Below are 71,637 nucleotides of genomic sequence, written 5' to 3'. Positions count from 1 at the left end.
GGCCCACTGCTAGTTTTGGGGTCCAACAACCCTTACCGATCTTGTACTAGTTTTAGGGATCTAGCAACCCTAACCGATCTTATACTAGTTTTAGGGATCTAGCAACCCTTATTGATCTTGTACTAGTTTTGGGGATCTAGCAACCCTGACTGATCTTGTACTAGTTTTGAGGATCTAGCAACCTTTTTGGATCTTGCAATAGTTTTGGGGATATAGCAACCCTTACCGATCTTGTACTGGTTTTAGGGATCTAGTAACCCGTACCGATCTTGTACTAGTTTTAGGGATCTAACAACCCTTACTGATCTTGTACTAGTTTTGGGGATCTAGCAACCCTTACTGTTCTTGTACTAGTTTTAGGGATCTAGTAACCCTTACTAATCTTGTACTAGTTTTAGGGATCAAGCAACCCTTACCGATCTTGTACTAGTTTTAGGGATCTAGCAACCCTTACCGATCTTGTACTAGTTTTGGGGATCTAGCAACCCTTACCAGTCTTGTACTAGTTTTAGGGATCTAGCAACCCTTACCGATCTTGCACTTGATGTCTTCTTGTAGGTGTTGTGGGATGAAAGACTGCCTCTAAGTGGATGGGCAGAAGATGTTTGATGTGCCGCTGTGTTGGTGGGCAGAGATAGATGGATGTCAGGGATTCTAGTGTTGCCCCTGCCATGTGAGTATTCTGATGCCTCTCCAAGCGCTAATCTTGTGGTAGGAATATTTTTTATTTTCTTAGCTTCGGCTTTTTCATGTTTGAAGCTTGCCTTTTTTGCTTTTTTTTTTAAATGCTTCGGCTTTTTCAACATTTGAAGCTTGCCTTTTTCTCATGTTGTTTTTATTGTCATCATTGGTGGAGGGGTCTATTCCCATGATGTTATTTGTTGAATCTTTATTGATGAGTATTATTTGGAAGCCACTCCTGGCTTTGGTGAGGAAACCATTCCTGGTGGTCTTGGAATTCTCTTGGATTATCCTTCATTTGGTGAAGAAGTAAGGCGTGATGGCTTCTTCATGCTTATAGGCTTGATTATTCTTCCTCGTCCAGTTCTATCCCATCTTGTTATTGATGTGTCTTTCTTTTCTTGGTGGCTATATGAAACCACTTGTATGGAATGCCCTTGTTGGGGCTAGGTTTTTTTTTTACATGATCTTGGCTCTTAAGGCACTGTCTAGCTGTTGATCTTTTTTATGAGTGCTCCGGCCTCTTGATTCCTCCAACAAGTGATGGATAGACACACCCAAAGAATGTAAGAATGCAAAAGAAAATGCAAAGAAGAAATGGATTGGATTTTTTTTTAAATGAACTTATACCCTTTTGTACACGCTTGTGTCATATGCATGTTATGCAATGATGCTTCTATGCTAATGCTTAAAATGCAAATTTATTTTTACTTTCAATAAATTAATCTATGCGCATTGATCAATGACATGGACTGTTAGCCTTTAGCCCTGTCGAATTCAGTTTTGCTTCTTGAACCTGGGGTTTGTGTAATTCAGCCCTCTCGCTTGTACCGGATGTGATATGTTAGCCCTTTAGGCTGATGAACAACCACATTCAAAGTGAGGAAATTATTTTCCATGTTGGCTTATTATTTCCTTCAAAGTTAAGTGATGACTTGGGATTGCATATTGATTAAATGATCTTCTCGAGCCGCCTTTCGGTTTTCAGCTCGTGATGCTGCTTTGTCCTAACTTTTGCCTAGGTTACTTGAGATGTGTTCCCTAGCGGACATTTTCATTTGATCCTCACTTATGCCTAGGCTACACTTTTTGTTTATGGGTCTCCTAGCGGACCTTGCTCTAATCTTTGCGCTACCCTCTCAATGGGTTTCTTGCAGGGCTTTTGTTTTTGCAGCATTTGTGATCATCTTTCATTCCTTCACTAAAGGGGGTTGCCCCTTGCACTGATTTCATTTGGACTTTTATCCACAAGTCATGCCAAATTTGATTGATATTTATGTGTTTTTTATTACGTATTAAGCCATTATTTCTAATGACGTCTTTATTTCAAATGTACTTGTTCATTTAAGGTTTGTTGACGAGGCCCATAGTAGATAAAAAAGGAGAAGAGAAATGAAGTAGAAAAGTGTATGGCATTAAAATAGAATTTTCAATTTACGCGTACCCATTTAATGTAGCTTGAGGACCCGGGCATGCCCCAAGTTCGTGATTTGTACACAAAGAAAAAGAAGGAGGTTGCCCCTTAGAGAGACCTAGGTCATCTAACTGTAGAGCTAGTCCTCCGCTTGCTTGGATGTGGCGCTTCAGAAGATCTCGTGTAGAGGGAGGGAGCTTCAGAAGATCTCGTGTAGAGAGAGGTCCTTTGGCTTCTTCTCTCGTAAAGGTATTTTCAACTCATATCCTAAGCCTTTCCTAAGAAGTAGGAATGGGTAGAAGCGATGATAGAGCTTTCCATGGAGTCTTGCTTCTCAAGAGGAACATTCAAGCTGTCTCTCAATTTTCAGCTTGAACAAACATTGCTTCTTATTTTTTTCTTTTTGCCTAGAACGCCCTTTGCGGGTTTTCGTTCTAGCAGCTTCTTAATAAGTAATGTTTCTCTCTTGTTGAAATCACTTTTCGAGAAAGCTCTATTCAGTTTTCCTTAGCGTTTGAAGGATTCGTCCTCCTCAGGTTCTCTTTATAAGCTTGCAACTCGTTAAGTGTGTTGATCCATCCATTCCCATTCCTTTTGGATTTCACGGTTGCACGACACGGCTTTATCCTCTTACGGTAAGAGTTGGTGTCTTAATGATTGTGGAGTTCTTTACCCTCAACTCTTTATGCATGGCTTGCTTCCATTACTTCCGATTAAGGCACATAGGTTAATTTTCCTTTTTATTCTCACTTATTCTTTTACAAGGAGGGATATGTTCTTAAATGAATGTAATGCAGAATGTAGAGAAAGTTGAGAAATAATAAATATCAGTCTCATTGATTTGTTTATTTGTGAATGCTCAAATAGATTTCAACAGTATTAAGTGAGAATCTATATTAGATTTTAAGAAGACTTACTCAACAAACATATCAAAGCAAGGGCCCAACCATAATATTTTAAAAAAATTTGATTTGGGCTTTTCTTTATAGCACAGATGCTGTTGTATATTTGAGCATTCACTTTTCTTAACTTTCTACACATACGGCAACCTAATCCTCCTTAGCTAATAAAATAAAATGAATGAAATTAATGAGCTAATCTAGAATGCATGTCATTTTTTTTTTGCCTAATCTTTATCATGTTTCTGTTATCTAAAGGGGAATGATGCATGGTAAAGATGAGATTTCTTTTATTGATTTTTTTTTACAAAAAGGAAACTACCTATATGATGTTAATGAAATGTTGACCTAAGAATGTACAAAGGGGTATAAAATTATTATTATCTTTATTGTTTGCTTATTATAAAATTCCAATCCATCTTATTAGAACAAAATAATACAAACAAATGCACACACATATGCTCAATCAACGTACACCCACGAACGATCATGATCAAATCCTTGGTCCGTGGTCCCGATCAAGAAAAGTGCGTTGTATAGGACGGTTCTAATCTCACTGGTCTTTAAGGCCCCAAGGTGCCCCCATTATAGTGACCCAGTATCTCTGTCGCCGTCACCTGGAAAACTCTAAGGTCTGTCACAATATTTCGGGCTAGAGTAACCAGTTATCACCTTGAGTGTGATTTCTGACAAGGCTCGCAGGCTCAAAAGCTAAACTTGGGCTGGTCGTACGTCAACCACTCTCTATGTTTAATACCCTCATGCCCCCGGGTGTAGGGGGAACTGTTGTGTGCAAAGGTTTGTGTACAATTTTTATTCAAAACAAGGGCTGAATTTAAACAGGCAAACATAATTGAAAGCCAAACAAATAAAACAAACAAAATAAAGGAGAAAAATATTTAAATTATAATTTTTATTTTATTAACTTCATCATTTATATGAGCCTGGCCCTTTTAAAATGTCCCAAGTGGAGTCGCCATCTGTCGCAACCCAAAAATTTCCGATCTTGGGACCTATGGTTTAGACATCCTTTTTAAAATCTCATCAATTAAGGAATGCCCGGACGCCAGACTAATCCTTAATCAATGGTTTTGAAAATAGGTTCTTAGGAGTCGCCACCAATGTTTTACTCAAAACATTGGAAAAAGAAAAGGTTTTTTAAATTCTAATAATGGCCTTGATAACCAGAATTGGGTTCGGGGGTCGGTTACGTGTAAGGAAGGTATTAAGCACCCCTACAACGCCCTTAATTGGTACCCTATGATAAAGTTATCATTATAAGCAATAATAATATAAATATTAAATCCTATTTTATTGATGACTATTTACATGCTTAAAATTTAAATTATACAACTAATCCTAAAATATCTATATGATTGCGTTTGTTATAAATAAAAGATGGAGATAAAGATGAGAAATAAAATATAGAAGAAGATTAATTGAAATACCTCTTGAACGAGCTTCTATTGGATCTTCAAATATGGAAAAGGTGCTTTACGACAACCTTTCACACTACAATATGCCTCACAAATCTCAAGAAATACAATAGGAGGGAGAGAGAGAGAGAGAAATTTCGAGCTTTAAAGAGTCTTGGACGAAATTTTTGGGGTCCTGAAAACTGTGCCCAAGTTGTCTATTTATAGGCATCAAAAAAGGGTCCAGAACGGCCCGTTCCAAAATCGGAACGGCCCGTTCTGGATCTGGCTGTTATGTGTTAATTTCATAACTGGAACGGCCTGTTCTGAAATTGGAATGGCCCGTTCCAGAGATAAGATTAACACACAATTTGGTAAACTGGAACGGGCGTTCCAAACAAGAAATTTTAGGCCATTTTAATATCTCGGAACGGCCCTTTTCGGTTAAGGTTTTTTAACCCTTTTTTAGGATCTTGGAACGGTGTGTTCCAATTTAGGAACGGCCCATTCTAGCTTAGGAACGGCCCGTTCCATCCTATTAATTTTAGGCCTTTTGCCTGGTTTGGAACGGCCCGTTCTGGTTTTGGAACAGCCCGCTCCAAACTAGGTTTTTAGGCCTTTTTTTGTGGCTTGGAACAGCCCGTTCCGATTTTGGAACAGCCCGTTCCGGGCCACTAAAACCAATGTATTTGAGCTTTAGGCCTTCTGATGTCTTGTCCTATTGTTTGCATGCTTGGGAGCTCCAATTCTTTTCATAATTTCCTTGTTTATATGCCCCCGAACGAAATTGGGTGTCTACCGATGGCTAGTCTTTATTCGATTCTGTGTCGTGGTAGCCTGTCGTGTTTGGGCATGGGCAATCCCATAGATGTTTGCGTTTAGTGGGGCATTGCCGAATCACTAGACAGAGTGATGTTAATCTCTAGCTTCACTAAACACTCAAAAGGGAAAATCTCTATGAAGTATTGAGTCAAACACTACAAGAAAATGACGATTTTGCGACGGTTATATGACCTACATTGCGACGGTTATAACTGCCGCAAAGACAACATTGCGACGGTTTGGGAACCGTCGCAGAGTCGTCCGTCACCAGGCAATTTTGCGACGGTTATCAGAACCGTTGCACAAACCGTCGCAAAATTGGAATTGCGACCGTTTCATCAACTGTCGCACCAAATGCCTCTATATTAACATTGCGACCCTTTCATCAACTGTCGCACCAACTGCCTCTAAATTAATATTACAATCCTTTTTTTAACAGTCAAAAATTATAATTTTTTTTTTATTTTAATAAATTTATTAATGTAACAATCCTCATATTTGGCCTTTCAAGGATTTTATTTCACGATATTTCACTGTTTAGCATGTTTTATCCTTACGAAACTTCCCAGAAGGTCACCCATCCTTGTACTACTCCAGGTCAAGCACGCTTAACTGTGAAGTTCTGATGAGTAAGCTACCGAAATGTATATGTATGTTGTCACTATAACTTGTACAGATTAATTCATTTAAGTCATCCTCAAATATACAATCTCATATCTGTATTATAATAATAATATATAATAATTTTATATTACAAATAATAATAATAATAATAATAATATATTTAGTTATTCTTTATTTATATGTACTTACTTTTATAATTAACATCTACTTATTTCGATTTAAAATTATAATTTAAATTATTTAAATTTTTTAATTTATAATGATAATATAATTTATAAAATTATAAATATTTATTTATTACATACTTATAAATTATTTTAATATTTTAAATAAATTATTAATTAATTTAATATATTTATTTACCTTAAATCAAACATATAAAATTCAAAAAAAAATGTATTTATCCTTGTTTTATTTTCTAATTATCAACTATTAATAAAATACTAACTTAAAATCTTATCTAATTATATATAATATTCTCATATCAAATTTAAAACCAAGTATTAGTTATACAAAAATATTAAGATCATATAGTAAATTGTCAATAAGATTTTAGTTAAATAATTTAAAATAATTAATGTTTTAATTATATTGTTAATTAGAAAATAATTTATTCCAAAACTAATTAATTTTTTTATATTAATTATTAGTAAAATTTAATAATTTTTAAATTAACAATTAATTGGATCAATGAAATTCAACACACACGATGAGTTATTGAGCGGAATAACTTTACCAAGAGTTATTTTGTAAGTTATCTTAAATCAAACATATAAAATTCAAAAAATATATTTATCCTTGTTTTATTTTTTAATTATCAACCATTAATAAAATACTAACTTAAAATCTTAACTAATTATATCATAATATTTTCATATCAAATTTAAAACCAGTTCTTACATTTTCGACAAATATAAATTTTTCTAAAATATTTCATCAATAATATAGTTTTTCCTACAAAAATTTTCTCATCAAAAATATAAATTTTCTGACAGATTTAATTTTGTTTTTATAAGAAATCATCTTCGATTAATTTAACATTTTGTATATATGATTTAACAGTAAAAGATTTTCAATTTAACGGTTAAATTTAAAAAATTCACATTTAATATAAAGTTATTGAGTTGTGTAACACTTAGTAAAATTTACACTTATGTAATTATAAACCCCCTCATATATATATATATATATATATATATATATATATATATATATATTAAATGTGACTTTTACTAAGTATTACACCGCTCAATAACTTTATATTAAATGTGAATTTGGTAAATCCAACTGTTAGATTGAAAGTTCATATCTCTCAAAGATTATATATACAAAACTTTATATTAATCCAAGATGGTTTGATACTTCATTTTTATAAAACAAAATTGATGTCATATATTCATTTTAAAATACACTAAAATATAAACAATTTGATTACCTTCCAGTTGTTGTTCAATTTTAACAAAATTTGATATACACTTATAAAGTGATATGAACTTTCAATTTAACGGTTGGATTTACAAAATACATATTTAATATAAAGTTATTGAACAACATAATACTTAATAAAAGTTACATTGGTATAATTATAACCCCCTATATTATATATATATATATATATATAGATATAGGGACGGATGTACATTTGGAATAGTGGGCACTTGCCCCACTACTATTTGACATATACATAATTTTTTATCTAAAAAAATAATATATTTTAAAAAATAAAAATTATATTCTAATAAAATAAAAATATAGATTCAGAAAAAATGTTTATTTATTTTATATCTATCAAATTTTTGAAAGAAATTAATTCTCATGTAATAAATTTTTTTTCTTAATAATGAATTAATTTTTTAAAAAAGTTTAATTATAATATATATATATGTATATATATATATATGTCTTAATATTCACATATATAATGTAATATATTAAAATAAAAAGTTTTTTGATAAAATAAAATTTTTACTATGCATGTTTATCTTTTGTGTTTTTTCTTTATTGTATACGTTGATTGAAAAAATCAAAATAGTAAAATTATATATATTGATTAAAAAAATCAAACTAAGAAAAATCAGAAGATTTATGTTCCATTTAGAATTGTTATTATAAAATATATTTTAAAATAAATTATCATCTAAAAATATATATTAGATATTAAAAACATATTTATATCATAAATAAATTAAACTGGATTTTTATAAATTTTAACATATTTATTTTTATATTTTTAAAGAAAGTATATATAAAATTGTTAATAAAATATAAGTTCGTTAAGATAATATACATAATACTTAAAAAAAAATTTAAATTCTAATAAAAAAAATGCTGAAAATTTTGCGACGGTTTATGACTAACTGCCGCAATGTTAAATTTGCGACGGTTATGATTAACTGTCGCAATGTTAAACTTGCGACGGTTTATGATAAACCGTCGCAATGTTAAACAAATTTTGCGACAGTTTATGATAAACCGTCGCAATGTTAAACAAATTTTGCGACGGTTTACGGTAAACCGTCGCAATGTTGAACAATTTTGCGACGGTTTTGAAAAACCGTCGTATGAAGGGTCGCAATATCAAAGCGACGACGGTTTCTAGATAACCGTCGCAATTTGTCCGTCGCAATTTATCATTTTTCTTGTAGTGAAAATGATTTTGAAAAGTATATTTTGACAAAATCTGCATCTTATAAGCATATTGCTTTATTTGGACTTTTATTGGTGAAATATCTAATTAAGTTGTGTGTATATTAATAATTCTATGAACTTATTTGGTTGTATGATTTGTTTGTGTTAGATGTGGATGAAATTAAATGTCTAACCCCATAAATATTTTTAAACCTAGATATTGGAGATCTCATGATGTAGAAAAATGGGAAGTGCATTTAGAAGTTTAGATGCAAAAATCCAGAGCATAGGATAGGGGTTTATTTTATTAAGTTGTGATATTCGCTAGAAAACTTTTGACTAAGGGTTTGCAAAGTTTCTCTAGAAAACTTGTGAATGAAAGTTTACCAAGTTTCACCAAAAAAATTTTGAAGGAGGATTTGTCAAATGCGTTAAGAGTTTTCAAGTTTCATCCGCAAAACTTGTGAGAAGGGGTTTCCAAGTTTCATCCGTAAAACTTGTGAAAGCAAGTTTTCAAGTTTCATCACTAAAACTTGTGAAGACATATTTTAAAGTTTCATCTGTAAAACTTTAAAGTGAAGATTTTCATAAATATATATAATATATTTTGAGATAGTGAATATACTCGTGGATGTAAGTATGAGTGGGGGGAGAGGGAACCACATTAAATAAGCTTTGTGTGATCTTTCTTTAATTTTTTATGACAATTTTATGTGTTTTTTCATTGTTGTGCGTAAGGAAAAGAAGAGAAATTCTTTTGTTCCCAATAATTTTTTAATGTGACTAAGTTATGGATTGAAAATTAGTTCATAGTCAATCTAAAGAATCAAAACCTATAGAGATATTTCAGGGTATCACTCAAGAGCTTAATGTTTTAATTATGGTGATTATAAAAAAATAATAATAAATCTTTATAATGACTTATGAAAGAGAGAAATTGAAAAAGATATGCATGACTCATTAAGGATATCATCAAAAATCAAGAGAGCAATAAAAAATGGTAATGATTTATTAAGCATACTTTTGGAATGAAATCACACGTAAATCTAGGGACATGGAAAAAGAAAGATTGTTGGAATGACCAGCCAAGAATTCATTGGAGAATGCAAGCTATTCTATTTGGCAAGGTAGGAGATCACTTTATCTTTGCTATTTTGGACAATAGTTTTATTGGGTAGGGATCCTAAATGGCAAGCACAAGCAAAGCAATCAGTTTTTTAAGCATGTGGAAACCAAAATTCAAACTTCGATGGGTTAGGACAGCCTAATATTGTATGTAATCATGCTTTCAATTAACGATTATATTAATGATTGGTAACAACAATAAATGAGACATAGTAAGCTTGAAACATTCATGTTCCTTTTAGATTTTTTTTTTATTAACAACTCATTAAGGATAAAAATAGATCTGGACAGATTAGACTTTGAATATATAGGTTGAACCTATTTTATAAAATTAAAGTCTAAGTCTGCCTATTTTTTATTATAGATTTTTTTTAAGTCTGACCTGACCTTTTTAAAGCTTAGTTTGATTTATTAGCCTATTTAAAAGTCTAATTATATTAATAATGTTAATTAGACCAATAAACTTAATTTTTAAAAAGCCAAAAAAATATTTTTAAAATATACTTTACTCAATATTATTAAAATTTAAATTTTAAAAGAAATATAGAGGAAAAAGTTAATCATTTTCTGTTGAATGGACAATTCATGTGTAGCCATGTATATTGATGTATACCCACGCAAAGATCGTAAACTTATAAACCTATAATAAACAAAATAATTGTATAAAAAAATATTTTAAATATTGATAATTTGTTTTTGCTTTATAAATTTATTTCTTATTTATATTTTTAATAATATATGTATATTAGTTTTTTATTATATTATATAAATAAATTTATTTTTAAATATAGTTTACTCAATATTAATAAAAAAATTAAATTTTAAATGAAATATAGGAGAAAAAGTAAATCATTTTATGTTAGAAGGACAATTCATGCTTAATCATATATGTTGATGTTGATATACACTCACGTACAAATCATAAATTTATAAACCTATAATAAAAAAAGATAATTATATAAAAATTATTTTAAATATTAATAATTTTTTTTATATAAATTTATTTGTTTATTTATATTTTTAATAATATATGTATATTAATTTTTTATTATATTATACAAATAAATAGCTTGACCTATCATGCTTAATAAGTTTTTTGTAAACCTAAACCTAACATTTTTATACAAATAGTTTTTTTTTTAAACTTAAAACTGATATTTTTATTAAATAAGTCTTAGGCTAGATTTTAAAAACGTCAGGTCATAAATTCCTTTGTTTATTACATGCTTTAAAGAATGTTTCCTAATGGTAAAGTTCACTTAACTCCTCAAGAAATTTCTTTGGGTGAATTCCTTCATCTCTTTCTCAAATTAATGACCTAATGGTATAGGAATATTGGAATTATTACACAATTATCTCTCTCTATCCGGAAGAATCCCTTTTGGAAGACATTTGCAGACCTTTGATATTTGATTGTGGTGAGCAACTTCAAAATCCGTTCAGAAGGTCAGTAAACAACTTCGCTATGAAGAGGTGGTGTAGATTTGTAATATTAATTATATATACTATTTCATGAATGAATCAGTGATATATCTGTATCTCTTATATATATCTCTGATAGATAAAAAGGAGCATCAATTTTTAATTCAACAATCTGGTCAATCGTTGGACTCAATACCATAGTTAATTATAACATGATTAACTCTATATTTTATTTTCCTGTTCTTTTGGGGTCTTGTATCTCCTCACTTGTGGTAATTATAGTGATAATGCCATGCATAACTTGAATATTTTGATATATATGTGAAAAACTTATTTCTCGAGTGTCATGAGACTATGAAAATAGAAGTTATTTGGTATATAGAGATAGTTGTATAAATTGTTGAAGTCGAAAATTATATCGTACATAAACTCTCTATTTAGAGGGTGGAAGTTTTGGTTTTTTCTTCTACTCTATCCTATGTAAATATAGATCAATACAAACAACAATTTAAGGGTCAATCATGGGTTTCTCCAACAACAGTCAAATAAGCATGATTTTTTTTTTTAAGATACAATCTACATCATTTTTCAAGAAAATCGATGTAGATTTATGCTTAAATCTACATCAATTTTTCAGAATCGATGTAAAAATGTATACATTTTCTACGTAGCTCTATTCTACATCGATTTTAGAATCGATGTAAATGATTTTAGAAAATCGATATAGAATATGCATCTTGTAGTAATGCAAGTTAAAGGGCATGGCAATAATAAACATGAAAAATTTGTTGACATTTATAGTGCTACACATGAAAAGAAAAGGGTTGCTTTCATCGTCGTTGCTTCTGTGTCATAGCAAGAAAGATATGAATTGTCAACACTGATCTGATTTTTCTAACTTTAATTTTAGTAAACAGATTATAATAATATAATTGAAAGGTTTTACAATAGATTAAAGTTTAAAATATATTTTTTTATCATCAAGAAAATAGTGTTTCCAACTTATTTTTTTATTAGGTACCACCAGATATGCATTTGAAATTGCCTTATTGAGTATAGAAATAATAATATTAATATTAATAACTGATAAGGTAATAAGCTTGATGGCTTCCCCATTAAGTCAAACAAATGTAGCCTTGAATAAAATAGAGAAAGGAACATTTAGGAATAAATGCTCTTTCATTGACATCCATGTACATAAATTTATTAAAAGTAAATATAATACACATCAATTGAGAAAAGCAAAATAAAATAACAACCGAGATTTTTTTTAGTACAAAGTATATTTCATCTCCAGACACTATAAAACTTGTTCATATCAGTTGAATCTACTCATAAGAAATCACCAAAAGATGAGGTTGCAGATGGCGTGGCAGAACCAAAAGGCATATTTGACGTCACAAGAAGAAACTAGGCTTGTGCTGCAGTTGCATATTGTGATGATGAAGCTGAAAAGGAAGATGAGGATTGAAAATCACGAGGAGCTGAAAAGTTCTTCTGTGAAGTGACCTCAACTAATGGTGTAGGAGGAAGAATTCTTCAAGAATATCAGTTTCTTATAATGGCGTAGACACTTGCCAAAAGACAAACAAACAAAAAAAACCAGGATTAGCAATGAGATTACCTTCCTACCAAAGGATACAAGAGAGTAATTCTTATGCTACATTTCTTAACAAAAAAACACGCCCGCCTAATTGTTTACAATCAAGCATGCAAAATTCAGAAAGGACAGGGTACAACAAAACAAATTCAAAACTAGAAGCATTCTTAGTCAAACACAATTTCAGTCTAATAATACATAGTAGAAAAATAAAAAATTCAAAATACCTTTTTATACTGAATTTATAAAGAAACAAACAAAATACTAATGGATTGAAATTATTAGATGCAGATGGTGGTGGTACAAAGGATGTCGTTGAATCAAGATTTGCGTTGCCTTGAGACGTTGTGGTTTCTGATGTAGAAGGCAGCAAAGCCTATTCATTTAAAAAGAATGACTCTTAGGGAGCAGAAAATATCCATTTCAACATTATTAGATGGTGCTGGAGCAGCGAATAAAAAACATCAAATATGATGAATATAAGGCATAATATTTTTTTCTAGCAAAGAAAGCAAAATTAAAGCATTAATCTAATTCCCTTGAAAAACATTAATATTAAACTAACCCCAAATAGTAAATTATAATAATTTACCAAATCTTAACTAGGGTCATGCCATTGACTATTCAAGTGTCAGACCAAAGTGATGGATATGTGAACTGTTACGTCTAGCCACACAACATTGTTGAACAATCCTTTAAAGAACTTTCGCACTTTCAAGTTTCAACTGTTCCATATTATATTTCTCAATTAGACCGTACTCAAAGCCATATAAAAGAAAAATGCAATTATGAGCTTCATTTCAGTTTCAAATGCCTTCAAAACTTTATACAACCATGCACTAATAGTCTGCACCGCAATAACTCTCATTATACAAATCAACAACCAGAGACTCATCAATAAAAGGATTTTAAGCATCTATGTCACTATCCTTGCTACCGGATCATGTGAGAATATGAGGCATGCTGCAAAATGTCTCATCTTGTCAACAAATTTCGAAGTGATCTTACAAGCCCTCATGGTATTTATGACAAGAAAATCACAGATAACTAGAAGCTAATCATAATAGGTACCAAGAGAAAAATACTAGGGTTCTATTAAAAAATATATACCAATTGTAAATTCTTATACGTGAGCAGATTTTAACCTGGAGGAGAAGCCACTTAAGAGAAGTCTATACAGAGCATGACCAAGTTGCCGAACAAGAAAATGTAACAAGAAACAAACAGAATGATAGCAGAAAACCATGTTTGAAGACATATCATTGAGGCTTTAACAGTTAAAGCTACAAACAAGACAAGTCAAGCAAAAAAACAGAAAACTTTAGGTTATACAGTCTTCCTATTTTCAGAGAAATTATTTAGGACATGGTCTAAGCAAGATAGGACCTCTGCATTAAAAAGAGTAAAATGAAGCTTAACATCAAAGTACTATTATCTTCATATTAATGCAAGACATGGTAAGCTAAGACATACCTCATGGCTTTATATAATTCAAATGACCAAATAGAAGAAACAAAAGAGAAAATAAGGTAAAAAGTGAAAAATGTGTAAAAATAAGATGAAAATCCCAAGAGACTTATAAAAATACTACTTGCAGTATCAAAGGACAAACAAATTGAGACTAACCTCAAAGAGCTTGTGTATTTTGGCTCTTTCTTATCATACATGCATGAAAAATGAAAATGGATCAAAGTAATTACTTTTTCCTTAGGCAGGACTTGGAAGAAAGGAATATCTCTCTGCCTCCCAGTAAAACATACGGTAAGAAAACTGTTGTGTTACAACCATAGGCTCCAAGATAAGGCGAGGTAATTGGTTGTGACCCCAATCAAAACAGTCTACTATTCTATATTTTGCCTTGTGTCATTTGTTATATTCTAATAGACCTAATTTCCTTTTAAAAACAATAGGTCTAGTATCCACGCAACCATCATAATCTCGATCATTAGAAGCCATTTTGACGACCTGTCTAAAAGAAAATGTTTGATTATCTACCAAATTTTACCTGCAAATTTGTTTCTCTAGATAATTTTTAATTACTTACATATGTATCTGTCGGTAACATATATAGTCGCTGAAAATTTCTCAGAACATTTACATGGATAAAATTGAAGAACATTTCTCAGAAATTTACATGGATAAAATTTGTCAGAAAAGTTGGCACGTGTTTCCTATAATAATTTACCTCTAGATATTGTCATGGATAAATAATTTCATAACAAAATTAATCTTTCAGTTAGTAATATTTTAAAAAGTTAAAAATATAATTTTAAAATTAACTTACCCACGGATGAAAAAGGGGGTCGCACGGGTACAATTTCTTTTTACCTTTGCTCTTCCTTTACCCCGACTTCATTCTAACCTAACTCTCAACCTCCATTACAAGGCTTCATGAATCTCGTTCTCCTTCTCGAATTGCTGCAAGAGGTTCATCAATAGTGACTTCAATTGCTGCAAGAGGTTTGTTCCCTGTCCCTCCGTCAAACATCTTATGCATGGCGAGACTTGTGCAGCATTCGTGGGTTATAGGGCAAGACCGTGCGTTGGGGGAAAAACCACAAAATGCGACACCCGTTTATGCTGATGGGTTATAGGGCAAGGTTGTGAGGTTTCTATTGAGGGTTTGGTGTTGTTATACAGTTTAGAATATATGGCCTTCTTTAAACTCCTATTATTGTGGGTTTCAGGGTTTTGACATATGCAACCTTACACCATGCCAAAGCTTATACTCTCTTAGTTACATAATAATAATACTGCTTCGATGCTTTTCTTTTTGTTTAAAATAAAACACTACTAGCTCCTTGAATGGAAGTATATATATTAGGTGTCTATCTAAAAGTTAGTAGAAATGTAGAATACATTATGATGACAAATGATTTCTAGAGTGAAATAAATGGCATGTTACATTGCAGCTGTACTTGTTCCAAGTTATAGAATCTTGTCCAATTCATACAAAAGTATATTACTTTATATTATCTAAAATGGCTACTTCCTAAAGCCCATTTTGTGTTGCATATGCTGAATGACAATGTGGAGGTAGACTGGCTGAGTTTGCTGTAGTTAGTGAGAGCGTAAAAGCTGCCGACCCCCCATGCATTTTTTCATTAGGCAAATCCAGCTCCCTTGGCTGACAGCAATAAGAGAAGCTAGGTCTGACCATAGAACCCTTCTATGCCTATAATCTGAGCTGCAGCATTAGTATTGTGCATACCAGTTTTGACAGAAACAACTATAAACTAGTCAGTAATAGAGATAACAGAAGGATTGATGTTTTAGTGCATAAACACCAAATAGAGCTTTTGGGATGAGTTGTGTTCTCTGTAAATAATTTCATATTTAGTTCCTGCCATAGGAAAAGTGAGATGTTAGCAAAGTTAGTCATTGGTTCAGCAATAAAGAGAAACGAAGGCTTATGTTTAAGACACAAGGATTTCAGGGCATTTTGAGACTTTTTGGCGGCAATGCCTCTGATATTCTAGAACAGAAAATTCATGTAGACTGATTTGAGTTAACAGTACCATTTGACTAAAACAATTATCTAGTGTATAATAACATGCTCACTAGGGCTTTTGCTAAGCTTGCAGTATCATCAATTAATGCATCAACAAAAGCACTCACCACCCTTCTTAAGGCTGAACTAATTTAGAAATCTTGCTCTGAAGTTTTCATCCATATGCTCCTGATACTCTAAACAGTTGACCACCTTGACAGAACACTTGTAGTCGTTTTCCTTCAAGCGCTTTCTAGAATTCAAACAAGAAAATTGCCTCATTTCATAGGATTTAGAATGTGTGGTTTAGAATCCTTTTAAGTAGAGCTATTTGATAGAGATAAAGACATTAAATTTATGACTGTCTGAGAAGAATGATGTAATACCACAAACCTCAGTATACCATTTGGAGAATCTTGCGGCATTGTCGGTTGGGTCTCTATCTCCATATCTACCATGCCAGGTTGAAATGCATCAAATACAACATAGATTTCAAAAGAACTAAATGACTTTCAAACCTTCTAATGCATAATTCTTACGTTGCCAACATGAAAAATGCAAGTGAGTCTTTCTTCAGCCTCTCAAACTGATCATCATCCATTGGGTAGTCATCCTAATTCAATTTATTTATAGATCCCCCATGTCAATGTCATTTACAAATCATGGATTAACATATATAAGGAATAATTGTTGCCATGCTTTTGTCATTTGACAATGTTGAGCACCTCTTGGACAAGATTAAAGCAAGCCGATATGGGGAAGACAATCTATCTTTGGAATCTTATGCAGAAAGAGGGTTACATTAATATATATTTAATTAAAAGGAAAGAAATTAATAAATAACAAACCTGACCCGCGACATCCTCTGCCATCTTCCAAATCTAAATCAGTAAAATTTAAAAAATGTATTGTATTAGACCTCAGCTTGCAAAAAATAACCTCATGAAACACTTCTCGCACCAAGTCTTTCACCATCTTCCAGCTTTAATCCATTAAAATTTCCTGAGAACACCTTCCAACAATTTGTTTTGACAAAGGACATCTTAAGCACGAAAAGTGTAAAGTTGATAATGGAAGTATTCGAAACAAATATGTTCAAAGTAATTACCGCATAATAACTATATATCCAGAATGAATAACGACACGAGGAAGCACCACACTTTTTACCACTTACCGTTCCTCCAAGCTTTTCATCCATAACTTGTTCGATAGCCTTCAAAAGTCAACAAGAATTGATGGAATTGGAATAATACCCCATGCATGATAATTTCCTTTGAAATACACCCTTATGACTACTTCTTCATACGATATGACTACTCTATGATACCATGCAAAAACCATCAAAGGATGATGAAAATAAGAAGATGGCATGCAAACTATCTACAATATTAACATGATATCCCTACAATGCATGAACTCTGCAATGAACATTCTCCTGTGAATATCCACCCAAAACCGTTCAAGAATGCATGCTAATTGATAAAAAAAAAATAACAAGAGGGAATGCATGACCGTCTATAATGGAATAGTTATAGATATAAAGAGCGCAAATTAAATCTTGATCACTGTCCAAATCCAAACCCTGCAGAAAAATCACCTCATAGACATTAAACTACGCACTCGCTTTACCCTCTGCGCATTCTTGGCACTTGGAGTGTTCTGCAGTTTCTGCAACTCATTTAGCACCACTTCCTCAACTTGATCGATAGAATTCAGAAGCTTCTTCGATCGCTCTGGTTCCCCTTCCGGCAGATTCGAAAACTCAAGAAAAATCTTGGGCACTTCACTACCGGCGACGGTTTTTGTATGAACCTTAACACCAACACACTTGGGAGAAACATAATCAAAAACAGGAAAAACGAACATGGGAGAACCATGTCTAGGGCAAATAAGATGCTCTCCCATATTCTTTTATCAATGTGAAAGACGAATGCAGAGAAGATTCAGAGAAAGATGAACAAGAAAAGGAGATTGAGAGAACGAGACAAGACAGAGAGAGCTTGATGAGGGACGTGTAAAAGAAAGCAAACACCCAACCTTTATATATATGTTTTTGCCTTTTGGAATAAAAACAATCAATTTCAAATATAAATTAAAGATACGGACTTTTATATATATATATATATATATATATATATATATATATATATATATATATATATATAAATCTGGATAATCTATCAATAAATATCTCAAAGATAATGGAATTTTACAAAGAAAGAATAAGGAAACAAAAAGATATCTTCATGATACCAATTTAAAAGTATTTAATGTATTTTATCAAAAGTTTTGAATAAATATAAATAAAAATTACATAATTTTATTTACTGGTGCAATAAATATATTTTTATTTTGGTAAAAATATACTTTTCGTTCCTTATATTATTTATTAGATTCAATTTACTCTTACTTTAATTAATTGAAGTAATTTAGCCTCACATCTTTAAAATATATTTCAATGTTTGATTTTTCGTCTCTTTTATTTAAATACTTAACGGATATGACACGTGTCATGCCACATGTCATGTTGTCATGTCACATGACTAGATATAATGACACATGGCATGATGAAATGACACATGATATGATGACATGACATGTTGCATGACAGCTTAACACATGGCATGACACGTGTCAAATCTGTTAAGTATTTAAACAGAGGCAACGGAAAATCAAACATTGAGATACATTTTAAAGGTGTGGGACTAAATTGATTCAATTAATTAAAGTGGGACTAAATTGACACTAATAAATAATATAAGGGACGAAAAATGTATTTTTTCCTTTTATTTTTACTATCTTAATTAACTTTCATAAAATACTAATTAATAAGATGGATATGAATGATTTTGATTAGAGTTGTGTTATTTTTTTTATCAGATTTGATTAAATCAGTTTGAATTTTATTTTTCTAATCTTTTTCAAAATCCAAATCGAAGCAATTTGATCCTATTGGTTTCTTATAAGGTCTAATGAATTTAGAAGTGAGTTTCTTTGATTTTATTGCTCTATCTACCCTAGTGGTGGGTGTGACTCTCAAGAAGACAGAATCACCTTCTTTAATTCTAAAGTTTTGACTACTTCTTGCAATTCTCATATTCTCTTGAATCCTCTTAATCTTCTCAATTGTTTGTTGAAATAAGTCTAGTCCAACAATAAGGTCCTTTTGTGGTGGTTCATAGAATTACTAAACAATCTCCTTTTAAAGTTGTATATGATTTTAATCCTCTCACTCCTTTGGATTTGATACCTATCCCTGATACTATTTCTTTCTTTCATAAAGATGGAGCATCTAGGGTAAAATTTGTGAAAATGTTACATTAAATGGTTAAAAATCAAATAGAACAACAAACTCAAAAATATGTTGAATACTCATCTCTATTGAGAGCCACCGTTGAGCCTCTCAAACCAGTAAGCGACAATGAGGTCAGCGCCGAGTACCTCAAGTCAAACCAAGGAGCACCGTTGAGCATCCATCAAAGGTTCCGCGGTCCACCTTTACAAAGGACGTCAATACTTATCTCGATTGAGAGTCACTATCGAGCTTCTCAAATCAGTGAGCGACAACGAGGGCACCGTCGAGTACCTCAAGTCAAACTAAGGAGCAATGTCGAGTATCCACCAAAGGTTGTTGGTCCTTCAAAACTAGTACAAGAGCGAAAAAGGTTGATGGACCCTCAAAACGAGTATAAGAGCGAAAAAGGTTGTTGGACCCTCAAAACCAGTACAAGAGCGGAAAAGGTTGTTGGACCCTCAAAATCAGTACAAGAGCGGAAAAGGTTGTTGGACCCTCAAAACCAGTACAAGAGCGGAAATAGGTTGGTTGAAGCCTTAATATCAATCCAGCCTGGAGAGGCTAAACTCAGAACATACTCCCTCTTCAACGAGCTACGAATAAAAAATCACACTATCATGAGACAAGCAAAAGCAGCAAGAAGCATCTACACCAAGCCAGAAGCCTAGATGGCACAGTTTACCACCCTTAACACCTAACGGAGCATACAACCCAACACTAAGTTGCTCCAAAGGGAAAGAATATAGGTAAACACCATCTACCCGAAGAAAACAACGTGGAGGCATCTATTGTCAAAACAAAAGTGAAGACTCGGATCTCCACCTCACCATCACAAGAAAAGCAACTAAAGCAAATGGCATGGAGCATCTACTCGAAGACAGAAGATCAGGTGTACAGTTTGTCACCCTTGTTACCCAACGGAGTACGCAATCCAACATTCAGCTGCTCTGAAAGGTAAGGATACAGGTAAACCCACCTATTCGAAGGAAACGACGTGAAGCGCTAGCACGAAGAGACAAAGAGAAGACTCGAACGAAATGTATACATCTTTACTTACCTTTGGAAAAGCAAAGACCTAGCTATCCTAAAGGACAAGTAAATAGGGGTATCTATAGACACCTAATTTCATCATAAGGTACCGATTTAGGGTGTTGTAGGAGTGCTTAATACATTTCCTATACGTACCCGACCCCGAGACCCAATTTTGGTTATTAAGGTCATTATTAGATTTTCGAAAATCTTTTTTTTTCCAATATTTTGAGTAGGGATGACAAAAATACCTGCATCTGCAAGTATTTGCAGGTAAAATCCGCTACAAATAATAAATGGATAGGCTAATTGGGTACCTGCAGATAATGAGAAGGAATAATTTTTTACTCGTTTATAAACGGGACGGGGGCGAGTATGATGATATCCATACCCGCGGGTACCCGTTTAATAATATTTCTTAAATATCCTAATTATCCTTGTACCACATAACCTTAAAACTACACTCCCTCATCTTTGTGATATAAGACATTCACTTACTTGTGAGATTGATGTATTTTAAGTTAGTGATTATCTTACATTTTTATTATTATTTTAACAAAATTAACGTTAAATACAAGTTCAAAATTAACATTAAATTTTTATTTTTAATATTTCAATGACATTAAATATAAAATTATTTGTAATATAATTTTTTTAATTTCTTAAAAAATTTATCAATATCCATGGATATTCGTGGGTATTTAAGAAATTCATGGATACTCGTTTAATGGACACCCACACGGATATGGGGTGGGTATGGAGCTAATTTTCATCCAACAGGGCAGGGATGGATTTACTATTACCCGCCCCCATAGTGCCCCATTGCCATCCCAGTTTTGAGCAAAACATTGGTGGTGACTCCATGAACTTGTTTTCAAAACCATTATTTGAGGATTAGTCTAGTATCTGGACATTCCTTAATTAATGAGATTTTCAAAAATGGTAATCTAAACAATCGGTCATAAGATCAGTTTGGGTTACGACATGTACTAATATCATGTTTAAGTCATTTAATTGAATAAAAATAGCACTAGGGTCGATTTAGAAAAACAAATAAATACACCCATTAAAAATAGTAAACATGCTCAAGAATTTTTGAAACTTTTTCTAGTGATTTCATAGGCATGATTACACATGTTAATGGTCTCAATACACCAAAAAGAAGCCATGAAAATTCTTTTAAAAGAAAATGATAGAAACAATATAGCAAGAATAACTTTTCAATCATTTAAGACATGTAAGAGATAAAAGAGAATTCCTCCATACAAAGTTTCGGTATAATCCCTTTCATACATATACATACAACCTAGGGATTGAGAGTCAATCCCACTACCCAACAATTAACTCACACTCTGGAGCGATGTTTTCACTCTTCCCTTACCTTGATGGCACTAAAATCTTGACTCAAATCATCGAGTTTCCCTCCAACCGTCTCGCGTTTTCCTCCTTCTTCAAATTCATAAGATGAACGATAAAATTTTTTAATTGAGGCAAAACTAATTGCTAACATATTTAAATAAAAACTCTGACATTTACCCGCACGTGTAACCTATTTACAAAAGTCCAATTTAATTAATCTCACAAATTTAAATTTTAAAAAGATAAAAACCAATCATATCTTATCATTAATCTTTTAAATTATATTATTCCTTAATTAATTAATTATAAAGTATTTTAAAAGATAAATACATAATTATCAAAATCAAGAATATATCTTTTGAAAATAACAAAATAACTAATTACCTTATAATATCTCTCAGCATATATTATTACCCCAATTAATTAAATAAAAAAATTATTAATTTATTTCGAAAAAGTGGGATGTTACATGAGCTTCTTGTAGCAAAGTATGTTATGATGAAGAGTGAATAATAGAAGAGAAAGAGTAAATTACAATTCGAAACGAAAAAAAAGGTGTTGAAGGGTGGCACTTTTATATAGTATTATTGCCAGGACTCATGATAAAATAGAGATTCTTGATTTATAATGCTATTAATAAGATAGACATTTAACCAAACAAACTTTAAATTTGACAGTTAAACAATTTTAATAAAAAAAAAATTGTTACCTTCATGAGTTGTGCATTTTTGCATTGCAAATTTTGAATTTCTTCTTCTTTTTCAAATTTCGAGTGATTAATTTTATTAAAAATAAAACTATACCACTAGCAATATTATTGAGAAAGATAAAAAAAAAATGATTGATATATTAAAAAAAATAAATGGAGAAAAATAAGACGAGTCATTTAAATATTTATAAATTGTAGGAGTATAAATATGAACACTATTATCACTAATATAATCAAAATATATTAATATACTAATTTGAGTAATGTAGTTATATTAATTATTTTTCTAAAATGTGTATGTATGGATGTGTACAAGACACTTTTTTTTTGTTCGTCTCTAGAGTATCCACCGTCGATAGCGGTGACTAATCTCCTCCCTACGTTGGAGGCACCTCAAATTAGTTTTTTATATTATTTTTAATAATACAAACTAATTTATCTCTTTTATTATCTTTTCTTTTATTTTCTATTTTTCAAGAAAATACTATTTTTTATAACTATTTTTGAAATATCTTATAAGTAATAATATAATTAAAGAAAAATACCTTGAGTTGTTAAAATAAGTTGAAAGTCGTATAGTCTTTTCCAATCCACTTTGGATTAGAGAGAGAAATTTTACTTTTTTTTTAATTATAAGAAGATATTATATATTAAACCGTACAATAAGGGTTTATGAATAAGTATATATTTTATAATTTGAAAACTTTAGAAATATTTGAAAACTAAAAATAAGTATTAAAATAAATAAATAGATATAATTAAATATATTAAAATATGATTCAATTTTATTTACCACTTCAAATTTTCTTGACATGACCAGTCAAGTATCCAAAGAAAAATTGTATTTCTTTCGAAAACGATTCTAACCAAAATTAATTTTATTAGAACTTCAATAACCAGATTTCTTTGGGATAATTCTAAATTACAAACCGGAAGAACTTCAGTAATCAAATTTATTACTATTGACATGCTGAATATAAAATGCAACATTTCCCTTAATACCACATGTTCTCCACTATAATACACATCAATTTAAACATAGTTCATTGCCCTAGGAAACACGATGCTACATTGAGGACCTTCTACTGTTCATCCAGTTCTAGCATTACACTGTCCATAGATGGTCGCAGATGTGGGGATTCATGGGTGCAGAGCAAAACTAGTCTTCTCAGCTTGGTTGCCTCTGATTCTGAGAACACCCCTTCAAGATTCTCATCAATTATTATATCATTCAAGCTAGCACCTTCTACCCTTTGGCAATTTAATTGAGTGGTGTCACGTTTTCCAGTGAGAAGCTGAAAAACTATCACTCCAAATGCATACACATCACTCTTTTGGGTCAAACGACCCGTTGTGGTGTACTCTGGAGGCAGATATCCCATGGCAGCACTAGCTTTGAGAGCAGAAAAAACAACATCATCTTCAAGGAGCTTGTGAACACCTGAATCTGCAAGTAAAGCTTTATACCCAACATCAAGAAGTATATTTTCAGCTGATATATTCTGGTGCACTATACCATGTTTGCTTCCTTTCTTCCCATGCAGATAACAAATACCTGCATAAAGATAGAGTCACCAAATCTGTTAATCCGCACATGACACCATAGTAAACCAACAGAAAAATGCTGCAATGCAACAACAGAGTACTAATTATGTTTTATTAAAAATGTTTTTAGCATATAAATTTTCATCATTTCTTAATTTTAGTCCTTGACCAATTCTTTTACTAGTTATAGCTCTTAAACCTTGGCACATTTTCATTTTAAGTTGTGTTAACATATTTTATCGTATCGTTAACATCGAGATTTAATGTTGACAGAAAAAGAAAAACTAACCTTTGGCAATACCACGAATGATGAACACTCTAGTGGACCATTGAAGCACCCTTCCACTCTCTCTCTCAACATCAAGATACTCCAACAAACTCCCATTTGCGAGAGACTCATAAACCAGAAAACATTCCCCGCGGCCTTTGGAGCAGCAAAACCCTCTCAACCGCACCACATTTTCATGCCTCAACGAGCTCAACACCTTCAAGCCTTTCAGAAACTCAGCTTCATCAGCCTTGCAGCTTGTCTTGGCAATGCACTTCACAACCACCACAGAACCGTCTCTTAACACCCCACTGTATGCAGCTGAGAAACTACCCTTCCCCAACAGATTCACCTCCGAGAAGCTCCGAGTTGCGCGTTCCACTTCTTCCAGATTCAACACGAGGCTCTCCAGAAACTCCTGCGAGTACCCGCTTCCACCTTTGGACAATGGATCCCATCCGTTTGAATACTCCAAACTTATCAGAGGAGATGCACTTTGCACGCACGCTTGCTTGGTCTGGTTGTTGGAACTTGCAACTTTCTGCTTCTGGCGGCGGTGTCGTAGGAGCAAAAGTAGACCAGAAATAGTGGAAGCAGAGAAAACTCCAACCACCGCAAAAACCAATCCTGTTTTTGATGATTCTGATGTGTTTTTACAGTTGCGGCAGTTTTCAGGTTTTGGTTCAGTTAAGGAAATATTAACGGGCTCGTATGGTTCGGGTCTGACTGGGTCTGAACTGCTTACTGCTTTGCAAGAAGCTAAATTGGTAAATTCTGTCCCACATAAACCAGGGTTGTTCATGTACTGAAACCCACTTTTGAGTCTTTTCAGAGCTGCATATATAAATTGAAACCCACCTTTTTAATTTTTTTTTTCACCCAAAAATTAAGAAGATTTAGAGAAAATGGGATATTTTTAATGGGTTTTATTTTTTTATTTTTTATTTTAGATTTTTCTACATTTTCAAACACTTAAATAACACTCAAACTCAATATTTTTCTCAATCTTTCTCTTCTTCTCATATTACATCACTAATCATATCATCCTTTTGTATATTTCATGTCTTTCTATTTCTCTCAATGTTTAAAAAAAAAAGGGTCTAAAATCTATTTCTATTTCTAAATATGTAGGCTTAAAAAAATAAGTTGATAAAATTATGAAATTGAAAAGAGTAATTAAACCAAAACTGTTCATGAATTAAAGTGAACTACAAGAAATTTAGTCCCTAAGGATTGATTACCTGTGGGGACACTACCCGAGAGAGAATTGTTTCGAATATCTAGACTCTCCAGCTTAGGTGCATTAGCCAATGTCACTGGAATTGGACCAAACAGGGTATTGAAGCTAAGATCTAATCGCTCCAATGTCTCCACTTCACCCAAACTCGCTGGAATTGCGCTACTTAATTGATTATATTGCAGTGCAACAACACTGAGCTTCCTTAACCTCCCCAGTTCAGTAGGTATACTCCCACTAAACTTGTTATAACAAAGCTGCAAAACTGTATGCTCTTAACAGATTAGGATACAGGAGAAATAAATGCAATACAAGTGAATAGTAGTTCACCACTTTAACTTCATCCAAGAAAGCACAGTTAGAACATACACACACATAGATGACCATACATGATAAAATGAAGTGACCCAAATGGCCAGCTGCAGCTCAAAAAGACTGAACATGAGTACTAAAGCAGTTCCTCACCGATTAAGATAACAAAAGTTGAGAATGAAATTACGAGACCAAATATCATAAAACACATGCACAAGGGTAGAGAGTGTGAGAGGGGCAAAAATGTTAGGACTTAGAGACTCCTAATATTGCCACGTAAAGCTTTTACTTTATTGATAATAACATGATAGTATCTCTTTTCTCTTTGACAACTCCACTCATCTATGTATCAATTTGCAACTTAATCTACCCAATAAGTAGCCTTTTCCGTATCCTAATTCTAAACGAAAGCATCAACTTTTAAGACTTCATCAGCAAAAAACCAACTCAACAAACTATTCTATTAAGAGGGAGACCCTCGAGAATTAAATACCGCTCTCAGCTTCACTTTTTTATATAAGCAAATGAATGTTATTAACGAAGGAAAGGCTAATTCAAGCCTAAGACAAACCATGTTAAACTTCATATTCTACTCAACACATACTCCTAACAAAAAGATGAGAAATTTACAAGAAAAAAAAAAAAAAAGAACGAGGAAGCCACCTTGAAGATTTGACATATTGCCAATCTCAGGAGGGATATGACCAGAGAGGTTATTGACATTGAGATACAAATCAGTTAACCAAGTCAAAGTGGTAATCTCCTTTGGTAACATCCCATTGAGGGCATTGAAGTGAAGGTAGAGAGCCGTCAAGCTCTTGAGACCAGCCACGGCTTCAGGTATCCTTCCAGAAAGACCCTTTCCCTGCAGCGAAATATTGGTAACAAGACCTTGCTCATTGCAAGCCACACCCTCAAAAGAGCCACTACTACAAGGGTCCGAATGTGGGGTCCATGAGACCAACACACGGTTCTCTGGGTCCAGAGAGTCTCTGATGGCCATGAGTGTGTCAAGCTCGGTCATGGAGCTTGAAACAAGAGATGGAGAAAAGGCCCATATGATGAGAATTTGCAGTTTCAGAAGAAGCAGGTACATGTTCACTTCAAGGGAACTACAACTTCACTCCCTGTAATATTTATTCCATGAGTGCGAGATCTTAGTAGACCGAAAGAGTCACGTGAAGTGAAACTGTGTGTGTATTTGGATTGGACAGTGTGCAAATGTCACAAGATGTGTAGTTTGTGGTCACAGGGATGTTTGGTTAGAAAAATAATTTAGGAAGTGACAAGAAAAGTAAGAAACAAGAGTCTATGGCTACATGGATAAAGGAGCTAGCTTTGAATAAGGGTAACATTATTGCATATTCCAGAGGGACACCGTGTGTCTATAGTTCCAGTGCACGTGAATGTCTATGTTATTTAGTTAATTTTTTAATTTTAAAAAGTTAATAAAACTTTCTTTCGTAATAAAAGTTAATAAAATTTAGAGGTTTTTAAATACTTTTTCGTTCCTGTAAAATAGTGTTTTTATTTTAGTATTTTTTAAATTATTTTTTCAATTTTGTCATGCAATTTTTTTTTATTTCATCTCCGTCCTTGTCATCAAATTGATGTATAAATATAATGAGAAATATTAAAAAAATTATAAGACAAAAATAGAAAAGTCAAAATATTATAAAGAACAAAATTTGAGAGAATTAGAAGAAAAATAACTAAAATTAAGAAGGTTAAAAAAATAATTTATTATATACATGTGATAGGAAAATTAAAAGGACTTGTTACATTTTTATTTTAGTCAAATTAAAATAAAAGATTTGATTACCTTTATTCACTGTAATTTCATGTACTTTATTTTAGCTTTTATAATTAAAATTATTCAATTTTAATTTTTATACACATTTTTTTTCAATTCTTACAATTTATAAACTTTATACTATAGTTTATAGATGATAGAAATTAAAAGAAAATAAAAATAGTATATATAGAAACTAAAAATAAATTATTAAAAAATAAATTTCTGAAATTCTAGTGATAATTCTTACTTGGAAAAAACAAAAAGTTTATGAATCTAGCATCGATTAAACAAAATGTAGTGGGTAATTAAACTAAAATAAAATATTTGCGAGGTACTTCCGAGGAGCTTGAATAAGTAAGTAGCCCTCTGGATTTACGCTTGAAGGTCACTTCTCAAAAAGACAAATACTCTTTACCATGATATCTAGGATGCTGATGTTTGTACTCAAATGTCTATTTCTGAGTTTTGTAGGTGCATTCATTTCAGCCTCGGTTGTGCAAGGCTCAAACAGTTGCGAGTACCCAGCAATTTTCAACTTTGGTGACTCAAACTCAGGCACAGGAGCAATATCAGCTGCATTCACAGTGGTGCATTCCCCCAATGGTCAAAACTTCCTTGGAAGCCTCTCGGGAAGGGCTTGTGATGGCCGTCTCATAATTGATTTCATTAGTAAGCAAATCACTCTTAATTACCCTTCATATTTTTTTGCTTTATTCCTATGTACTTAATTATTAGCTTAATGGGGTCCCTCTTGTCCTTACTTTGTACTTAATTATGGACTGTGTATGTTTATGTCTACATTATTTTTCTGAACCTATCTATGCAGCTGAAGAATTGAAGCTACCATACCTTAGTGCGCATTTGAACTCGGTTGGATCCAATTACAGGCATGGTGCCAACTTTGCAACAGGAGGGTCATCAATTCTTCCTGGTGGTTATAGTCCTTTCCATCTTGGACTTCAAATATCTCAGTTCATACAGTTCAAGTCACGCACCCACATTCTCTTCAACCAGCATTCTGTCAACAACAGTTAGTTCCTCTTTCCCACTACGTATTCTTCCAAGTTAGTGTCATATCATAGGTTCCCCTTTACCCCTAAGGAACTTTAAGGGAACTTGACAAGAAACGGTTTGAAGCTTGAACTTATGTATCTGAGGGTGCATTCCATTATTGAGAATTTAGTGAAATACTGAAATAAATTAGATTGCTTTATTGAGAAACTCATTTTTTCATTAAAAATGGCTAATGAGAAATGCTAGAAAGATATACTCAGTTACTCACTAATACACTATTTTGAACATGCTAGAGACTAGTGATTGAAGTTTATTGAAAATAACAAAAAGAAAATTGTAAGTTCAACTTCATATTTAACGGGTCTCTCTTATGATTTAAAATTTTAACAAGTAGTAGAGAGATAGTTAGAATGAGTGTTAGAGAATGTGTTTATTCTGACAATTTTTGTGATTAGTTCCTTCTTAAAACAACCGGCCTTGTGTGATATTCCAGGAACAAAACTATCTTTTAAAAGTATTCCAAAACCGGATGACTTCTCTAGGGCCCTTTACACCTTTGATATTGGACAAAATGATCTTGCCTATGGTTTTCAGCACACGTCAGAGGAACAAGTTCGAGGGTCCATTCCTAATATCTTGAGGCAGTTTTCTCAAGCAGTGCAGGTAAGCAATGAAAGACCCTTAGGAAAAATTTAGATTATAAGTTTGTTTAGAATTAATACTTAACTGTTATGTGTGATGTTTTAGCAACTATACAATGAAGGAGCAAGAGTATTCTGGATTCACAACACGGGTCCCATTGGGTGCTTGCCCTTCAATTTCCTTTCTTATGAGTCAAAGCAAGGTAACCTAGATGCCAATGGTTGTGTGAAACCTCAGAATGAGATCGCTCAGGAGTTTAACAGGCAACTCAAGGACCAAATGGTTCAGCTAAGGAGAAAGCTGCCTCTAGCCAAATTCACTTATATTGATGTGTATAAAGCCAAATATCAACTTGTCAGCAATGCAAGGAAGCTAGGTGATCTTTATGTCTCCAAATATACACACAATTGTGTTAGTGTGCAAATGTGAATGAGAGTCTCACATTAAATAGAATTGGATATGTTAAATTGTATATAAGTGAGAAAGACTCAAAACCGATGTCTTTGGACCTCTTTGGTAAATTTTTTCGCAAGCACTTCTAAGAGAGGAAAGTTGAAGGAAAAAATGTAATAAATTTCTCCTTAAGCTTATTTTGATTTTTCTTCATATTTTTTTCCTCCTATAAGTACTTCTGGAAAAACTTATTCGAACCGATCATAAGATTTTAATTTAAGATGTAGTGTCAAATTCACTTTTGTGGTTTGCTTATGACTCATATATAGAGCTTTCCCCTGTATCTAACCCCCTCATGTGTCCAACAAAGTGGATTGCATTGTATTGGTTATCTTGGCTATAATTAACTTTTATGCATGGCTTTTGGCAGGTTTTGTGGATCCTTTGAAGTTCTGTTGTGGCAGTTACCACGGTTACAAGATAACTTGTGGGATGAAAAGCACAGAAAACGAAACAGTTTATGGCAATGCATGTAAAAATCCATCTCAACTTGTTAGCTGGGATGGCATACACTACTCTCAAGCAGCAAACCTCTTGATTGCTAAGCAAATTCTTTCTGGCGTCTTCTCTGACCCACCGGTTGCCATTGGGCAGGTGTGTTTCTGAGCAAAATTCAAGTGGTATTTCGTTCTGTGTATGCACGTTTTCGTGTTGATACTTTAATATGAGAGTTGAGGGGTTTAATTACTTCAAGAATTGAAGAGATGTTTCATTGAGTAAGAAGATACCATAATTGATGTTCTTGGCAAATTATTTCAGTTTGGAAATTTCTGGTTGCTATAATGGCAGAGCTGCCAGAAATATCTAATTCCGAAAGATATGGGTCAATAGTTCATTGGGGATGGATAATAAGATATGTCAAAGATGTTCATGAGAAGTGGACTTAGTATTTTTCATTACCGTTTCATTCACTTTTTCTTTGTTACGAACTAAATACTACTCCTTATTTGCATCTATATATAAAAAAATGTTTAAATTTTTTTAACTGAAATATAATAAATTTTAATTAAAGTATTTCTATGATAATAAATGAGAACGGTATATATCATGAATTTAATTAAAGATATTTTAGAAATTGTGGTATATATTTTATATAAAATTGAAAAAATCAAATATATTTAATAAATTTTTAATTTGACTGTTTTTCTTATAGAAGTTCATATGGAGTACTATAAAGAATACAGTCAACGACTGGTATATGATTGGGCACATAAGAAATGAGAAATTGTAAAATTATTTGTTGAATAAGAAGAGATAACAAATGAAGAAAGTGAAATAATAAAATGATTGATGTAACAAAGAGAAATAGAATATTATTGTAAAAAGTATTATAAAATAAATTATTGTATGATTAATATACAGTAATGAAATAACATTATTTACCCCATCAAGTTCAATGATTCGTCTGGAATATATGTCTAGCGATAAAAGTTGATGAAAACAAAAGTGTAACAACGTTATTTTTTCCGACAAATGAGTACAAATATTTAAGATAAACTAAAATAATATAAAATTATTATTGTCATCTCCTCGTATGATTTAAATATACTATCTTGAGATTTATTTATATTCAAACTATATATGTATTATCATATAATTTTATATTAGTGCAATTAATTAAAAAATTATTTACTTTTAAAGTATAGATAAAACATATTATGTTATTTTAATATCTTATTTTAATTCAGTAATAGGGTTGAAATAGTATGTACAATCTTAAATTTGAATTATATTACCATCATCATAATTTTTATTAATATAAAATATTTTAATTTAGTTTTTGTACCGGAAGGGTCCCATCGGCCACGTGGACCGGCCACGTGGACCGACACGTCATGTCCTATCAGATATTGACGCATTTTGGACACTGCTTCGGCTCGGTAAGGGGCCGAGAATCATGGTGAATTCAACCCTCTTCCTATCGGCTCGGCCAAAGAGGTTGTCTCGGTCGTTCCTTGTCAACTCGGCCAGAGGTTCTCTCGGCCGTTCCATATCGGCTCGGCCAAGAGGTTGTCTCGACCATTCCTTGTCGGCTCGGCCAACGACCAACAGTCAGCATAGTTAAGGCGATAATCGCGATTAACAAGGACAAAGGTGCGATTAAGGTATAATCAGTCGATTAGCATCGTATTACCTAATTTGGTAAGCTTCAGAAGAGGCCCACTACTGACAGGGCCCATCAAAGGTAGTATAAATAGGTCACTTATAACGAGATACGTCACTGTTCAATCATTATCCTAGAGAATCGTGCTTGTCCTGACTTGACCGTCGGAGTGCCTTTTGCAGGTACCTCCCCCCTCTGAAGTATCAACCCGAAGCTCTCATTCGGCCCTCCAGTTACTAGAAGATTACGAGTGTGCCCTCAGACAGGTACATTTTGGCGCCCACCGTGGGGCCGAACTGATAGCTTTGAAGAGACGGACTGAGCACTATTTTGAAGAGACCAAGTATCATGGCGAAGACAAGAAGAACACACACCGAAGACCATTGATCCGAAGATGAACACCGATCCGAGGCGGACAATGCCGAAACGGTTGATGAGATGAACATGGCTGAGATGTTACGACAGATGAAGGAGGAAATGGCTGCCATGAAATAGCAACGAGAGAAAGACGCTCGTGAAATAGCTGCCTTGAGGGAGGAGAACGCTGCCCTGAAAAACCAAAACTAAGACCCCACGTGGAAACCCTCCGAGCCGACCCACACTCAGGGGTCATTCCACTCACTCGGACCTCATACTTATATCCCTCGCACCTCTACTACCGCCCCGGGAAACCATGCCTCGACTGCTCAGGCACCCGGCCGACCGATGCACACTACGCCGGCCGGAGCACACCGACACCCCTTCACCCCGAGCATCATGCAGTCCTCCCTTCTCGACCATTGGAAGTCCCTCCCACTAGACAAGTATGACGAAACCACAGACCCCGACGAGCATGTCGACATTTTCCTCACCCAGGTCACCCTCAGCACCACTGACGACGCCGCCCTATGTCGCATCTTTCCAACATCTTTGAAAGGAAGAGCGTTGAGCTGGTTCACACGTCTCCCGGCCAAGTCGATCGACTCTTTCAACCCCTTAGCATCCCAATTCACCATCCAGTTCGCCACCAACCAGCCTCACCAACTAACCTCCCTCGCATTGGTGAGCATAAGACAAGAGAAGAAGGAATCTCTCCGGACCTTCATGAGCCGATTCAACAAAGCGGCACTGGAAATCCGAGACCTAAATCTGGTCGTCGCCCTTCACCATCTGACTACAGCTCTGAAGTCAGGACCGTTTGCTAACAGCATATGCAAAAAAAAACCCCATCTGACATGGACAATCTGAGACGCCGCGCCGATAAATACATGTAGATGAAGGAACTTGCGGAATTTCGCAATCAGGCCAGGGCAGAGGTAACGGCCAAAATCGAGAAGCCCGCCGAAAGCTCTTTCCGAAGCCGTCCCAAGGACCTCGTCTCACAAGAAAAACCTATTCGCGGACCGAGGTACTCTCATTATACTCCGCTGAATACTAGCCGATCGGCTGTCTTGGACCAAGCACTTGCTTCGGAGGTCCTGGCAGTGCCGAAGCGAGCCGCGACCCCTCCTCGTGCCGACACTACCAAGTCCTGCAAGTATCATCGTAACAGGGGCCACTCGACTGAGGAGTGCGCGACCTTGAAAGACAAAATTGAGGACTTAATCAAACAAGGGCAGCTTCAACGTTTTGTCGATCGACCTCGTTCTCCCCGATACGATGACCGCCGGCATCGTCGAGATCAGCCTGACCAAGAAAGGTCCAACAAGCGTCCCTACAGGGAACGGAGCCGATCGAGGGGCCGAAAGGAAGACGAGCCGATACCCCAGCCCCGAAGAGTCATCAACACCATTACCGGTGGATTTGCAGGCGGTAGTTCTACCTCTTCAGCCCAAAAAAGACACCTCCGAGCCGTCCGAGCTGTGCATGCGGTTGAACGCACTCAGCGAAGGATGCTGGCCATCACATTCACCGAAGCTGACTTTAAAGGCATCGATCCTGATCAGGACCACCCCATGGTTATCAGCGTTGAGATCCACAACTGCATTGTTCGGAAGACGTTGGTCAATCAAGGAAGCTCGGCCGATATCCTCTACTGGAACACCTTTAAACAGCTTGGCATCCTGGAGGCCGAGTTGATCCCATACAACGAGCCCTTGGTCGGATTCTCTGGTGAGCGTGTCCAAACGAAAGGATACATCAAGTTATCCACCCGCTTCAACTTCGACGAGTTGAAGCCCGAGACATCCCAGTCAAATATGTGGCTGTACACGCCAACACGTCGTACAACATTCTTCTCAAAATCAGGCCGGATCATCACAGTCCATGCCGATCAGAAAGCGGCTAGGGAGTGTTATTTCGGGTTCGTACCCGACCTCGGGGTTTATGTGAATGATTTGATTAAGATTCGTATTCGACCTTTAAGGACAGTACCGGGGTTCGTGCTCAACCTCGGGTTTACGTGTTTAAGGTTCATACTCGACCTCAGAATTTTAACGAGGTTTGTTCTCGACCTCGGGTAAGAATGTTTAAGGTTCGTACTCGACCTCAGAATTTTAACGAGGTTCGTTCTCGACCTCGGGTAAGAATGTTTAAGGTTCGTACTCGACCTCAGAATTTTAACGAGGTTCGTTCTCGACCTCGGGTAAGAATGTTTAAGGTTCGTACTCGACCTCAGAATTTTAACGAGGTTCGTTCTCGACCTCGGGTAAGAATGTTTAAGGTTCGTACTCGACCTCAGAATTCTAACGAGGTTCGTTCTCGACCTCCGGTAAGAATGTTTAAGGTTCGTACTCGACCTCAGAATTTTAACGAGGTTCGTTCTCGACCTCGGGTAAGAGTGTTTAAGGTTCGTACTCGACCTCATAATTTTAACGAGGTTCGTTCTCGACCTCGGGTAAGAATGTTTAAGGTTCGTACTCGACCTCAGAATTTTAACGAGGTTCATTCTTGACCTCGGGTAAGAATGTTTAAGGTTCGTACTCGACCTTAGAATTCTAACGAGGTTCGTTCTCGACCTCGGGTAAGAATGTTTAAGGTTCGAACTTGACCTTGGAGTTTTAACGAGGTTCGTTCTCGACCTCGGGTAAGAATATTTAAGGTTCGTACTCGACCTCAGAATTTTAACGAGGTTCGTTCTTGACCTCGGGTAAGAGTGTTTAAGGTTCGTACTCGACCTCATAATTTTAACGAGGTTCGTTCTCGATCTCGGGTAAGAATGTTTAAGGTTCGTACTCGACCTCAGAATTTTAACGAGGTTCGTTCTTGACCTCGGGTAAGAATGTTTAACGTTCGTACTCGACCTCAGAATTTTAACGAGGTTCGTTCTGGACCTCGGGTAAGAATGTTTAAGGTTCGTACTCGACCTCAGAATTTTAACGAGGTTCGTTCTCGACCTCGGGTAAGAATGTTTAAGGTTCGTACTCGATCTCAGAATTTTAACGAGGTTCGTTCTCAACCTTGGGTAAGAATGTTTAAGGTTCGTACTCGACCTCAGAATTTTAACGAGGTTCGTTCTCGACCTCGGGTAAGAATGTTTAAGGTTCGTACTCGACCTCAGAATTTTAACGAGGTTCGTTCTCGACCTCGGGTAAGAATGTTTAAGGTTCGTAGGTTCGTTCTTGACCTCGGGTAAGAATGTTTAAGGTTCGTACTCGACCTCAGAATTTTAACGAGGTTCGTTTTGGACCTCGGGTAAGAATGTTTAAGGTTCGTACTCGACCTCAGAATTTTAACGAGGTTCGTTCTCGACCTCGGGTAAGAATGTTTAAGGTTCGTACTCGACCTCAGAATTTGAACGAGGTTCGTTCTCAACCTCGGGTAAGAATGTTTAAGGTTCGTACTCGACCTCAGAATTTTAACGAGGTTCGTTCTTGACCTCGGGTAAGAATGTTTAAGGTTCGTACTCGACCTCAGAATTTTAACGAGGTTCGTTCTCGACCTCGGGTAAGAATGTTTAAGGTTCGTACTCGACCTCAGAATTCTAACGAGGTTCGTTCTCGACCTCGGGTAAGAATGTTTAAGGTTCGAACTCGACCTTGGAGTTTTAACGAGGTTCGTTCTCGACCTCGGGTAAGAATGTTTAAGGTTCGTACTTGACCTCAGAATTTTAACAAGGTTCGTTCTCGACCTCGGATAGGAATGTTTAAGGTTCGTACTCGACCTCAGAATTTTAAAAAGGTTCGTTCTCGACCTCGGATAGGAATGTTTAAGGTTCGTACTCGACCTCAGAATTTTAAATGTTTAAATGTTTGTGGCCTGACCTTGGTCTTGCTTTCCTTGTGGTTTTCCGCCATCCTGGTTACGGAAGGCTGAGTGTTCTCCCATCTGGATGTATCCAGCAGCACGGGCGCGTAGCTCGTCCATGTCGCGAGGAGCTTAGCGACATAGGCTGTCAACAAACGGTCCGGGCTCGAGTGCCATGAGCATGGCGTGTAGGGCGACCTCGGGATTCAAATTTTGAATTTTCACCGAGATGCTGACAAAGCGTTGCATGAACGTCCATAGTGGTTCGTCATCGCTCTGTCTGAGGCTGGCCAGAGCAGCTGACGTTATGTGATGAGGCCGACTTGTCGCATACTGCGCTGTGAACCATCTGACCAGGGTGCCGAAGCTGTCAATTGACTCGGCGGGTAGCTGGGTATACCAGTTGAGTGCAGCCCCCTTGAGCGAGGTTGGGAAAACCCTGCACAGTATAGCATCCTCATTAGTATAGAGGTTTACCTGGGTGCTGTATAGATTGATATGCTCGTCCGAGTTGGTTCTGTCGTCATAGCGGTCGAGGTGGAAAGGCTTCCGCCCAAAGGGGAGAGGTGTCTCCATGATACCGTCCACAAAAGGATGGCGGCGAAAGGTCATCTGATTCCCCGTGCCGTGGGCAGGGGCGTTGCTGACGTCGTGCGTCGACCTGTTCGTCGGCGCGTGAGACCGATGTGTGGGAGGCTTGGGAGTCGGTGCCCTAGCCAGTGTTGGCGGTTGTGAAACCGAGTGCCCTTCGTCCTTATTCAGGTTACTCTGCGGAGGGGGTTGATCTGAGGGACGCCAAGGGAGTTGGGTGTGAATGCGCTCGTTGTCGGCGCGTAGTGCCGCTAGGTCGGCTTCATTAGCGGTGCGCGTTTCTGCTAGATCAGTTTCGTGCTTGGCACACATGCTTTGTAGGTCGGCGGCGTGTTGTTTCCGCATCTGTTCGACCTGGTCGATCAGCCTCCTCAATGTTGCTGCATCACTATCCATGGTAGTTGAGCGATCTAGGTCGTCTGTTGCGCGTCTGTTATGGCTTCTAGTGAAAACCATAAGAATGGCCGATAAGAGCTGGTCTTGATCGGCCCCACGGTGGGCGCCAAATGTTCTTACCGGAAATCTGCTGTAGAGCTGATCCGCCGGGTAAGATCGGTGAGCCTCCTTCACTGGTACGCTGGTGCTCCAAGATGGGGGTGCAGTCTGCAAAAGAGACTCCGATGCTAAAGTTAGTGTTTGTGGGAGTATGAGTCTCGTATAAATAATGCACATACCTTTGTGTGAATTAGGGTTGTCTTGGGCCTTGGGCATGAGATAAGACATGATATGATAAGATATGATATGATATGATATGATATGATATGATATGATGAGATATGATATGATATAATTGGAGGGCGGTTCTGATCTGGGACGAGATCCCCGGGTTCGGGAATGATCTGCCCAAATACCGGGCCCCAAATACCGGGCTGACGTCGCTCAGCGTGTGCCCGGGGTGGCTTTGTATCGCTAATCCAGGCTCGAAGCCCAGGTGCGAAGTACGGTCAGTACAAAATTCATATAAAAAAGTTGTATAGGTCTAATTAAGAGTGTTCACTAATTGGATTGGATAGATTTTGAGTGAGAAAAATATTTGATCCAATTTCTTTAATTTTATTTATTGATCATCCAATTAATTTGGTTTAAAAATCAAATTCAATTCAATCTAAATATATTTCGGTTTGGATTGAATAGGTTTTTCATTTTTTAAATATAACTATAATATTTTTATAAATCAAAAAAGTTAAAATATTTTAATGAAAAAAATAATTATTAATATTATTAATTAATTAATTAATAATATAAGTCATAATATATAAAATTACAAATTGAGATAATCTATCAATATTTAATAATATGATAAAATCATTAATATAAAAAAAGTAAACCAATAGACTTATAAGTACTTAATAGTCAATACATTGTTTATCAAAATGTAAAATTCCAAATCAAAAAGGGTAATAATTGGATATAAATAAAGAGAAAAGCATTCGGTTTAACTTGGGATTAGTTTGATTTTCTCATTGATTTAGGGTTTTTTTAGATTTTGATTTTTCAATTTTTTCAGTTTAACTTATACAGTTTTTATTGAATTGAATCAGTTATAAACATCTCTAAGTCTAATAGTGAAAAGAAAAACATTTTTGAGTTTGAAAGAAGTCTTAGTTTATCTTTCCTTTTTGAAAATTATTTTAATTATATCCTTTATCACATGTTGATTTATACTTGGTTGGTTATCTTTTATAGTCCCTCAACATAAAATAAATAAATAATCAATACAAATAGAGGAGGAGTTACCAATTTTATCAAAGCCTACAATTTTTTCTTTATGGTTGTCTCTATATATATGACACTTCCTTTCTTAGAGGAGAGTTGGATGAACTTGGATTTTATCCCCGGACATGCTTTCAACATTCATCATCAAAGGTACTAGTTATTACTTTTGATTTTGAAGCATACCTGCACCAACAAAATGAGAAAACAAGTCTTCACAAGTTTAAATAAACAAATTTTCAGAAAAATATAATAGTCATTCAAATGCAAACAATGAATATTAATATTTTGCAGAGAAAATAACAAACTCATAAAAGTGAAAAATATTTCAATTGCTCAATTGATCAACCTAACTGAAAAGATACATGAACCTAACTATATATACTGAGCTAAGAAACAAAAAGAAGTCTAACAACCTCTAACAAAATGTGGCAGCTACACTAACAAACAATATAGAAAATCTATTTCTAATACTCCTTCTCAAGGTGGGTTGTGGATGCCAATTAAACCCAACTTGGACACATTTTCTTGAAATGGTGTTGGATACAAAGACTTGGTAAACACGTCAGCAAGTTGATGTTTGGAAGGATCATGAAAAAGAACAATGAGGCCCTCAAGAATTTTCGCACGTATAAGATGGCAGTCCACCTTAATGTGCTTGGTTCTTTCATGAAAGGAGGGATTTTTAGCCAATTGTATAGTAGATTCATTGTCACAAAATGTGGGAAAAGGAAAAGGAATGTCAAGACATAAGTCATCAACAACATATTTGAGCCAATGTAGTTCACAATCTAATTCTCATACTGCTTTTTTCTTATCTATTTTTGGTACAATTGATCCCATTTTTTCAAAGAAGCAAGTCAAACTAAATGCTAGAGGAAAGCCATGCTAGCTGAATTAAAAGCTCTAGAGAGGAATAACACTTGGTCATTGGTTAAACTTCCTCTAGGAAATATAATTGTGGGATGTAAATGGGTTTACATAACCAAATACAGGGCAGATGGATCCATAAAAAGATATAAAGCAAGGCTGGTTGCTAAGGGTTTCACACAAACAGAGGAGGTAGATTTTTTTGAAACATTTTCTCCAGTAGTCAAATTAAGCCTTTATAGAGCTTCGAGAAATGGTGTTTTGTTTCTTAGATTTCCATGCAATCAAGTAATTATTGTAAAAAATGCAGTATCCTGTAATTGATTTTCGAGTGATGTAGCATGTAGCCCAATCTAAATTAGAGAAGGCTTGAATTCTGTGAGGATTATGAACAACATAAAAGAGTCCTTTACCAGGTACATTTTTCAGGTATTTAAGAGTTCGAAAAGCAGCTTGTAGGTGTGAATATCTAGGCTTGGACATAAATCGGCTAATCTACTACACAACAAAACTAATATCTAGCCTAGTATTGGTTAAGTACAATAGTTTTCCAATTAATCTTATAAATGAAGTAGGGTCAATAACAGGCTCACCTTCATCTTCATTGAGTCTAACATAAGGATTTGCAAGAAAATTGGTTTGTTTACATCCAATAAGTCCAAATTCAGAAAGAATTTCAATGCAATATTTCCTTTGATTCAGGACCAAACCTCTCTTGGATCGTGCAACTTCAAAACTCAAAAAATACTTTAGTTCACCAAGGTCCTTGATGTGAAACTGATCATCAAGGTAACCTTTGACTTGATTGATCATGCAAAGGTTGTTACCAGTAAGAACTATGTCATCCACATAAACTAAAAGTGTTGTGAAGGAATCAATAGTATGCTTCACAAACAGAGAATGATCAACTACACTTTGATTGAAACCAAAGTTGGTTAAAGTAGAGGTGAGTGTGGCATTCCATTATTGACTTGCTTGTCTTAATCCATACAAGGATGTAACTTATAAACAAATTTAGAAGGACGAAGATTTGAACCAGATGGTGGCCTCATATAAACCTCTTTTTTGAGGTCACCATGCAAAAAAACATTATTTACATCAAGTTGATGTAACAACCAGCCGGAAGAAACTGCAATGGAGAGGAGAAACCTCACAGTAGTTAATTTGACTACTGGACAAAATGTTTCAAAAAAAATCTACCCCCTCTGTTTGTGTGAAACCCTTAGCAACCAACCTTGCTTTATGTCTTTTTATGGATCCATCTACCTTGTATTTGGTTTTGTAAACCCATTTACATCCCACAATTATCTTTCTTAGAGGAAGTTTAACCAATGACCAAGTTTTATTCCTCTCTATAGCTTTTAATTCAGCTAGCATGGCTTTCCTCCAACATTTAAGTTGACTTGCTTCTTTGAAAAAAGTGGGATCAATTGTACCAAAAATAGATAAGAAAAAAGCAGTATGAGAATTAGAGCATTTGAAATAAGAAAGATAAGGAAAATGCTTATCATAGGAGATGACATTTCTATAAATGACACATGACTTGTGTTTGAGATTATATAAAATATATCCTTTAGTTCCAGCTTTAAAACCTAAGAAAATGCACTTGGAAGCTCTTTTGTCAAATTTCATTCTTATAGAACTGATTTTGTTAGCATAGGCCAGACATCCAAAGAGTCTTAAAAGGTTTAAATCAGGAGCATGACCATACACTAATTCATAAGGAGTTTTATATTTTAAAAAAGGAGTAGGTAGTCTATTAATGATGTGAGTGGCATGTTTGATAGCAAAGGACCAAAAATAAGTTGTTAAATTTGCTTGAAACAAGGCATGACTAACATTTAATAAGTGTTGATGTTTCCTCTCAACAATACCATTTTGTTGAATGGTTTCAACACATGAAGTTTCATGGAAGATGCCTTTTGTAGCGAAAAATTCATTTAAGTAAAACTCTTTGCCATTGTCAGATATGAGTTTCTTCAATTTTAATTCAAACTAGATTTCAATTAATTGAATGAAAGAAGGAAGAATGCATTTGACATGAGATTTAGCTTGTAGTGGGTAAATCCAAGTAAACTTGGTAAAGTCATCCACTATAGTGAAAAAGTATTTAAAACCATCAATAGAAGAAGTGGAAACTGGGCCCCATATGTACATATGTATGAGTTCAAAAAATATGGAACTTCTACTATTAGTAACAACAAAAGGTAGTCTCTTCTGTTTTGCATAGTGACATGTATCACAAGGATGTAAGCAATCAAAAACAATATCATTGTATTTAGAAGATAAATGTTTCAACACTTTATTTTAAGAGTGACCCAATCTAAGATGCCACGACATAGAACTATCAGTAGTAATTACATTTGAAAAGTTTGAAGATGATAAAAGATTATTAGAAGGATATCCACATGAGCCCAAGCCACTTGAGTCTTACAAGTAGAATAACTCATTCCATCACTTAGTTGCTCCAATCATCTAAAAATTGAATTTATGCATAATTAAACAATGTGCATCAAGAATATAACCAAGCAACTAATAGTGGAAATAAGTTTAGGAATGGATATGAGATGGACAGCAAAATCTGGTACATAGAGAACATTGACAAGAGTTAGTTTGCCTAGATGAAAATTGCCAAAGAAATTAGCAATGATGATTGTATTATTTGGTAATTTTATGTGAATTGGTTTTATAGGTTTGAGGAATTCGAAAAAGGATTTGGATGGACAAATATGGTCTGTGGCACCACTATCCAAAATCCATAAAGAGGGACAAGAAATGTCACTTGAAAGATTCACAAGTGAGGTTTGAGTATGGTTAACAGAGGATGAATTGTCCTTGGACTATTGAAGAAGAGCCATAATAGCCTGATATTGTTCCTTTGAGAAACTAAATTGGTCATGGTTAGAGCTATCAACCAAGTCAGAGTGATGTGAAGATGTACCTGAATTTGCTTCCACCAAACTAGCAAAGGCATTTGAACCAGATGAATTACATTTATTTAACTTTCTGTATCCAATATGAAAACCAATCCTCTAATAACAAGTTTCAATGGTGTGATTGGTTTTCTTACATTTCTAACAATATTTGTTGTTATTAGTTTTACTAGAATTATGGTTGTTCTTGTTCATTGCGGTATTACCTTTATTGTTGTTATTGTATTTGGTTGAATCATTTTGAAGAACAGCAAAAGCAACAGAATCTTGAGAAGAAGGTTTGAAGGAGTTACCCACAAATTCTCGTTCATGCTGAAGTATCATGGAAAAACTATTGACAATTGATGGCATTGGATCCATAATCATCACTTGAGACCACACTTGAGAATATTCGTCATTCAAGCCTCAAAGAAAATGAATGATGCAGTCATCTTCCCTTTCTTTCTACAATTTTTGAAGGAGTCCATAGGAAAAAGATGTCGAACAGGTGCAAATTAGAACCCATCCATACATTTCAATTTCTTTCCACAAGATCTTCAACCAAGTATAATATTCAGAGACACTTGAATCCCCTTGTTTGTAATTTTGGATCTAATCATGAAGCTCAGCAACATGAAATTTGTTAGCATGTGAGAAACAATCTTTGAGATTTTTCCACATTTTAGCTGCAGTGTCCATCCACATTACAGACTGCTTAATCGATGGACTCATGGATCATGTGAGCCAAGACATCACCATACAATTGCACCTGCACCAAGCATCATAAAGAGGATATGTGATCAGAGGACACGGAAGCCCGCCATTGACGAACTTCTCTTTGTTCTTTGTATCAAGAGAAACCACCATGTCATGTTCCCATTGGTGAAAATTGCTCTCAATCAAGAGCGGAGAAATAAGATCAAATGCCAAATTTTCTCCGGGATGAAGATATAATGGATTTGCCAGATTAACGAGATGATCTAATGATGGAGTTTGAGTGAGAATGCCATGGGCGTTGTTTTGGCTTGAATTCACCATGGTTGATCAGAAATCTGAGCAAGAGATGAAGAGAATTTTCTTACGAAAAACGAAGAAGGTTGTTACAACAGTGACACCATATTAGTATTTTGCAGAGAGAATAACAAACTCATAAAAGTGAAAAATATCTTAATTGCTCGTTAGATCAACCCAAATGAAAAGATACATGGACCTAGCTATATATATTGAGCTAAGAAACAAAAAACAAGTCTAACAACCTCTATCAGAATGTGACAACTACTAACAAACAATATACAATATAGAAAATTTATTTCTAATAATGAATGAGAGAAAAATATAAACAAATGAGTTTTAATTCAGTCGAAGGTATACATTCAAACAACTGAAATTGCACATCACTTGAACAATCCAATATATTATTACGCCTAAAAATCTTTTAAAATGAAGTTTTTATAAACTAATAATAATATATTTTAATAAAAAAAAATAAAAATATATTTAAGAGAAGAATCTTGAAAAAATAGTTATATTTGTATAGACTCTTTAAAGTACATTTTTAAAAATGTAAAAAATAACTTTTAAATTATAAAATCTGAAATATATATATATATATATATATATATATATATATATATATTAATATAAAATATTTTTTTAAAAAGATGTAAAGTGAAGATTTTGTTAGCTTCGTCCTTAACCAAGGACGGAGCCAAGGGGGGACCTACGGGTGCCACGGCCCCCCCAGCAATTTTAATTTTTTTTTTATATACATATATATTACTATATGGCACCCCCTATTTTTAATATAAACTCATATTTTTAATATAAACTCATATGTATATTACTATATGGCACCCCCTATATGGCACCCCCAGTATTGAAATCCTGGCTCCGTCCCTGTCCTTAACCGCCACTATAGGTATGAAAGTGTAACCATTGGATCTAGGGTCCATGCATACGTGTACATGAAAAAATGTAAATCAAACAATTTACATCTTAAAATCTCAAATATATATTATAAGTTAAATTTATTGGAATAAAATGAGTCGTTCAATCTTCATTCAATATTTATAATTAGTCAAATGCATGAATGTGATTATTTCCCTTATTGCAAGGAATTTTGATTTAACATAAACATAAATTCGTAGACTTATTTACTATTCATATAAACTATCTTTATGACATAGATACTTGTGTAAGTATTAAAAAAAAAATCTTGTGAAAATAAACTGTTTTTAGTTTATTTAAAAAAAACTATAAAATAACTCATGAATATAACTTACAATTTATATGAAAACAATTTAATCACATTTTCTCTTCAATTATAAAAATAACAAATACTTAAATGCTTATGAATACATGATAAATCTTCCATAATTAAGTTATTGGTTTATCTGAACAAAAATCATAATAACACTATAAAATGTTGTGCAACAAAACAATTTAATCACCGCGACTATTTTATTTACACATTTTACCACCAAACTTTATAATTTTGCACATTTTTGCTCTTACGTTATTCCATTAAACTTTGAATGACAAGTTAATGTTCAATTTTGTGGTGAAAGGCACAAAACTATGAAAGTTAGATGAAAAAATGAAAAATTATATAAATTCGATGACAGAATTTTCAAAATTAAGTACTAAATTATGTGCCTGGTCATGGACTCGTCAGCCGTATTATTTAAAATCTAACAGACATTTAATGTCAGGACAATTTATTTTTTTTATCAATAGGAAAACAATGTCAGGACAAAATAAGCTAAATTATGCAAGTAATAAAATATGCAAATACAAATTCACAAAACTGAGATTTATGGCAAAACGTGCCATTAATCCTAGATTAAATAGACAACCTTGAACAGTTTTTATGCCCATTTTGCAATAATTGAGTGCCATTAATCCTAGATTAAATAGACAACCTTGAACAGTTTTTATGCCCATTTTGCAATAATTGAACATTATCTTGTATTATCTTGAACTTTTATTTAATTCTTTACAGTAGTCTTATATATAAGCACCACAATCAAACGTCCGTAGCTGTAAGCGGTATAAACAACGGAAAATAGGAAATTATGGAATCATAGGGTCGAGACTGCAATATATGTAATCCATTATAGCACATTTTACTTGAGAAACATTTGGTAAATAGCCAATACTACACGTGAATTTATACTATGATGACTAGGAAAATTTATTACGAATAACAGAATGATGTAAAAAAACATAGGCCTGCGGAAAGAGAGGAAAGTTTAGCAGTGCAGTAAACATGATTAATCTCTTTTATTTCAAAAGTTGAATGCCAAATCATATACCCAAAAGTGTGCTAACAACTCTTTGCTATGTGCCTTCACAAGTCACAACTGTGATCAAATTTTATGTGACCTCAGAAACGTGCAACAACGGCAATCCTGTACATTATGATATTTCCATGCAACTATTTGGGAGCTAATCTGATAGGACAGATAGAGAAGGCAATACAACGAGCTGCTTTTGCCAGCATAAACCGCTCTTTCTCATTCAAAGGCCTTTCAATCACCTTCACGACGTTGGCATCCTAGAACAACAGAGATAAAACAGTGATTAAATGATTAAACTTTCTGTAACGAAATTCTAGTTAAGTTTACTAAGCACACACAAATGAAGCAACCGTGAAGAAATATAGGCCATACAGATTGCCCACAGAAATAACAATTAAGTATTAGCAGTAATAAGTAAAAGCAGAAAGCAAAATTTTAAATGGGAAAAGATAATTTATTTAGGCCAGCCAAGCTGCAGTGCTTAAAGAATAGCACAAGAATAATATAGCTTTAAAGGAAAACAAGTTATATGGGATTATAAATAGTTAAATCAAAATGCAAAAACACATATTAATTGGATGCATACTCTCTGCTGGTGCTGAACAGAAGGCCTGACGCTGGCAGTTTCGCCAATCACAATTATATTGTTAACATTTCCCCTTTCATCCCTTTCTGATGGTGAAGAATTTGAATGCTTCCATTGTCCATTAACAATGAACTTGTAGTAGTACCTGATGGCAAAGAATTCATGCGCAACAAAATCATCAAATCATGCAAAATGTTGGAAACCATGTTATCTGGTATCAGTGGCGGAACTTCAATAAAAATTTTAGGGGTGCCAAATTAATTTTTTTTATATATAAATTAAATTTTTTATTAATTAAAAAAATTATTTTCTCTACTCAAAATAAACATGCATGATAATAAAATAAAAAAATTTATTATTCATTAGACATTTCATAAAATAATTATAAAAATATATATATATATAATATATATAAAAAAAATATTTTAAAAAAAGTTTGGGGGAGCCAGTCCCTTAAAAGGTCCGCCACTGTCTGGTATTGTTTTCGATGGGTGTTGAAGAAAGGGGGCGATGTGGGTCATTTTTATGCTTTTGATACAAAATCGAAATGGCAAAAGAAAAAGAACCAAATAAATGACACAGGTTAGATTATTAGAAAATGCCTTGTGAGAAATCTTAGTCAATTAAGTAAACAAACTGAGAAAGAAAAAGCATAAGCTTAACCAACAAAAGATAAAAAAAAATTATGGAATAATTTAGCACACATACTTTCCTTGTGGAAGTTTAACTTCTACTTCATGTCTTGATCCACCTTGTTGCTTTGCCTTGAGTGGTTCTTTCCAATTTCCAGTAAAGTCTCCTACCAAAGTTACATCCTCACCCTGAAATATTAAAACCAAAGGGAGGGTGATATGAATAACCATAAAAAACTTGAAACAGTGATCAATCTGAATAACAATAGAACAAATTTAATCTCTTAAAGAATCAAAAGATAAATTAGCCAGAAAGCCACAATGAAAGCTATGACAAGTTTGTGACATCATGAGATGACCATTCCTCACAAAATGTGGGAATATGAAGCAGAAAGGATTAAAATGACTTACCATTGATCAGTCCTACTAATAAAATTAACGGAAATAATCTCCTAGCCCTCAAGAATCAAAAGATAAATTAGCCAAAAAACAGCAATGAATCTATAACTGACCAGTTTCTTACCTCATGACCGTTCCACACAAATGTAACAGCATGTGTAGGAGGTCCATCATGTTTCCCGTTTTCAACCATAGCTATAAGATCCCATGTTGCCCATGCAATTGCTGGCCTGCAGTTACATCTCTATGAAATGCTTTTCTAAGTGAGAAAGTGGAGAATGCAAAACGACACCCCAAAAAAGTTCAAAAAGGAGAAACAGGAAAAATAGGAGCATGAACAGAAACCAAATAAGCAATTGCTGTTATGATTGCAGGTTTTTTCTTGACTGTCTTTTCAAACTGTCAATGAGATAGGCTAACATAAATATTTGAACATAGCACCAACTTGCAACACAAACTATAGCACCAAGAATTCTGAGAGAAAAAGAATAACAACAGGCATATTTTATCAAGATATAAAAAATAACTAAGAAACTTTGGGTGTGTTATTAGTAATAAATAAAAATGGTGGTCCAATAAAATTGAGAGGAATTTAGTGTTAGAGAAAAATTTCAAGTATTAGATGACAATCATTAAGGTTGGAAAAATACCAATTGTGCAATTTACTTAAATTTTCTTAGGTAAAGCATGATTGATCTAATTCTATCAAAACCCAAAAACTCAATCCAAAAATCAATGCATCAAATAAATTCAGTATTGTTAGATGGAAGCGCCATGGCACAGTGGCATGGCAGATTTTTTGCCAGCCACCATGGGCAACTTGTGAACGGAGGCCTGGTATGGCAGCGCCATAGGCTGCAATGGCATGTTTATATGGTGCAAATTAGCTTTCTTCAATATTCCACCATCTGCCATCGATACCACAGAATAAATCAACAAAAAAAGTAATCAAAGTTAAACCAAACTATATGTGTGCACATGCGTGTATACGTGCATGCATGTAGATGTGTATATGTTCATGCATGGTAACTTTTTTTATTATACTTCAATGTCAAAATTATTCTTGCTTTTAGATTTAGACATATATTGTATAATTGGTAATTAATTTAAAATTATAATTCGAATCTAGATTTGTATTCTAATGAAATGGGTTATACTTACATTTGGTGATGTATTTGATAAAATCAGTCTATATTTTGATGAATTTATTATTGAATTAAAAAACAAAACAAACCAAACCAATCTATATTATATGTATATATATATTAATTCAACAAAATTTATATTTAAATTTAAAAGCAATAACAATTTACCAACATTATTCCCACAGCATATGATAGGACTGCAACACACGGCAGGAATTGGATCAGTTGCTGGACTTGAACACAAAGAAGCCCAGAGTTTGGAGAGTTTATTCTAGAAGAAAGAAAGTGGGGTCAAGGGAAAATTTGTTAGTGAAGAGGCAGTGGGTACAGCATTAGGGATAATTCTGTTAGAATATTAGTTGGATTTAGGGAGATAGTGAGAGAGGTGGGCCATTCAGGTGTATAGTATTGGACGGTTAGAAGAGTTTCTCTATGGAGGAGCTATAGGCTCTGGTTTACTGATTTTCCTTGTCTTTAAGAGCTGTATCAGCTCCATTTTCTATTTCCAATAATGCAATCAGACCAGAATTCTTCCAGGATTTCTATTAGCAAACTGAATTTGTTAAAAAGACCACCACGAATAATTCACAACCCTTATTGTCTTCCCAAATAATCCATAACCATTTAGCATGCAAACAGAATAGACTGAAACAGTTTATCCCATTTCATTCTCCTCATGGGTGGAACCAAACTGTACCGCCTTTGTAGCCTAATTTTTCGTCTTGTTCACTTTAAAAATACACCAAACATACAACAGAACCTCTATGTCATGTTCCATCCCATTCTGCACTGTCTACCAAACACTGCCTTATTATCTTCTTTCCACAGCCCACACACATAGTGGCCAGTGAAAGAAACCTGTATAGTTACCCTTTTTTTTTTATAAATTGCATCAAAAAAGAATGCTTTTACATGAATACATAGCATGATCTCATAGCCTCTTTAACAGAATCAATTGAACAGTTCACATATGATGCAAAAGTGTTTGATGTTTGGCAAGATGAACCTGTCAGGCCTGCAAATGTGCATCCCAGTGACCCAGGTATATGCTGCATGAAGGGAAACATCTGTCATCCAATGTAGGTATGCAATCACACAAGCAGGAGACCGATCAAATCCAGAAGTGCAAGTAACATAAACACGAAGATTCTTCCTTAGCAACCGTAATAAAAGCCCAACACAAAATGGAAGTTTTTTCCTCATATCATAAGAATCTCCATCCCTGTGAACACAAGTAATGAAAACTCAAATAAAAGCCGAAATCAAAGACAGAGAGGAAGAAAAATTAGAGTCATCAAAAGTTTGGATTCCATTTCCACATGAAAATATTATTGATTCACTTGATTTTAGAATCAGTGCATTAAAAGACAAAATTTGTTAAATAATATTCAGCATTTTGGCAATTCACAATATAAAGCAACAATCAAAGGGCTAAAGGGTGACAAATGAAGTAAAAGAAATCAAAATGGAAACTAAAGGTAAGACAGGCATAACACAATTGTGTGATGTTTAAGGAGGAATCTTTGTAAAAATACTTGGGTTTGAGCCTAGAGAGACTTGTGATAGAATACTTAGGAGCTGAGAAGTGAGGATTAGGAATATCACTGTATCTTTCAATCGTCTTAGTAGAACCATTAGCTGTGTCAAGGACTATATGTAACCTTAAATACTGAGTGTTGATCTTCTCTAACATCATTTTATCTATTTTTCTAATCAAACGAGAGATTAAATTCTAAAGTTTTTCAGGGAAAAATAATCTTGAAAATTCTTTTCACTGTATCATTTAAGTCCTAAGAACAACCTTTTTTTGCATTGTCCTTTAAAGGTTTTCTAAATAAAGTCAACTGATATGTTAAATTGTTTTTAAAAACAACAAAACACAATTCAACCATCCTTCTCATGTTTTATATTCTTATTTTTCAAAAGGTACTTTGACTATGAGTATGTTTGGAAGAACTTATTTACAGCCTATTTGGACATATCTTGTGAATAGTTACTCGTCTCAATGTTTGGATGAGCTTATGAAAATAGTTTTATGATATGACCGTACCCTGGTTTCAACCTATTTCAATAAATTCTCTAGTACAGCTTATGAAAGTAGATTATATCCTATATAAAACAATTCAACTTGTTTCAATAAGATGTTTGAGTATAAAAACAACTTATACATAGGTGCTTACATGATAAGTACTTATCCAATAAGTGCTTGATTAGGTTGTTTACCCAAACACACCCTATATACCTAACAGTCCTAAGCAATGCAGGATTTTAAAAGATAAAAATGCTGGATGAAGGTATGCAAAAAGAAGACACAAATAATCATCATTATGTGAATTTTGAAAATTTTAAATAAAAATGGCATGTGTTTGGCCCCTATATTACCGTATAGCATAGTTGATCATGAGAATATTATTCCTTTGACAAGATTCATTGATTGATTTTGCATTGATTCCCCAATTTTCAGCTTCAGTTCCACTTTGGAAGTTCAGAACAGCAGTGATTCCCTGCCATTATAGTTGGAAAATACAAAATGCTTGATATGAAAAGAAAACTTCATATCGAAATTATTACAGTAAAAAAGTAACAATTTTAGGGTAATTAAGAACAAAAACAATATTCTAACAGTACTCACTATAGCTTAGGAGATGCAATATTAACTAACCAGAAAGAACTGTGACGCATTTGCAGAATCCAAAATTTTCATGGCACAACATGCCTTTGACTCAATACTTTGGTCAAAAGCTTTGTGCATTTCAATAATGCCTTGGATTTTATAACCATGATGCAGTTAACTCGAGTCATTTTCCCTAGCACAGTGTTGTATAAATTAAATTGCAAATATTGGTTGATACTTGATAGCTACAACATTATTTAGTCAACAGAGAAACAAAAATTAAAAAATCGAATTCCACATAACACATTCAAGTTTTGCAACTGAAGCATGTATTAAGTAATTCATTTACACATTAACTGGCAAGGCATCAAACTGGGATTTGGGGGGCTTTCATGGATTTATGGCCACAATGTCCATACCTCAACTTTTGACAAAGTTTCTACATCATCTTCTGTTTGTATACAGGATCCCACATATATTTGCTCTGTAATCTAAGAATTTATAAGATATCAATATTTTATAAATATTGTAGAAAGCATGGTATTGCACAAAAAGATGTAAGCAAGTAAATCCAATGGAACTCGTTACAATAAATGCAATACCTTACTATAACGCATACCAAGAGAGTGATTATAGTACATCTCATCCTTGGAACGATCCAGAGCCTGAATATATTCCTCAAGTGGAAAACTTCCATGAGCCCAGTCTCCATCTCCACACACTTCTTCAGTAAAAACACAAGCAAGCTGTGTTGTGTGTTCAGTAAAGAAGTTTCTCTCACCATGGGTGATGGTATGATGATCTTGATTGCCCAATAAATTGCTTGCATTTGGTTTAAGAAACTTTGAGTTGAACATCAAAAATCCAGAATTCCCACAGCTCTCACTAGATGGTTGTAAATTTGATGCCAATAGGTTCTTGTTCCATGTGGCAATGGGAACTCGACCTCTATTAAACTGTATTTCAAAATCATTCATCTTGTGCAGTAGTTGAATGGGAAAAGGAGATGTGGGCCTCTCAAGAACCAAGCTAAAAGAACTTGTCTGCTCATTTAGCACCTTCCTGAGGAAACCAAAAGACTGAAAAAATAAAAACAACACACTGATGAACAGAATAGATTGTGATGATCAATGAAATAGTAACTCTGCATCTTTCTAAGGTGACTTAGAAATGTGGGCCTATTTCCATTAGACAAAAAGGATACAGAGGCAAAAAGACCATGCTGAGACAGAATTGACAATTTTATTTCAGATTAGAAGAAAAACAAAATGAAGCAAAAGGAAACCAAAACATCCATGATATAATGCCAATCCTTCATCTTTTCTCATTGCCATTAATCATCACTAATCACTTATAGGTGTTACCAATTTCAGCGCACCATCAAAGTTTTTGAACTCATTGTGACCCCACAAGCAATCACATTGTCCGCAATTCACAGTTCCATTTGTCCACAATTTCCCACAATGTAAGGATAATGACAAAACTCATGCCCACGACCGCAATTTAATACATTTAGTACAAAGTTTCGATTTATTTTGCCCATAACTAATCTCCATCACCATCAGAGAATCTGGCTTGCCCACTGAAGGTGTCTCCACAACATTTGCAACCAAGACCTTGTTACGATGTATCAATCAATTTTTGCCTATAACTGATAATTAATCTCTATCAGTAGAGAATCTGACTAGCCCCCATTAAGTGGAAATCATGTTTCTTTCATTCACAAGATTGAAATCAAGATTTTGATTAACAAGACGAGTAACACTCCAACCACAGACTTGTTGGTCGAAATTAGCATTCTCTTATTCATTTCAGGATTGTTATTTATAAAATATTATCACCTACAATTTTAATAGCCATTTACACTAATTCTTTTTTTAAAAGTTTCACAGACATTATAATTATAGTTATCTAAATTTGAAAAAAAATAAATAAATAAATAACCGCTTCCCGAATCCAAGCATGTGGCAAAGCAAAATCAGAAGCCATACTGTGTATCTCCCACGTCTTTAATCTCAACGAGTGTGTTCTGAGACGAATCGCCAGCCTTCTTCAAAGTGTCGCCCACCATAACTATCCTGGACCTCTCCGCATTACCCTACGATCAGAAAAAAAAAAAACAAATAAAAATAGCAACAAAAAAAAATGATCGGAAGAAAGCGAGATAGGAATGCAAGTAGGGTAGGGTACCCCTTTGGTGAGAGAGTGAACGATGATTTTGCCGTGAGCGGTTAGAGCGAATCGAATGCCGAGGGGCTTCTCGAGAGTGACGAGGTACTCATTGAGGTTCATCTTCAATGCGGAGTCACCAGACGCTGCGGAGACCCTAAGGTTGAGGGCTCCAACGTTGGAGCGAAGAAGGTACGCCTTGTTTCTGTTGCTGTGTCGGAGGCGAGAGGAAGAGGAGCACGTGCTGGAGCTGCTCAGAAACAGCGATGGCACGTGATGGGGGAGGGTGCTGAATTGAAGGGGAAGCATGGTTATGTGGCTTTTCGTCTTCTTTTCCTTTCTTTCTCTGTTTTAGAATCCAGAGTTTTGCGGAAGAGAAGGCACGGGGTCTGGGTAAGAAAATGCGTGGCGATTGCGTAGGACCCCTTTTCTGAACTTTACTTGCCACGACGGAACCAAAAACTATCTTTCTTCTCAAAATATCGTAACTCAATATCAAATCACGCCACAAAATATATAGTCTCGGTATCAAATCACGCAACTGCTATTTATATTTATACCTCCAATTGTTAGTTATTTCTGTCTCTCAATTAGTCTTCAAATTTTCATGTAAATTACGTAATATTGTTCTACAAATATATTGAGACCATTCAAAAATATATTTATATTTATTATAAAAGAGATAGTGAGGTTCAGTGACGGATCCAGAAAATTTGGATAGTGTTCTTACTGGAAATCGGTCGTAGGGACAATCTGCTGAGTAAGATCGGTGAGTCTCCTTCGCTGGGTACGATTGTTGTTCCAAGGCGGGGGTGGTACCTGCAAAAGAGACTCTGATGCTAAAGTTAGTGTTTGTGGGTGTATGAGTCTCGTATAAGTAATGCACGTACCTTTGTGTGAATTAGGGTTTTATTGGGCCTTGGGCCTGAGATCAGTTATGACCTATTTTGACGTCGGGCTGACGTCGCCTAGCTTGTGCTCGGGGTCACTCTGCGCTGTGATGCCGAGCTCGAGCTCGGCATTGCGGTACGGATAGTACACTAGCCCCCTGAGCTCCGAAGATCGTGGGTCGAGGAGTTAAGACCGAGCCCGATAAGGGGCCGTGACCCTTTTCGTACGCCTGTCTGTCAAGATGCCACATGTCATAACCGTCGCCTCGTTTTTGAAAACGTGCAGGCGGCGTGTTAATGGGAATGACGGTTACGTAATGATGGTAGTGTTTCATCATGATGGGGCCTCATTAATGTGTTGTCGGTCTTGTCCCCTTGCTGACACCTGTTATTGTCGTTTTGAATTTTGGAGGTCCCTTTTCTCTCTCTCGTGCCCTTTCTCCTTTCACTTTACTCTTTTCCTTTGTCCTGTTTCCGAAGCCTCTTCGTTTCTTTGCTCACTCTTCGTCTTCCGCCTTCCTCGTCTCTGTTCTCCTCCGTCGCCATCTCTGGCAACCGAGTCTCCATCTCTCGTTAGTGTTCTTTCATTTGTCAAAGGAGTACCAGGTACTTCAATTTCCCTATCTTCTCCTTCTTCTCAAATCTTTTCATCTTCTTGATGGCTGGTAACAGTGATGACGCTCCTTCCATGTCGGCCAAGGGTAAAGGCAAGGCGCGCGGCAAGGCGGTGGCCACCGAGACGGCCACCGCTGAAAAGAGAAAGGGGGGAACCAGCCTAAGGAACCCTTCCCTGTCATCCCTGGCTACGAATGGGTCAAGGGTGACGTCGGGGAATTCCAGAGCGTCTTCAAGTCATTCTTGGAGATTAATGCGATGTGGAAATCGCATAGGATCTATGAACCATCCATTTCCAAGCTTATCCGGGTTGAACCTTGTCAGCCCGGTGAGCGTGTATATACGACCCTCCCTTCTTTTACATGTATCAGTGTTTCTTCAGGGATTTAGGTGTATGCCTTCCCTTTACCCAATTTGAGTGCGATTTTTTGAATTTTGTCAACTCGGCTCCTTGCCAGTTGCACCCCAATAGTTGGGGTTTTTTGAGGGCTTTTCAAGTCCTGTGCTCGACCCTAGGGATAGGGTTGTCTCTGCCTGTTTTCCTTCATTTTTATTAATTGAAACTGGGCGTCCCTCCCTATGGTTGGGTGTCGTTGAACGGTAGCAAGGCTGGGGGACTATTTTCTCTTTACTCCCAGTCTTACAAAAATTTCAAACAAGAGTTTTTCCGGGTTCTGCTCGTGGAGGTCGACCCGCTGAAAGATGAGGTGTTCCACTTCGGCGGGTTGCCGAGGTTCCCTCTTTACTGGAGGCAGGCTCCAGCCAGGTTTAATGGGTTGGCCAACTTGCAATTGACGGCCTCGGACGTTGCTGCCATTAAAGACCTAGAAGCACTTCCTCGTCCCTTGGATTGCAAGCTCGTTTTGTCGCTTGCTAACTCGATGTACAAGGAAAAGGGTCTAGAGAGTGAGTACCTTGTCCTCGTTAGCTGTTAGGGTTTGTAAAATTTTCTTTTACTGATGTATCTGATTCTTGTATTTGCAGGCATAATGGGCAAGAGCAAGTGGCGCGAGCTGAAGTCTCGCTACAATGTTGCCGAGATCGAGGTTCCTAAGCCTCAAGAGGAGGAGGTCGCCCCCTTGGAGACCCGCAGGAAAAGAAAGAGGGGGGAGAAAGAGGTCGGGGGGACCTCTGCCCCTCGAGATGCGGAGGAGGCGACTTCGAAGGTTGCTGACGCCGACGCAGTTGACCTTACTAGGAGTCCTCCACCTGAGGGAGTTTCCCAAGTGGCCGCTGAGGAGGTTGCTCATGTCGCCGAGGTTTGCACCTTTCTTCGTGATGTCGCTTCTATACTGCCTTTTTCTTATTTTCTGACTTAGGGGAAAATTTTTGTCTTTTGTAGGCGGGGCCCGAGCCAGATGCTGCCGAGGCCCGGGTGGCGCCGAGCTCGGAGGCACCAAGGCTGAACACACCTGCTGTTGCGCAAGCGTCCTCTGCCTCAACTCCCATCGAGGCCTGCAAAGAGGGGCCGAGCTCCGAGGTGCCAACACCTACTCCTGCAGCCTCGGTGCTGCTGTCTGGTCCGTCGAAGGGGGTCCCCAGGAGCAAGTACCTCGCTCAATGTTTTGAGAAGGATCGCCCTCTGTCGCGATTGGATCACGTGAGCGCCTCGGCAGATATAGACTCATTGTGGAGTGCGGGGGTGACCGTGGAGACCTTCTATCCCAAGGGTTCGCTACGCTCGGCTGATCAGGCTATGATTGAAAAGGTCGGGCTAGTGGAGGGCCTTGATTCTGCTGAGGTCTTCCTGTAGAGGACAATGGCTATTGTGGACCACTGGAAGCATAGGTGGTCCAAGTAGCAAGGAGACCTTGAGAAAATGAAGGGCCGAGTCCAACCGCTAAAGGAGGAAAATCGGGCGTTGGGGACCGCCCTGAACGAGGCCAAGAGGCAGAACGAGGCCGAGCTTCAAGCCACGAAGAGGGATCTGGTGAGGGTCCAGAAGTCCTTAGAGATTTCGTCTCCCGTAATCGAGCGCACAATCTTGAAGACGAGGTCTCGGCGCTGAAGGCCGAGTTGGGGCAAGCCACTGAGAAGCGTCTTTGTGACAAGGTAATTCTTAGTGGCAAGGAGGAGGAGGTCGCGACTCTGAAGGCGGACCTCGATTAGCTGGCTGATGCTAAGGCAGAGTTGGAGAGGAAGCTTGCGGAGACCGAGCGAGCCGTCTTGTTTGAGCATAAGATAGGTTTCGTCAAGGCAGCTCATCAGGCAAGGTTGCTTGCTCCTGGGGTCGACCTCTCCGTTATGCATGTGGAGAAGGAGGTGCGATTCGGGAGGCTAGTGAAGGAAGACGACCTCCTAGACAGCTCGAGCGATAATGCCTCCAGCTAGGCCGATTCTATAATAACTTAGCTTACTTTGTGCTTATTTCTTTTTTCCTTGTGGATTCATGTTTTGGACTTGTAGACATTGTTGTGTATATATCATTTTTCTGATTTTTCACCTTTGCGCTTTTGATGGTTCTATTTCGACCTTTTGTTTCTGTGCGCGAAATGAAATTCGGTTTTAGGCTTAGTTTTAGCCCGTTCCTACGGTTTGAAAACTCGTTCGAAATTGGTTCTGTACTTTGTGCTTTGGTGTTGATACTTGGCTTAGCGCACATCGATTTGCACCAGGGTTCGAATTGGATCCTGGCTTAGTATGGAATAATGCGTACCAAGGTTCGGACTTGACCTCGGGTTAGGATTTCGCACCGAGGTTCGAACTCGACCTCGGCTTATGGTTTCGTATCGAGGTTCGAACTCGATCTTGACTTATGGTTTCATACCGAGGTTCGAACTCGACCTTCGTTTAAGATTTCGTTCCGAGGTTCGGACTCAACCTTGGCTTAAGATTTCGTATCGGGGTTCGAAATCGACCTTAACTTATGATTTCATACCGAGGTTCTCGACCTTCGTTTAAGATTTCGTTCTGAGGTTCGGACTCGACCTTGGCATAAGATTTCGTACCAGGGTTCGAACTCGACCTCAGCTTAAGATTTCGTACCGAGGTTCGAACTCGACCTCGCCTTAAGATTTCGTACCGAGGTTCGAACTTGACCTCGGCTTAAGATTTCGTACTAAGGTTCGAACTCGACCTCAGCTTAAGATGGAATGATGCGTACTGAGGTTCGGATTCGACCTCGGCTTAGAATTTTGTGCTGAGGTTCGAATTCGACCTCGGTGTAAAATAAAATAATTCGTGCTAAGGTTCGGACTCGACCTTAGTGTAAGGTAAAATAATTTGTACTAAAACCATGTGAAATGAAAAGCTGTGAGCAGAATGAGTCATTTTATAAATGTGGTTGGTGTGCCTCGTTAAAAACCCTCTCAGCCAAAACCCATTTTTCTGTTTTTTGGGACAAAAGACTGAGTCGGGAAAAGAGTGCACAGCTCATTCGTACAATTTTAACTGAAATAAAACTTGAGATGCGTGGCATTCCAAGTTCTAGGGATGGATTTGCTGCTGAGCTCTTCTAGTCAGTATGCCCCATTTTCTAAGTTTTCTATGACTGAAAACATAAATTGCTTAAAACATAAATTGCTTGAAAACTTAAACTAGACGTTGAAAGCAATTAAACCTAAGTGAGAGCTTGAAAGGCACCAAAGACCTTCAAGGACCACTCTCACAAGTACTACACGTGATTAGCTATTAAGAGTTCTTAAGGAGAGATGGAGATACACCAAAGGCACTCCAAGACACTCCTTAATAAAGGCCTTGTACAAAAAATTTGGAAATTAAAAAATTACAAGAAAATGAAATTCAAATTTTCTTCAAATGAAATGCAAATTCACACTCCAAATGAAATGTAAATTCACAATCAAATGAATTTAGTGGCTGCACTTTAATTTCAAAGAAAACAAATTGCCACTAATTTAGAAACAAATTTAGCAACGGATTGTGTGAGGAAAACTAGTTTTGGAACCAAAAATTCCGTCACTAAATTAGTCTCTAATTTTCACAAATTTTTTTTTACAAATGGTATAACTTCTTCTTGCTCCAAATCAGCCACCAATTGCAGCCTCACAAGGTGTTTCACTCCTTTCTTTAGAAGCAACTTTGATGTTAGTCACTTCTAGGTGTTTCCAAGAGCCTAGCCACCAAGAGAGAACATACTCCCTAAGCAACCACCAAAGCCTTCAATTGGATGTCCTTTGCCTTGGCCTCCTACACCTTTTAAGAAGCACTCAACCACCTTCAAGACTTAATATTAGTGCTAAAACTGAAAAAGAACAATTTAGAATAGCTACACCAATTGGTGGAAACAAATGAGACAAGACTAGAAAGAATTCCACAAAATGACAAACAACAATTAAGGGAAATTTTGAAGGCTAGCACACAAAGATTAACCTAGGAAAGTGATGGAAGAACTTTGGAGGGGACCGGATTGATGTAGCTCCCTTCAAGTCTTTCCCTAGATCTTTGGCTCCTAGAATCCTTCCAATGCTTGTGTAAGGCTCCAATGGAGGGAGGAACCTCACGGCCACCTTAAGATGGTGGGGGAAACCTCTCAAGAATGCGCCACTCTTGGTGAAGGGATAAGCACTCTTCAATCCGCCACACTTGTCTTTGGAGAAGTGATAAGAGATTGGTTTTGCACAAAGAGATTTAGGACCTTTGGGAGGAGAGAAATCTGATCTCTAATCTGAATACTCAATTCTCATTAATGCCAAAAGTGTTATACAAGTGAAAATTTGAGGCTATATAGGCGTGGCCACCTAGGGGTTAAGCTAGACTAGACCATGGTTCACTAGGAACCATGGTTGGGTCCGTCCAACTTAGGGAGCAAGAAAAGACTAGACCATGGTTCACTAAGAACCATGGTTGAGCCTTCCTAAACCGCCCTTGTGTAGGAGAGAAAGGAGGTCCAAGCATTTGGCCAAGTGTGCACCAATGTGAACACAAGGTGTGAACACAAAGATGTGGACGGTTTTGATTGGTTCCATTTAACTCCACCCGGTTTGAAAATGGTTCATTTGGTTTAGTTAGGTTCATTCAATGTGAATGGTACCTAGCTAAATCAAATCTATGAAAAATTAGGAGTTAAATGAGTCCAATATGTAAAACCTTTATCCTAAGGCCACATTTGGCTAAAATGCTAGGAGCACACTTTAGTCTTCTAATGCCACTCCTATGCCTACCTCTAAAAAGAAAAAGGTGCCTCCAAAATACAAAGGCAAAACAATCCTATACAAAGTCTACTATATACAATATATACAATGGAACTACTCAAGATACTACTAAGGAGAAAAGTACACAATGCTCATGGTGAGCAAGGGTCTAAGAAGCACCTCCTCCTTAGATGTCTCTTCTAGCTTCCTTACCATGGACCTTGTCAAAGGTCCAATGGCCTTCATGTATTCCTCTTCCTTGGATGGTCCTCCATCATACCCTCCTTCTTGGGAAGGATCTGTCCTCAGATCTACCTCTTCATCATCCATGTTAGTATTCCCTCCTCTATAGAAGCCTCCTCTAGCCTCCTAACCATAGACCTAGTTAGAGGCCTAATGGTCTTCATGTGTGAGCATCCTTGGATCACCCTTCACCCTTCTTGGTCTTACTTCTTCCAAAGGGATCCTTGGGGATTAGATTTCCATCATACCCTCCCCCTTCGAAAGGATTTGTCCTCAAATCCAGTGGTCCTTCCACAAAGATAGCATCACCTACAATGAAAATAAGAAATAAAGCATTAGGGATGACATATTCATATATCATATGTGGAAAGTGCACCCTATGAGGAATTCCTTCTATAGTCCTAGCAAGGGTCCTTAGACTAGGAAGGATGGGTTCTATAAGAATAGGATCCTCACTATAGTGTAGTCTGAGTGTAAAACTAAATCCTAAAAATGTTAAAGTGCTAAAACTATAACAAACTAATGAAGTAGTCCTATATACCAAGATATCTTGCCTAAAGTACCCTATGTAGTAACCTAGGCTTCTACAAGAAAATAAAGTGAATATAATAAGGAAACTACCTAGACAACCCTTGATCATATTATATGTTAGATACATCAAGGAAGAGGGTGTAAAGAGTTTAGAAAAGTCATAGAATCTAATTTGGTCTTGAAGGGAAGTAGTAAAATTAAGTTCAAAGAAGTTTGAACTTCCCTTAAGATCAAAAGTAGAAAATAAGACACCATGAGATGTATCTGATAAACAATATAAACCAAAGGTTGGGTGCTTTATTAGAACAACTAAAGTAGGAGAAGTCCTAAATAGACAATGGCCGTCTACTTTGGGCACCACCAAAGTAGTAGCATAAGAAGTAGAACTAGGTGAAGTCCACTTCTTCTTCACAAGACTAAGAACTTGAGATCCATTATTTTCAAAAATATTTAGGTGGTGGATCTTAAGCTCTAAGGTTGTGGCAGCAGTAGAAAAAGAGCTAAATTCTTTATGAAGAAGAAAAGTCTTTTTGCAATCATTTTGAATTAAAAAGTGACTTTCCTTTTGCATAAAATTTTTGGAGGAGACACTATCCTCCTTACTCTTTTCCAAGAGTAGTGTCTTTTTTGTATTGAGAAGGTAAAGAGGTTGTTCATGATTTATTGAAAATTGAGTTCTAGGAACAACTTCTTTGGAAGGGACACTTCCTTCCAACTCTATAACCTTCTCTCCCTCCTTCTCAAGACTTAAGAGGTTTTGTTTTTTTTCTAATTTTTCCTTTCTTTTTTCTTCCTCAAATTTATTTTTCATGACTTTTTGATCCTCTAACACTTGGGAAGGTGTAAGAGGAATCAAAGTATGTTTCTTGCCTAGATGGACTAGGCGAATTTTGTTGCTAACACCATCATGAATGGCTTTTCTATCATGTTGCCATGGCCTTCCAAGTAGAATGTGACTTGTATCCATTGGAATGACATCACAGAAAACTTCATCTTGGTATTTTCCAATGGAGAAAGGCACACTTACTTGTTCCTTAACTTCTATAGGTCCATCCTTATTAAGCCATTGAAGTTTATAAGATTTAGGATGGGCTATAGTAGTTAAGTTAAGTTTATCAACCAACCGTTGACTTACAAAATTGTTACAAGACTCACTATCAACAATGAGAGAACATGTTTTCTTGAAAATTTTGCATCTAGAATGAAAAAGGTTCTCTCCTTGTGATTGATCTTGTTCTTTTAATTGGTTGGTTAATAACCTTTGGGCATTTAATAGATCACCCTCACATGGTGTTTCATATTTATGTTTATGGGACCTAGAAGGTCCATGACCCTTATTGGCATGGGGTTTGCTAGTCTCACCCCCCACCATAAGCTTATTCAACAACTCTTTTATGGTTTCATTGTTTTTTTCTTTTTTGATTTCTTTTCTCCTAATATATTCCCTAAGTTTTCTAAGCTCATCTTTAGTGCTTTTATGACTCTTAGGAGAATATTTACCATGCACACTACTATCACGAGAATGATCACTCATTTTTGCAAGAGAAAAGGTTTTCACAAATTTTAAAAGAATTTGCAAAGTGAGTGATAAAGATTTTCACAAAGAGTTTTTCTTTTTGGTGTAATACTAAGTACTTAGAGGTCTAAGTATACAAGTTGTACTATCAAGGGAGGTGAGCTACAAGGAGCCACTTAATAACCAAGCCTCTTCAAGTGGAAATTACTAAACCCCTTTGTACTTTTCTTACAAAACAAAGTTCCACACAAGACAAGTAAAGTAGTGTGTGTGTGTGCATGAAACCCCTAGTAGGCAATAGAAGCCTTCTAAACGAACCTAGGAGCTAAACAATTAAAATGAAAGCAAATAAAGCATATACTAGTCGCTTATCCTAAGGTGAAAGTCCAAGTAGCACCTAAGGCTTTTTGGGACACTTTCACCAACCTAGAAATCCGGTTTATGAAAGCTAAAACTAAATCTAGCCGGTTCCTAGTGGAAGCCCAAGGTGGCACTTAAAGCCTTTGGGGACCCTTCCACAAGCACTAATTGAGGCTAATAGAAATTAAGTAGGACTATTTAGGAGGTGGTGGAGCTTACTTAATGTCCAAACAGCCACCCCTAAATGCAAGTTGAATACAAGAGAAATCACACAAAACTATTCAACAAAATTATGAAGTTACAACTCAAATAGTCAATACAAAACAATGGTTCTTCTTGGCCTATCTTCCACCAAGGCAGCTGGGACAGTTTGGTGCAGTTTTGAACCCCAGGGAAACGCCCCAAATTGGCTGGAACCAAGTCCTCTTCAAGGTCTTACAAACAGCCACAAAATTCCACCAAGGCCGCCACAAAGATACACCAAAACCGCCACCAATCTACACCAAGGCCGCCACCAATTGCCACCAATTTTCTCCTACAAATTCAAAGCAAATTTTGGCTGCACAAGGAGCAAACAAGTCAGCCTCTCTTAATGTGTTTCACTCAGCAATTATGTACCTCAATCCTCCTTCAAGGCTAAGCTCCTTTGAGGTCAACCAATATGCCTCAATTATACCTTCCTTCCAAGTGTAATAGATTGAACAAGGCTTATAGTTTCACCAAGTTTAGCAAGCAACACAAGAGAGGAAAGAAGCCAAAGAAGTAAAACTGAAAAGCACAATTTAGGATAGGCAAAACTCTCATGGGAATTGATGTGACAAACAAAGAGAGCCAAAGAAGACACAAAGCAACAAATAAGGCTAATTTCAAGGCTAGCACTCAAAAGAATTGCCTAAGAATGGCACTAGATTTGATTACAAAAACCAAAATAAAATTTTGTGCAATGCTATGATGATTTAAAAGTTCTTTTCAGCCACTGTACAGAGAAGGAAACCGCATGAAAAATTCACACAAATTCACTAGGCCAAGTGCTACAAAATTGTCAAATTTTCAGCTTGAATTTTTCTAGTTTCTTTTCTTTTGCTTTCTTTTTCTTTTTCTTTGCTTTTTGAAATCTTTTTCTTTCTTTTCTTTCCTTTAAACACAGAATATTAAGCACTGGACAGAGGCCAATTACATCAAAAAGGTTTCCAAAACAAGTGGAGAAAAGGAGAGAAAGAAGAGAAGAAAATACAAGTGCACTTTTAGACCAAAATTTTCAGCACTTTTGTGACTAGTTTTTATTCAATTTTGTCACTTCTTTTAGCACACTTAATAGGCGTTTTCTATGCACTTCTTTCTCAATTTTTCTTTAATCAAAGCAAGCACAAGACACACCACAGAATTGCTGGTCATATATTGCTATGAAACTAATAGCAAAGAATTTCACAAAAATGACTCTAGAACATGTTAGGTCTAATAACATGCATAGGAATTAATTTGTGAGCACTCTAAGAATGATTTTAACATGCAACCAGCAATGACACAACTCAAGTTCAGAGATTAATATTTCAAGATTCAAAAAGAAAAAGGGACTACACGGATTTAATGACAAGCAAGAACTACACATGACAACTAGGACAAAACTAGTAGATTACAAAAAGAAAAAGCATGCATTCTTGTTTCTTTCTTGAATTTTCTTTTAAGACCGAAACTTGTAGGGACACAAAAGAAAATAAAGACAATCCTAATTCATATAGAAAGACAAACAAAGAGTACCTACAGCACATACCAAGATTGATTCACAAGAATTATCAAAAATGAACCAAGAAAAGCAAGACAATGTGAGTGAATTCTATAGATTTATAAATGTGACACAAGAATCACTCCAAGAACATACCAAGACTCAAAAAGGAAAAAGAAGACAAGGAGAACAGCAACAAGACTCTACCAAGATGATTCAAGACATGCAAAAGAAAAGAAAGAAAGCAATGGAATCGGATTACTTGGAGACCTAGCTCTGATACCAAATGATGGAAGAACTTTGGAGGGGACCGGATTGATGTAGCTCCCTTCAAGTCTTTCCCTAGATCTTTGGCTCCTAGAATCCTTCCAATGCTTGTGTAAGGCTCCAATGGAGGGAGGAACCTCACGGCCACCTTAAGATGGTGGGGGAAACCTCTCAAGAATGCGCCACTCTTGGTGAAGGGATAAGCACTCTTCAATCCGCCACACTTGTCTTTGGAGAAGTGATAAGAGATTGGTTTTGCACAAAGAGATTTAGGACCTTTGGGAGGAGAGAAATCTGATCTCTAATCTGAATACTCAATTCTCATTAATGCCAAAAGTGTTATACAAGTGAAAATTTGAGGCTATATAGGCGTGGCCACCTAGGGGTTAAGCTAGACTAGACCATGGTTCACTAGGAACCATGGTTGGGTCCGTCCAACTTAGGGAGCAAGAAAAGACTAGACCATGGTTCACTAAGAACCATGGTTGAGCCTTCCTAAATCGCCCTTGTGTAGGAGAGAAAGGAGGTCCAAGCATTTGGCCAAGTGTGCACCAATGTGAACACAAGGTGTGAACACAAAGATGTGGACGGTTTTGATTGGTTCCATTTAACTCCACCCGGTTTGAAAATGGTTCATTTGGTTTAGTTAGGTTCATTCAATGTGAATGGTACCTAGCTAAATCAAATCTATGAAAAATTAGGAGTTAAATGAGTCCAATATGTAAAACCTTTATCCTAAGGCCACATTTGGCTAAAATGCTAGGAGCACACTTTAGTCTTCTAATGCCACTCCTATGCCTACCTCTAAAAAGAAAAAGGTGCCTCCAAAATACAAAGGCAAAACAATCCTATACAAAGTCTACTATATACAATATATACAATGGAACTACTCAAGATACTACTAAGGAGAAAAGTACACAATGCTCATGGTGAGCAAGGGTCTAAGAAGCACCTCCTCCTTAGATGTCTCTTCTAGCTTCCTTACCATGGACCTTGTCAAAGGTCCAATGGCCTTCATGTATTCCTCTTCCTTGGATGGTCCTCCATCAGAAAGGCACTAGAATTGATTACAAAAGTAAAAGCTAAGATTATAAACCAAAACAAGACACAAAGATGTGGCTGGACCAACACAAAAATGTCACACAAAATTTACCAAAACCGAGAGCAATGTTTTCTCAATTTTTCATTCCTTTGGCTTTTTCTTTTGCTATTTTCTTGCTTTTTCTTTTTGCAAAATATTTTTCACTTGTTTTTCTTTTGATATTCAGGAGATTCAATGCCTTTTAATCACTTATAGGTCTCGGTTTCAATATAGAAAAACTGCAGCAAAAGTTTTTTTACACAAAACAAGAGGTGTTTTCATGCATGTTATAACTAGTGCTTCACTATTTTGTATTATTTTTAGGTCAAATTTTTAAGCACTTTTTCCTTTGTTTTTCTCATGCATTTAAGACACTCACACCTCTGTTTTGTCTCTGTTTTAAGGTTCAAAAAATTGCACAAAGTTTCAGCCACAACACAATACACAAGGAAACCTAATAGGAGAAGTGTTTAACAAAATTTTTTTGACAAAACTTTTTAACAAGACATAATAGAAACCTAACTCTAAGAAATTTGCTAGGACTAATAGCAAATTAAGAACTCAATCATGTAAAACAAAAGCACATATGGTGAGGTACAGATTCAATAAGAAAAATACACAAAAATTTTGGACACAAAAACACAAAACAAAATTAGGTCAATCAAGCTAGTCTAGGAAGTTTCAACATATAAAGGACTACACATGACTTTCTAAGACAAAACAATTGATTCAAAAGCAAAATCTAACTCAATGCATGTTGTCCAATCACGGACACATGTGAATGAATGGAGAAGACTCAAGCAAATACAAAAATGCACAAGTTCAAGAGTACCTAAAAGCACAAAACCGAAAATGATTCATAAGAATAAGAACAAGCAAACATGAATCATTTACTTCATACTTGACATATAGGATCCATCAAAAATTGTATTAGAACTAGATCCATGCAGCAAACACAATTTTAAGTCATAGAAAAGGAAGAATAGACAACACGGATTCAAGTAGGAAAAGTTAGAAACAAAAACCTCAAGAGCACTAGGCTTTAGATACCAAAAATGATGGAACTAGGTGAGGAGATTGATGTTCCTCCACTTTGCTCCATGCTTAGGACCGAATCTCTTGAGGTAGACCTTGGATCAAAGCTTGAAAACTCCTTGAAGAAATCTTCAATGGAGGTGATGCCTTAGAAGGAGGTTCGGTTACTTCCTTTGGATGAAGAAGCTTAAGGAACCTAAGCTAAGGTTTGAAGAACTTTGGAGAGAACTTAGGAGAGAAAGTTCCTCACGGTTTTGGACTCTTGAATTTGAGAGAAAAATCTGAAGATTGATTCTCATTTATGTCAAAAGTGAGTACAAGTGTAGGAAAATCAAATATATAGGGAATAGTAGCTTGTAGGAGAAGTTATCCCTAACCATGGTTCATTAAGAACCATGGTAGGATTAACTTAAACTCCTACGGTTTAGCTAGCTTCTAGGAGAAGCTAAACCTTGACCATGGTTCTTTTAGGAACCATGGTAAGGTTAAGCTAACCTTGCTTGAGTTTAGAAGCTTGCAAGACAAGCTTCAAACTCAAGTAGAAATGCTTGAAAAATTCGGCCAAGGAGAAGGAAACAAGCTAGGCGGCCCATGGTTCAAATTGCTCCTTGATTTAATTTGAAAATCTTTGATTTGGTTTAGTTAGGTTCATCATATGATGATGAAATCTAGCTAAATCAAATCTATGAAAAATTAGGAGCAAAATGAGTCCAATATGTAAAATTTTGCCTAGGCCCAACTCTGGCCCAATTTCTAAGCACACTCCCTAGCTTTGCTAAATGTCACCCCCTTTTTCCTACTGAAAAAATAAAGAAAGAATGTGTCAACTAGGGAGGTTAAATGGAGTTAAACTCTCCAAGTAACCTTCCTCAAAATCAATATACAAACACTAGAAAAAGCTAGTAAAGTGCCTCACAAATACAAAGGCAAAAATAACCTATACACAAGACTATGTATAAACTGTACAATATAAACAAGTAGAACTAAGGCCTTCTCTTCATGATAGAGCATTCCAAGTGAAGATTATCTTGGGCCTGACAAGCCCATTAGTCTTCTCTAGATCCAGCTCTTCCTGTATCCTCCTAGCCATAGCTCTGGTCACCGGGCCCTTGGCCCATGGTCTATCATCCCCTCCTTCTTGAGAAGGATTTGTCCTCAAATCTGTAGGTTCATCTTCTTCACCATAGCTTGTAAAAGGAATAAGATCACTCACATCAAAAGTGTTACTCACTCCATAATCACTGGGAAGATCTAACCTATAAACATTATCATTTATTCTTTGGAGGACATGGAAGGGACCATCTCCTCTTGGGTTGAGTTTAGACTTCCTTTGAGAAGGAAATCTTTCCTTTCTTAAATGAAGCCAAACCCAATCCCCTTCCTCAAAAATGAGGGCTTTCTTTCCCTTGCTTCTATCTAAAGCAGTTTTCTCATTTTGTTGTTGTATTTGAGTTTTAACCTTCTCATGCAATTTCTTAACAAATTCAGCCCTAGATACCCCTTCTTTATGAAAATAATGAGAAGAATCTGGTAGGGGTATTAGGTCTAAAGGAGTAAGAGGGTTAAAACCATATACAACCTCAAAAGGTGAGATTTTGGTAGTCTTATGGACTACCCTGTTATAAGCAAATTCAATGTGGGGCAAGTACTCATCCCAAGACTTATGATTACCCTTAAGGACTGCCCTTAACATTGTAGATAGGGATCTATTAACTACTTTTGTTTGCCCATCAGTTTGTGGGTGACAAGTAGTAGAGAAAAGCAATTTAGTTCCTAGCCTACTCCAAAGAGTTTTCCAGAAATGGCTAAGGAACTTAGTATCCCTATCTGAAACAATAGTTTTGGGTAGACCATGAAGTCTAACCACTTCCTTGAAGAAGAGTCTTGCTATGTTGCTTGCATCATCTATTTTGTGGCAGGGTATAAAATGGGCCATTTTACTAAATCTGTCTACTACCACAAAAATAGAATCCATGCCTCTCTGGGTTTTGGGCAAGCCCAAAATAAAATCCATACTGATATCAACCCATGGAGAGTTAGCAACAGGCAAGGGTGTATAGATGCCATGAGGCATTACTTTAGACTTTGCTTGTAAACAAGCTATACATCTAGAGCAAAACCTCTCAACATCCCTTCTCATATGGGGCCAAAACAATTTTTCTTTTAGAAAACTTAGAGTCTTTTCAACTCCAAAGTGCCCCATGAGACCACCCTCATGACTTTCTTGAACAAGGAGTTTTCTTATAGATCCTTGGGGTATACAAATCCTTCCCTCTTTATACAAATACCCCTCAGAAATATAGAAACCTCCTTGAGGCTTTGCTAAGCATTGGGTATAGTTTTCTTTGAATTCGAGATCATTAGTATACAATTCCTTAATGTGATTAAATCCCAAGATTTGAGATCCAAGGGAGACTAACAAAGTGTGTCTCCTAGAAAGGGCATTAGCCACAACATTATTTTTTCCTTTCTTGTATTTAATCACATATGGGAATTGTTCTAAGAACTCTACCCACTTAGCATGCCTTTTGTTTAGCTTGCCTTGGCCCCTCAAATATTTAAGTGACTCATGGTCACTATGAATGAAAAACTCTTTGGGAATAAGGTAATGTTCCCAAGTTTGAAGGGCCCTAACCAAAGCATAAAGCTCTTTGTCATAGGTAGGATAGTTAAGGGAGGCACCTTTGAGTTTTTCACTGAAATATGCAATAGGGTGCCCACCCTGTAACAAAACCGCCCCTATGCCAACTCCAGAGGCATCACATTCTAACTCAAAAGTTTTTGAAAAATTTGGTAGAGCTAGAAGTGGTGCATGGGTAAGCTTATGCTTCAAGGTTATGAAGGCATGTTCTTGTTTCTCTCCCCATATAAATTCCACATTTTTTTTACTAGATCATTTAATGGGGAGGCTAGTGTGGAGAAATTAGGAACAAACCTCCTATAGAAGCTTGCCAAACCATGGAAGCTCCTAATATCTCCAACACTTTTAGGAGTGGGCCATTCTTGGATGGCCTTGATTTTCTCGGGGTCTACATGAACCCCTTTTTTACTAATTATAAACCCTAGGAAAACAACACTATCTACACAAAAAGTACATTTTTCTAAATTTCCAAAAAGTTGATTTTTCCTAAGAATGTCAAAAACTTGCCTTAAGTGTCCTATGTGATCACTTAGGCTCCTACTATATATGAGGATGTCATCAAAATAAACTACAACAAATCTACCTATACAATCCCTAAGGACATGATTCATGAGACGCATGAAGGTACTAGGAGCATTGGTGAGCCCAAAGGGCATCACTAACCACTCATATAATCCAAACTTGATCTTGAAAGCGGTTTTCCATTCATCTCCTTCTTTGATTCTAATTTGATTGTATCCGCTTTTAAGATCAACTTTAGAAAATATGATGGCTCCATGAAGCTCATCTAACATGTCATCAAGCCTAGGAATGGGGTGTCTATATTTCACAGTGATGTTGTTGATGGCTCTACTATCACAACACATTCTCCACTTGCCATCTTTTTTTGGAACCAACAACACTGGAACAGCACAAGGACTTAAGCTCTTTCGAACCCAGCCCTTCTCCAACAACTCTTGGACCTGAGACTCAATTTCTTTAGTTTCTTGGGGGTTGGTCCTATAGGCAAGCCTATTAGGTAGGCTAGCCCCAGGCACCAAATCAATTTGATGTTCTATTCCTCTAGAAGGAGGAAGGCCTAGTGGACCCTCGGGAGGAAATAAATCATCAAATTCCTTTAAAAGTATTTTTACCCCCTTAGGTAAAGTCTCATGTCCACTAGATGTGGCAGTGCAAGAAAGAGTTCCTTTACAGAGAAGGAAATAAGAGGGTTGTTGAATCAAGAGGGTTTGTTTGGAAATTTTATTCTCTTGATTAACGACCTCTAGGGAGGGAACTCCTTTCTCCCTAGATTCCTCTCTATCCTTAAGTTTCACAGACTTTTTTTTTCTCTCTTTTCTTTTTTTTTTAAATCTCTTTTCACTATCTCTTTTGAGTTTCATTTGTGCTTGATCCTCAGCCACCTGTTGAGGAGAAAGAGGATGAAGCACAAACTTTCTTTCCTTATGAGTAAAGGTAATCTCGTTAGTAAGGCCATTGTGCATGGTTTTCTTATCAAATTGCCATGGCCTTCCTAATAAGATGTGACAAGCTTCCATTGGTACTACATCACATAGCACCTCATCTTCATAGTTCCCAATGGAAAGTTTGACCTTTACTTGTTGGTCAACTGCTAAATCACCATCCTCATTAATCCAATGGAGTTGATAAGGTTTAGGATGGGGATTAGTAGTTAAACCCAACTTCTCAACCAGCCTAGTGCTACAACAATTGCACCATGAGCCACTATCAACAATGAGAGAACATGCACTGTTAGAAACTTTGCATCTAGTATGAAATATGTTCTCTCTTTGTGATAGAGTATCACTAGGTTGGTTGTTGAGGAGTCTCCTAAGCATTAAGAGCTCCCCTTCATAAGGAAAAGTAGACTCTACACCTTCCTCTTGATCACTTGCTTCTTCCTCACTATTACTAGAGGAAGTAGTAGCCTCATCTTGGCTACTATAAATGTCATGCCCCCTCATGATCATGACCTTCTTTGTGGGGCATTGGGAGGCAATGTGGCCTCTCCCTAAACATTTAAAGCACTTAATGTCACTAGTCCTAGAACTAGTGTGTGTAGTGTCCTTTCCCTTTCCTTTGTCTTTTTCTGTGGCTAGATTCTTGGAGGGTTCAAAAGTTTTCTTCTTTTCAAAAGTCTTTCCCTCCTTCTTGGAATCTTTCTTTAGAAATGAAGAGTGGGAGCTATCTTTTTTATAAGATTTTCTCATTCTTTGTTGTTCCACCCTTACACAAAGTTGGACCAAGTCATTTAGGTCCCTGTAGGGTAGTAGCTCCACTTGGTCTCTTATTTCTAAATTAAGACAACTTAAGAATTTAGCTACAGTAGTAGCTTCCTCTTCCCTAATACAAGCCCTCATCATTAATAGCTCCATTTGTTGCCTGTACTGTTCTACAGACATGTCTCTTTGTTGGAGCCTTTGGAGCTTATTCATAAGCTCCCTCCCATAGTAGGTGGGAATGTGCCTCCTTCTCATTGCACTTTTGAGATCATTCCAATATTGAATTGGAGGATCATTGTGGAGGCGTCTCTCTCTTTCTAGGGCTGTCCACCAATACATGGCATGCCCTTGGAAGCTAAGGGCAGCCAAAGAGACTTTTCTCTCTTCACTTACCTTGTGGCAAGCAAAGAGTTGCTCAACCTTCATTTCCCAATCTAAATATGCCTC

The 71,637-nt window shown here is 35.9% G+C and overlaps 5 protein-coding genes across 13 annotated transcripts; 2 read left to right on the top strand and 3 right to left on the bottom strand.

Moving 5' to 3' along the window:
- Nucleotides 1–15,431: 15,431 nt before the first annotated feature.
- LOC109792227 (NADPH--cytochrome P450 reductase 1) lies at nt 15,432–18,156 on the bottom strand. 9 transcript variants are annotated; one of them, XR_014433030.1, is made up of 6 exons: nt 17,750–18,156; nt 17,229–17,333; nt 16,660–17,132; nt 16,514–16,571; nt 16,249–16,373; nt 15,432–15,973 (listed from the first exon to the last, which is right to left on the bottom strand). XR_014433030.1 is itself a non-coding variant. In XM_083072439.1 (5 exons), the coding sequence occupies exons 1-4, from the start codon at nt 16,990–16,992 to the stop codon at nt 16,296–16,298; spliced, it is 234 nt and encodes a 77-aa protein (XP_082928565.1). In that variant the 5' UTR covers nt 16,993–18,151; the 3' UTR covers nt 15,432–15,973; nt 16,249–16,295. The 9 variants fall into 9 exon arrangements, 2 of the variants coding, with proteins under 2 accessions (XP_082928565.1, XP_082928566.1); XR_014433031.1 differs by having other exon boundaries at nt 16,660–17,122; XR_014433027.1 differs by having other exon boundaries at nt 16,660–16,733; nt 16,969–17,333; nt 17,750–18,152.
- Nucleotides 18,157–23,372: 5,216 nt separating this feature from the next.
- Nucleotides 23,373–27,184, bottom strand: LOC109792225 (protein CLAVATA3 INSENSITIVE RECEPTOR KINASE 1). Its single transcript, XM_020351619.3, has 4 exons — nt 26,538–27,184; nt 25,567–25,827; nt 24,347–25,159; nt 23,373–24,067 (listed from the first exon to the last, which is right to left on the bottom strand). Exons 1-4 carry the CDS (start codon nt 26,968–26,970, stop codon nt 23,595–23,597), a joined length of 1,980 nt encoding a protein of 659 aa, XP_020207208.1. The 5' UTR covers nt 26,971–27,184; the 3' UTR covers nt 23,373–23,594.
- Nucleotides 27,185–28,040: 856 nt separating this feature from the next.
- LOC109792224 (GDSL esterase/lipase At3g27950) lies at nt 28,041–30,685 on the top strand. The gene is made up of 5 exons (XM_020351618.2): nt 28,041–28,338; nt 28,496–28,699; nt 29,177–29,346; nt 29,431–29,701; nt 30,149–30,685. Exons 1-5 carry the CDS (start codon nt 28,086–28,088, stop codon nt 30,382–30,384), a joined length of 1,134 nt encoding a protein of 377 aa, XP_020207207.2. The 5' UTR covers nt 28,041–28,085; the 3' UTR covers nt 30,385–30,685.
- Nucleotides 30,686–33,135: 2,450 nt separating this feature from the next.
- Nucleotides 33,136–36,225, top strand: LOC109792222 (uncharacterized). The gene is made up of 2 exons (XM_083073484.1): nt 33,136–34,163; nt 36,111–36,225. The coding sequence occupies exons 1-2, from the start codon at nt 33,136–33,138 to the stop codon at nt 36,223–36,225; spliced, it is 1,143 nt and encodes a 380-aa protein (XP_082929610.1).
- A 9,157-nt stretch (nt 36,226–45,382) lies between these two features.
- Nucleotides 45,383–53,460, bottom strand: LOC109792221 (phosphoglucan phosphatase LSF1, chloroplastic). The gene is made up of 10 exons (XM_083072437.1): nt 52,998–53,460; nt 52,799–52,905; nt 51,410–51,869; nt 51,227–51,298; nt 50,576–50,697; nt 49,200–49,415; nt 47,173–47,278; nt 46,726–46,838; nt 46,018–46,162; nt 45,383–45,688 (listed from the first exon to the last, which is right to left on the bottom strand). Exons 1-10 carry the CDS (start codon nt 53,283–53,285, stop codon nt 45,569–45,571), a joined length of 1,749 nt encoding a protein of 582 aa, XP_082928563.1. The 5' UTR covers nt 53,286–53,460; the 3' UTR covers nt 45,383–45,568.
- Between the last annotated feature and the right edge of the window lie 18,177 nt (nt 53,461–71,637).

Source organism: Cajanus cajan, chromosome 4 (genome assembly GCF_000230855.2).
Source record: "Cajanus cajan strain Asha chromosome 4, NIPB_CcT2T_4, whole genome shotgun sequence".
Taxonomy (NCBI): domain Eukaryota; kingdom Viridiplantae; phylum Streptophyta; class Magnoliopsida; order Fabales; family Fabaceae; genus Cajanus; species Cajanus cajan.
The sequence above is the reverse complement of the archived record's forward strand: the minus strand, read 5'-3'. Positions and strand labels throughout refer to the sequence as shown.

Excerpts from the sequence above, each read along its gene's own strand:
- LOC109792225 (XM_020351619.3), bottom strand. The coding sequence starts at position 26,970 with ATGTACCTGCTTCTTCTGAAACTGCAAATTCTCATCATATGGGCCTTT. Across the intron at positions 25,828-26,537 it reads CAATATGTCAAATCTTCAAG|TTTTGCAGCTTTGTTATAAC; the intron begins GTGGCTTCCTCG and ends AAGAGCATACAG. Across the intron at positions 25,160-25,566 it reads CTCGGGTAGTGTCCCCACAG|CTCTGAAAAGACTCAAAAGT; the intron begins GTAATCAATCCT and ends TTATATATGCAG.
- LOC109792224 (XM_020351618.2), top strand. The coding sequence starts at position 28,086 with ATGATATCTAGGATGCTGATGTTTGTACTCAAATGTCTATTTCTGAGT. Across the intron at positions 28,339-28,495 it reads TCTCATAATTGATTTCATTA|CTGAAGAATTGAAGCTACCA; the intron begins GTAAGCAAATCA and ends CTATCTATGCAG. Across the intron at positions 29,702-30,148 it reads CAGCAATGCAAGGAAGCTAG|GTTTTGTGGATCCTTTGAAG; the intron begins GTGATCTTTATG and ends GGCTTTTGGCAG.
- LOC109792222 (XM_083073484.1), top strand. The coding sequence starts at position 33,136 with ATGAAGGAACTTGCGGAATTTCGCAATCAGGCCAGGGCAGAGGTAACG. Across the intron at positions 34,164-36,110 it reads GCTAGGGAGTGTTATTTCGG|GCTGAGTGTTCTCCCATCTG; the intron begins GTTCGTACCCGA and ends TGGTTACGGAAG.
- LOC109792221 (XM_083072437.1), bottom strand. The coding sequence starts at position 53,285 with ATGCTTCCCCTTCAATTCAGCACCCTCCCCCATCACGTGCCATCGCTG. Across the intron at positions 52,906-52,997 it reads TTCACTCTCTCACCAAAGGG|GGTAATGCGGAGAGGTCCAG; the intron begins GTACCCTACCCT and ends TTCTGATCGTAG. Across the intron at positions 46,839-47,172 it reads TTGTGTGGAACGGTCATGAG|GGTGAGGATGTAACTTTGGT; the intron begins GTAAGAAACTGG and ends TTAATATTTCAG.
- LOC109792227 (XM_083072440.1), bottom strand. The coding sequence starts at position 16,992 with ATGGCAGAGGATGTCGCGGGTCAG. Across the intron at positions 16,734-16,968 it reads CAGAGGATGTCGCGGGTCAG|GATGACTACCCAATGGATGA; the intron begins GTTTGTTATTTA and ends AAATTGAATTAG. Across the intron at positions 16,374-16,513 it reads TCTCCAAATGGTATACTGAG|AAAGCGCTTGAAGGAAAACG; the intron begins GTTTGTGGTATT and ends TTTGAATTCTAG.